This window comes from Schistocerca gregaria, chromosome 4 (genome assembly GCF_023897955.1).
Source record: "Schistocerca gregaria isolate iqSchGreg1 chromosome 4, iqSchGreg1.2, whole genome shotgun sequence".
In the NCBI taxonomy this organism is placed as follows: domain Eukaryota; kingdom Metazoa; phylum Arthropoda; class Insecta; order Orthoptera; family Acrididae; genus Schistocerca; species Schistocerca gregaria.
Window position 1 is genome coordinate 263,407,174 of NC_064923.1, and position 72,089 is coordinate 263,479,262.

The 72,089-nt window shown below is 42.5% G+C and overlaps 1 protein-coding gene and 1 pseudogene across 1 annotated transcript; one reads left to right on the forward strand and one right to left on the reverse strand.

Moving 5' to 3' along the window:
• The first annotated feature begins 573 nt into the window (after positions 1-573).
• On the forward strand, positions 574-51,381 carry LOC126267682 (facilitated trehalose transporter Tret1-like). Its single transcript, XM_049972984.1, has 5 exons — positions 574-676; positions 1,485-1,723; positions 6,260-6,668; positions 18,578-18,972; positions 51,085-51,381. The coding sequence occupies exons 1-5, from the start codon at positions 574-576 to the stop codon at positions 51,379-51,381; spliced, it is 1,443 nt and encodes a 480-aa protein (XP_049828941.1).
• Positions 32,525-32,642, reverse strand: LOC126268482 (5S ribosomal RNA; annotated as a pseudogene).
• Positions 51,382-72,089: the final 20,708 nt, after the last annotated feature.

The following is a 72,089-nucleotide window of genomic DNA, read 5'->3' on the forward strand; positions in this document are numbered from 1 at the left end:
TATAGAGGATGATATTCTAGCATAAATTTCTGTTTCCGATATGGGTGACAATATATCAAAGTTCACTGTGATTTATTGTGTGATAATTTTTTACAATAAATTTTATGTCTATAGTATTGTTTGTTTGTCCTTTCATTGCCCCTGTGACGTAATTGTTATGCAGATGTAAAAATATTTTCTACACACACGAGAGATGAAAGTTAATAACGAAATAAAGGTGAAAAGAGAGAAAGAGATAGAGGTGGAGATCAAATTTAGTGTGGTGCATAAATCGTACTAAAGATGAGACGAAATTTAATGATGAGGCGAGGTTTGAAATATTTTGTCCACACACGTGAGATAAAATTCAAGGTAGAAGACAGGGCAGTATTTAGAAATGTGATACATTATGCAGAGCGTATGCATGTGTGTGTGTGTGTGTGTGTGTGTGTGTGTGTGTGTGTGTGTGTGTGTGTGTGTGTGTGTGTGTGTGCAATTCAAAGGCAAATATCTTTCAACATAACGCTATTTTACATAAACATCTTTAACTTGGATGAATATTCAAGTGAAGATTGCAATAATCTTTTGGTAAGAATGTGTATCTCCAAACTTGGTGTCAGTTCAAATGAACCTTACATAATTTCACAGCTACATGTTGATTGGCTGCCATTGGCTGGAGAGAAGGAGGAGGAGAGGGGTAATGGGACAAGTGGGAGGGGATGGGGAAAAGGTAGAAGTACAAAGCACAAACAGGTTAGTTTTACCACTTTGAATTTTAAAATTTCCTATCATTTTACTTTTTTTTAAATTTCCCATCCCCGCGATATTGCATTTCCAATTTTCTCACCACTTGTATCTTGCATTTTTTTAAATTTCCAGCCACAGTCATGTTGCATTTTTTAATTTAGCACCAACACATCTTGGATTTTTTGTCAACTGCATTGTCAACTTGTGGGGAAACTTGAAAAACGCACCAAAGGCCCTTCGATCAGCGGTCTATTTTGTTAATTAAAAAAGTTTATTACGGTTCGAAACTTATAGTCAGCAGTAGAAAGAATGAGAGGTACAATTTTGTGCCACTGCTGCAGCAGTAATGACAATGGCTAATACTGGTCTGGCCATCATGTGACTGTTACATGATAGCTCTGTTGCACATGTACAATGTTTCTGGTTAAATATTTCTGATGGTGAAATACTGTTAACGAAGGTTGATTTCATACTGATTTAATTTAGTTAATATGGCTGATATTGCCTCTGAGGTTTTTAAAAATCACCTGTCGCTCTCATTAACATATTAGAATTGTTTAATACTTAAAAAAATAGGGAAACAATGTTGACATGCTGAAAAGTAATGCCTCCCAATGGTTCCCTAAAAGAGTGTGCCTGGTTTCCATTACCATCTTTCCCCAAATCGAGCTTGTGCACCATCTCTAATAATACCACCTTGAATGGGACATTGAACTCCTAACCTTCCTTGGAGGTGTGAAAGTGTGGTGTTTCGACAGCGTCGCTGACATGTGTGATGAGTGGCATGATCTCTGGCTGGGTGTCGCCCATCCTGCCGCGCCTCCAGGAGCCGGGGTCGTGGCTGCCACTGACGGCAGACGAGGCCTCCTGGATCGTCTTCTGCTCGAGTATCTCGTCCGTGCTGCCCATCGTAGGCGTGCCAATAATCGTCGACGTCGTCGGCCGCAAGGTGCTGCTCATCACGTCTGGGCTTCCGGTGTTCGCTTCCTGGCTTATGGTCTGTACTCAACTTAATGCCTTTCCTCGGCTGAGGTGCACAATGGCAGGAGTACATGTTTTAACAAGAATGTTCTTTGTGGAGTTTAATTGCACATAAAATTGTGCTGCAGAGGGATCTACTTAATAACAATTTAATTACTTTTCAGTTAATTCTGAATCGTTCTATTTTCAGTTCATTTTGCATCTTTCCATGTTATGAAGCGAAGAAACTTCTGCTGATTTTTTTTGGGAAGTTAAATTTTGCGTCATATATGTAACAGTACTGTAAGATAAAGACTTTCACATGTAATAACGCATGTATGATTCGTTTTACATAGATCGAAGAAAGCGTGGCATGTATTTTGTTGACAGATCACTATTGTTGACGTGCTAGAGCTCAGAACGAGATATCTTCCTTGTATCCCTCATGCTCCTTCTGATGCTTTTTGAAAACCGACTCGGATTTTAATGTCGTATCACATGAAAATTTCATGAGGGAAGTCATCTGAATCGAAATATTAAAATAGCAAGAATAGTAAGTACACTTTAATTTGACAAAGAAAATTAGCACCTTAGATAGTGTAACCTGGAGTCCCAAACACGTACGTAATCAGTCAGAAGCGTTGAAGTGCCACCAATAAGAAAAAAAATATGTATAAGCTGTATAGAAATGGTGTGACTCTCCTGTGTTTGGTTTAATAACAGAATGTTTAAATCCTGGAAGTATTATTGACAGTAATATTTTTCTCCTTTACATAATGTTGCTCTGATCAATCCACTGTAATGCCAAGGTGTTCGATTTATAATTTTCATAAAAACTGCCAATATGAATGATTGGAAGCAACAAAATGAACATAGTGAATCAGCTTTCTGCGCGACAGTTGCCAGTCCGTAGCACTCAAGGGCACTGCATGGTGGGTGAAGCAAATTCCTGTTAGAGTTTACAGCTGAAGCGACCACAAAGGTAACCTCATCACCGTGCAGCACTACTGCAGCAAAGAATTTGGTGCACCAATTATCTATTTTCCACCAGTTCAGAAGATCGAAATTTATCAAGTGGCAATTTGCACACGATAGAAAAACTTGAGAGGTGATGGAAAGAGAAGAGTTAAGGAGACTCCCTTCGAGATCAAACTGCAGACTGAAGATATAAGTCAGTTTATGAGATGTGGTCTATGATTCGTTTTAAAGTACAGAGACTACCAGAGACAGCACTTTCGGCCAGAGACCTGTCCTCATATTGCAGTGTTAATGTGCCACAGGAGTTTACATAGTAATTCTATAAATGTGCACAGTGATACCACGGAAGACCAGCTGACTTTCATTTAGCCCTATCTCATACAATTAAACTGCTGAATGATTTTCAGTGTCTGCTTCATGAACTCCATTCAGAAGGTAATGTAGTATGCTAAGCGTATATGGTGTGCCATTCAATGCTGCCTAACGTTTACCTCAGTTCCTTCATTCTGACATCCAAAAATTATTTGCCATTCGTTTGATGGGCTTGTGTGAAGAACGAAATACTGTTAAAGAAACACACACTTTCAAAAGCTGTCTCACATAGCAGAAGAATGGACAACTTATTTTAAAAAGGAATCCAGTTAGTGGGGCAAGATGGCAAAGATCTGTCTTTTCCAATACCGCAAAAATAATCAGTATTAACATAAGTACAGCTGAATCTTTATTTGCTTGCAGCTTGTAAATGGGAAAATAAAATATTGAATTCTATCCTCTATATTTATCTTCCTGTTCAAGTAAGTCAAGTCATCAAATACTTCTTTAGCCTAAAACAATTTGAAAATGTCGTTTGTTTCATGGCTTAAAATCTTTATTGTGGCGCAGAAGAAAAGTCGTAAAAAATATCTAATTTCTTTCGAAATGGTCACTGAGAGAGGGAAGAAGGTCTTTTATACTGTTGAAATAAAATGATGACGTTCTTCGAGCACTACTACAGCCTTTTTGTATCACTACTGTTATAATCCGACTTTAGTGTGGAACATGCGATCTGAACTGTTGAATAATACACGAAGTTCCATGTGGAAGAAAAATGGCAAGAGAAATCCACAGCGCAATATTAGGGATTACCAAGTACGGGGGTGCCAATAAGTCAGTAGCACTAAGGCCAATATGTTGCAGGAACAGACAAATAATTTCATTAGTTAGATTGCAGTCTAGTCTCCGTTACCTGAAACTTTGGCGACTTTCACAGAGCCACTGAATAACCATTAAATTGGCTACTAATCCAAAGAATAGAAAAAATGCACCTGACAACTATATTCATTTATGAAATAGAAAGCATGTGGGACACAAGTTGTTGAATAGACCGTGGTCAATATTCAGAGACATGACAGGAACGATCATTTGGGGCCAAAAATTTCATATGGACAACTGCCCTATTCCGAATTGTTTCTGAGACAGAACACACTTAATAAACACTGTTATTTATTTTTAGTAGTATTCAATACGTTGTCAGGTTTACTCATGTAAATGCATTACACTAAGTATAAATTGGAAAATACGTTTTTAACACATCCACCTGTAAGTATTATAATACATCTACATCTACATCCACACTCCGCAAGCCACCCAACGGTGTGTGGCGGTGGACACTTTACGTGCCACTGTCGTTACCTCCCTTTCCTGTTGCAGTCGCGTGTGGTTCGCGGGTAGAACGACTGCCGGAAAGCCTCCGTTCTCAATCAAATCTCTCTAATTTTACATTCGTGATCTCCAAGGTAGGTATAAGTAGGGGGAAGCAATATATTCGATACCTCATCCAGAAACGCACCCTCTCGAAACCTGGACAGCAAGCTACACCGCGATTCAGAGCGCCTCTCTTGCAGAGTCTGCCACTTGAGTTTGCTAAACATCTGCGTAGCTTACCAAATAACCCTGTGACGAAACGCGCCGCTCTTCTTTGGACTTTCTCTATCTCCTCTGTCAACCCGACCTGGTACGGATCCCACACTGATGAGCAATACCTAAGTATAGGTCGAACGAGTGGTTTGTAACCCACCTCCTTTGTTGATAGACTACATTTCCTAAGGATTCTCCCAACGAATCTCAATCTGGCACTCGTCTTACCAACAATTACTTTTATATGATCATTCCTCTTCAAATCGCTCCGTACGCATACTCCCAGAGATTTTATAGAAGTAGCTGTTACCAGTGTTTGTTCTGCTATCATATAATCATACAATAAAGGATCCTTCTTCCTATGTATTCGCAATACATTACATTTGTTTATGTTAAGGGTCATTTGCTACTCCCTGCACCAAGTGCCTATCCGCTGCAGATCTTCCTGCATTTCGCTGCACTTTTCTAATGCTGCAACTTCTCTGTATACTAGAGCGAAAAGCCGCATAGAACTTACGACACTATCTAGTATGTCATTTACATATATATTGTGAAAAGCAATTGTCCCATAACACTCCCCTGTGGCACGCCAGAGGTTACTTTAACGTCTGTAGACGTCTCTTCATTGAGAACAACATGCTGTGTCCTGTATGCTAAAAACTCTTCAATCCAGCCACACAGCAGGTCTGATATTCCGTAGGCTCTTACTTTGTTTATCAGGCTTGTTAGTACGCTGCTCCATTTCAACAAAATGTTGCAGTTCCTGTACAGGGTGTTGAGCAAAACGTTCAGATGGGTGAAGGGAACGTGGAAGAATGCCACGCAATGTGCTGAGAACACTCTACAACCAAAACTTTGATGTATCGGAAAGCGCCAATGAGGTTTTTCCACAGTAGTAGGACCAGTACCACAGCAGAACCCATAAATATTCACCAAATGTGCATATTCTTCTTTAGATTAGATGTGGGGCTTTTTAGCCAGCATGTGTACCAATACAGTTAACTGATGTTTTTCTCTGATACAAAAATGGTTCAAATGGCTCTGAGGACTATGGGACTTAATATCTAAGGTCATCAGTCCCCTAGAACTTAGAACTACTTAAACCTAACTAACCTAAGGACATCACACACATCCATGCCCGAGGCAGGATTCGAACCTGCGACCGTAGGGGTCGCGCGGTTCCAGACTGTAGCGCCGAGAACCGCTCGGCCACCCTGACCGGCTCTCTGATACACTCTCAGTCCCTCATACTACCCCCTCCTAACTGATCATGGACAACTGCTTGTTGAATGGGCTGGTTTACTGGTAGAAAGACATACTGAGCAATGTTTTTGAAACCGACAAGGTAGGTTTGGCTAGAATAAAACGGAGAAGAGGTTTGGTAAGATACATACGTGCACACTGCTAGCCCAAAAACAAATGTACACTACGTGTCTTCTTTCTAAGAAACCATTCGGATTAGGACATATGTCCATACACAGTATTCTACCCCAAGAAATCTTTCCTGTCGTATCCCTGAATCCTGCCAAGTCCTCCTGGGACATCCTGTATAAAAAGTTCTGGAAATGAAATTGTAAATTTTTAACAGAAAGACATCATCAGAGAGCTGTCACTTGGCTCACATGCAGCCTGGCAGCAATCTTTTTCCAATTTCGCTAAAGGTAGCCAGAAGTGACAGAAATGTGCTGTTGGCCGACAGGTGCTGTTCGCCGACTCAGCAGGCATGCTGATAGCATCGCGCCTGGTGGCTGGTCTGGGTATAGGTTCCTGTTTGTCCCTGGTAGCGATGTACGTAGCGGAGATTGCCGAGACCAAGATACGAGGTATGCTGGGCACCGTCTTCCAGTTCGCACTGAGTGCGGGCGGGCTCGCCTCCTACTGCATGGGGCCCTACATGTCCTACTCGGCCGTGGCCATCTTGTCCGCCGCCGTGCCCGTGATCTTCATGGTGGGCTTCCTCTGGATGCCCGAGTCGCCCTACTTCTTGGCGCTGCGTTCCAGGAACGAGGAAGCCGAGAGTGTCTTGAGGCGGTTGCGGGGTGCTGTGTCTGAGGAAGCCATCCAGGAGGAGCTCGACATTGTGCAGAAGTACGTCAAGGAGCAGCGAGGTGAGTGGCTGTAGATTACTTTGATCCATACGTTAGACAGCTGTGCTTATAACGGATATATCGCTTCTTAGTACATAATTATGTGATGCCATTGCCTGAATATACGACGGGGATTATTCAGAAAGTTAAGTTTTACACCCCATCAAAATGTGTTGTTTTTGAGTCTCTGATTCAAAGACTGGTTTGTAACAGTTCTTCAGGCTGGGCCATCCTGTGCAAGCCTCCTTTTCCCTGCTTAATTATTGCAACAGTCACAGTCACTCAAACCTATTTATTGTAGTCCATACTTGATCTCCCTATACAAATTTTATTCTCCGCGCCCCTCTCCCCACCCCCAAACACACACACTTATCTCGATTCCCGATCTGAGGATTCCTTGATGTCTCTGGATGTGTTCCATCAACTATCCATACATTTAATTCAAGATATGACACACATTTCTTTTCTCCCACATTCGATTTACTACCACGTCATTAGATATCTGGTCTATTCATATAGCTGTAGACTACCTTTTATGTGGTGCAGCCACAGCTATGAGTATTCATCTGGGGTATTAACAACAGCTTCAGCTGTATTTGGTCCTTTATTATTGTACCACTACTTATTTTGTGGCCCTTAAGTGACGTCTTCAGGTGACATATTGTGGTGAGCGTACTGTAAGACCTTCAGTACACACACCATCAGATTATTTGACTTGTCGCTCTAACGAAGTAGGCGAGTGTCAGCAATATGTCTCGTGGTCTTATCATGGCGTGTTTATCTCCTGCCGTTAGGTCAGACGATAGAAATGCCACGTGCACTCTTAGAGTAGCAGATTCACAGTGACCAACTTTAAACAGAACTTGATTAATTTTCACACACATTTATTAAAATAATAACAAGCATAAAAATTACTTAACTTGGTTCTGGATGCTATTTACAATTGACAGTCTGAAGTTCCTTTGGTATTGGTACGTTAATCTTATTCTCACATATATCTCTGATACTTGACAAAAGTGTCTATACATTTACCTTCATGGTTATGTACAGGAATATGGTAATCTTATTGGGCGCAGACTGAAACTTGACCATAGACTGGTACAGACAAATGTAGAACTCCTACAGACTGTTGCAGACAAATGCAGACTGACTAATTGGAGGTCTGTAACCACGTTATAATACCTCGCGCGTTCAGGTATCACTGCGCGAGTGTGATCCATGAGGAGAAAAGGTTCTACGTTAGCAGCAATCGTTACATATTAATACGTGGATCGGCGGAAGCAGAATTTGGTCTGTCTCTACGGCAGCGCCATCTCGTAGTGCGCAGATGGATGAGCGCTGTGCCTGAGCTGTTGTGCTTAGCAGGGCGCGCTCTAGTAGGAAAGTCGTGTATGCGCTGACTACGTGGAACTATGTACACAACACATATGATTAAAACATTAGAGCAGAGAAGCTCAGAATCTTTTTTCCCAATATTCATTGTCCGTCAAAACAAAACATCGCTACAAGATGGTATGTCATGGATTAAAGCTGCCAGATTCCAATACAGTGGGTGCAAATCGTACCATAGTGCTCACTTCTCCAATCTATATGGATCCACATACAGGGGACATGTCTGCGTGTTCTGTCATACTGACGACAAGAAAATAAACAGCTTGCCTGCAGACACCTCGCACATGCCCTGATGATCTGCGGGCTTGATCATATTCGAAGAAGTGATCACTATGGTACGATTTGTTTTGGACGCATCCATTATACTGAAACCTGGAAGTTTTTAATCCATGACATACCATCTTTTAGGGTGTCTTGTTTTGACAGACAACGAATCTTGGGAAAAAATATTCTGAGCTTTTCTGCTCTTATGTTTTAATCATATGTCACCTGAAGATGTGACTTTAGCGCCACGAAACCGGTAGTGGTACAGTAATAAAGAACCAAATACGGCTGAAGCGGTTATCAATACCCATGATATTCATCTAACCTTCCGCAATTTTCTGGACCATCACATTTCAAAAGCTTTGCTGGCATTTGGCTTCCATAATAAGCTACTCATCAGACATATATTTTCAGAAAACACTTTCTAACATGTACATTAGTAGTAGATATTAACAAATGTGTCTTTTTTCAGTAACGCTTTTGTTGCTCTCACAAGTCTGTATTTCATATCCTCTTAACTTTTTCAGTTATTAGTTATTTTGCTTCTAAAATAGCAGAACTGGTCAATTACTTTTCGTATCTCAGTTCCTAGCGCAGTTCCTTCAGTAGTGCATGATTTAATTTGATTACACTCCATGATCATCATTTCAGTTTTGTTGATGTCTACCTCATAACCTATGTTCAAGGCATTTCCCATTCAATTCAAGGGATAATTCAAATTATTTGCCATCTCTTGAACAATTATAATATCATTGCAAAGTCTAATCTTGTTTTACTTCTTCTTCCTCTCCAAATCTCACCTTAGTATTCTTTACGGCTTGCTCAGTAGAGAAAGTGAATAACATGGTTGATAAACTGAAAACCTGCACCATTCCTTTGCTACTAGTGTCTCTCTCTCTCACCCTCATCATGTCCTAATCGCACTCTGATTTCTGTATTTTATACTTCATCTCTTCGGAATTGGAAAGACTGTACTCCAGTCGACACCGTCAAAAGAAGTTTTGCTAAATTATTCTGTTATTCTATAGTTTGCCATCTCTTGCAGAATTATTATGCCTTCGAGAAACTGAATTCTTCTTACTCAAATTTAATTCCTAAGTTAATGAGTAACATGGAAGATTTGCTTCAAACCTGTCTCATTCCCATCATGTCCTAACTGCAGTCTGGTTTCTTTATTTTATACTTTATAACTTTACATTTTGAAAGACTGCATTACCAACAGTGTCAAAAGCAATTTTACTGTTATACAAAAACTATAAATATGAGTTAGCCCCTATTTTATCTATCTCCTCAGATAAATTATATGGCTTGTATTGCTTTACATGTTCCTACATTTCTCACGAATCCAAATTGCTTTTCCCCTGTATCGACCTCTACCACTTGTTCCATTCTTTTGTAGATAACTATTAGTATTGGCATTTAGGAACCATGACTATTAAGACTACACCTTTTAGCATTTGCGTTTGGTATTGGCATTATCACAATCTTCTTGAAGTCCACGGATGTTTCGCACGTCACATGTTTCCTACATACCCTGTGGAACAGTTTTGCCCTGGCTGCTTACACTGAGAATCTCAATAGTTATGAAGGAGTATTGTCTTTATATCCAACTGCGGTACGCTTATTTACATTAATTGTGTTTGCTAATTGTAAACAATCCAATTTAGTTTGGAATTGTTAATCAAAAATTAATAAAAGGATCTAGTATTCCAGCTGTGTAAATTTCATTGAAATTTATTGTGTCTGCTTTTATTTCCATAAAATTTATGTATTTTGTGAACTGATTATCTTCATCCATTAAAAAATTAATTGCTTTGCTAAAGAGACTGCCCAGAATACACTTCTCTATTCTGTTCTGGAGTGTTGCTGTAAGGTTGTGGTATCCTTACCTTATAGCACTGACGTAGGATGTCGAAAGAGTTCAAAAAAGGGTAACTTCTTTATTATTATCGCGAAATAGGGGAAAGATGACATGTGAGATGGGGTGTCAGTTATTGAAACAAAGGTGTTCTTTGTAACAGTGAGAACTTTCCAGGAAATTTCAATCACCAACTTCATTCTCCAAACGTGCAAATATTTTGTTTATTCCCACCTACATGTGGAGAAATCACAATCGTAATAAAATAAGAGAAATCAGAGATAAGGTCATTATAACAGTCATGCTGCTACAAGAAAGTTGGATGAGGAATACTCGTACTTTCTCGATGTAACTAATGGAATCAGGCAAGGTTGTATAATGTCACCTCATCGATGTAACATGTACGCGGAGTGTGTCACCGGAGGCGCACTGGATGACCGTGATGGTGGAATTTCAGCTTCTGTCAGGAAAATCTTTGCTTTCCAAGTAGTCAGGAAGTAATTAATGATCTTTTATCCAGAGTGAAGACTATCAGTTTAAATTTCTTTGCTTATAGTAAACTATTTTGATTCGCTACTTTCGAATTATTTGCAACAGTTGTCTAGCAATTGGTTAAAATTTTGGAGACGACAATGATGGGCCTCCAAAAAATGTTTATACATGAGCAAAAAAAAAATCGATCCATAGCTATGCACCAAAATGATGTCAGATGATATATCTGAGGATTTGTGTCCTACGATCCTTTTTAAAGAGCTGGAATAATCAGTTCCTTTTTCCAGTCACGAGAGATGTTCAGTTGTTACATCTCAAGAAAACTTTAACTGTAGAGTTCTTTAATATTTTCAGTTTCATAAATACGAACCCTTAAAATTATAAAGCAATGACGATTCTTTCTGCAGCTCAGGTAGGTCGTTTCCACTGCTCATGTGAGATATAACACGAACTTTATTGTAGTTATTTTATTACTGATTATCCCTCTTATCAACACAGGTGGGATGATGGGCTGTTAGTGGTACAAGGATCATGCTCTTCATCTAAGTTGGCGTTATAATACACCCAGTTGATGCAACGTACACTGCCTAGCAATAAAATTAACTACCCAGATGACATGGTCAGATGTCAATGTAACTTTGTACGCATGTGCACCATCAGTAGGTATGTAAATGATTAGAGTGCAGTTCTCTGTGTCAGGTAGAATGGCAACGAGTCTGGATTACTGTTGTTACTGTGTAGTATTGTTACCAGGCCCAATAGAGTACAAGGTGGTCCATTGATCGTAACCGGGCCAAATATCTCACGAAATAAGCGTCAAGCGAACCAACTACAAAGAACGAAACTCGTCTAGCTTGAGGGGGGAAACCAGATGGCGCTATGGTTGGCCCGATAGATGGCACTGCCATAGGTCAAACGGATATCAATTACGTTTTTTAAAATAGGAACCACCATTTTTATTACATATTCGTGTAGAACGTAAATAAATATGAATGTGTTAGTTGGACCACTTTATTCGCTTTGTGATAGATGGCGCTGTAATAGTCACAAACACATGGCTCACAATTTTAGACGAACAGTTGGTAACAGGTAGGTTTTTTAAATTACAATACAGAATATATAGGTACGTTTGAACATTTTATTTCGGTTGTTCCAATGTGATACATTTATCTTTGTGAACTTATCATGTCTGAGAACGCATGCTGTTACAGCGTGATTACCTTTAAATACCACTTTAATCCAATAAGTGCTCAAAATGATGTCCGTCAACCTGGCAATACGTGTAACGACATTCCTCTCAACAGCGAGTAGTTCGCCTTCTGTAATGTTTGCACATGCATTGACAATGCGCTGACGCATTTTGTCAGGCGTTGTCGGTGGATCACGATAGCAAATATCCTACAACTTTCCCCACAGAAAGAAATCCGGGGACGTCAGATCCGGTGAACGCGAGGGCCATGGTATGGTGCTTCTACGACCAATTCACCTGTCATGATATATGCTATTCAATACCGCTTCAACCACATGCGAGCTATGTCCCGGACATCCATCATGTTGGTAGTACTTCGCCATTCTGTCATGCAGTGAAACATCTTGTAGTAACATCGGTAGATCATTGCGTAGAAAATCACCATACATTGCACCATTTAGATTGTCATCGATAAAATGGGGGCCAATTATACCTCCTCCCATAATGCTGCACCATACATTAACCCGCCAAGGTCACTGATGTTCCACTTGTCGCAGCCATCGTGGATTTTCGTTGCCCAATAGTGCATATTATGCCGGTTTACATTACCGCTGTTGGTGAATGACGGTTCGTTGCTACATAGAACGCGTGCAAAAAATCTGTCATCGTCCCGTAATTTCTCTTGTGCCCAGTGGCAGAACTGTACACGACGTTCAAAGTCGTCGCCATGCAGCTCCTGGTGCATAAAAATGTGGTACGGTTGCAATCGAAGTTGACGTAGCATTCTCAACACTGAAGTTTTTGAGATTCCCGATTCTCGCGCAATTTGTCTGCCACTGATGTGCGGATTAGCGGCGACAGCAGCTAAAATACCTACTTGGGCATCATCATTTGCTGCGGGTCGTGGTTGACGTTTCACACGTGGCTGAACACTTCCTGTTTCTTTAAATAACGTAACTAACCGGCGAATGGTCCGGACACTTGGATGATGTCGTCCAGGATACCTAGCAGCATACATAGCACACGCCCGATGGGCATTTTGATCACAATAGCCATACATCAACACAATATCGACCTCTTCCGCAATTGGTGAACCGCCCATTTTAACACATGTAATGTATCACGAAGCAAATACCGTCCGCACTGGCGGAATGTTACGTGATATCACGTACTTATACTTTGTGACTATAACAACGCCATCAGTCACAAAGCGAAAAAAGTGGTCCAACTAAAACATTCATATTTCCTTGTGTACTACACGAATATGTAATAAATATGAGGGTTCCTATTAAAAAAAAAACGCATTTGATATCCGTTTGAGCTATGGCAGTGCCATCTAGCGGGCCATCCATAACGCCATCTGGCTTCTCCTTTCAAGCTAAACGAGTTTCGTTCTTCGTAGTTTTTTCGTTTGATGCTTATTTCGTGAGATATTTGGCCCGGTCACGATCAATGGACCACCCTGTATAAAGGGCGTGAACAGCGTCATGTGTTGAGTGATTAGTGTGAAGAACACGGACGTGCCACTTATATGGGACAGAATTACAATCACCTGATAAAGTTTGAAAGGGACCTCGTTGTGGTTCTCCATTTGGCAGGCTGTTCGAATCGTGCACTACCAAGATTTATGGGGAATTCGGATGTGACAGTGGCCTGATATTGAACAGCTTGAGAACATGAGGGCAGCAATACTCCACGTTAAGACTCTGGTCACCCACGCCTGACCACAACAAGGTAGGATGCTGTGCTGTTCACCAAGCACATGCTATTCACATCTATGTCTGTCATCTGAGAACAAGTAATCCAGGTCAAAGGGGGTGCAATGTCATACTGAAAAGTTAGCTCATTCTGCCAAGTTCTTCTGTAAGTCTGACTCGGTTTTATAATCACTGACGTAACTTCACAAAGACTTTAACCAGTGAAGTTTCATTTTGTTTTCTCTTCCCCTTCTGAGTGCTTCACTATTTTTGTCAGGCAGTGTAATTAAAACTTGTGAGGCATTTACACAGAATTTTAACATTATTGAAATATGTTGTTCTACATGGTACTAAAACATTAATGGCCATGTTTTCATTTGTTAGTTTACAAATCAAAATAAAATTGAGCAGAAAGGTAAAGATCTTAAAAAGGAGCTCCACATATTCACTTGAAATTGATAGACTTCCTGTCGGTAGGGACAGGAGAGGGAACATTAGACATATTGTAGTGCATAGAGTGTAAGTATAAAGCCAACTGGTTCAGTGGATTGCAACTCTTGAGATAATTGCAGATGGAGGTTGATGGCAGGAGACAGAAATGGAGTAGGGAACTAAGGTGTTTGATGATCTATGATACAAAGAGGAAAGTGGTAGGGAAGGATGGAGAGGGAGGTGTGTACCCTGATGTTAGTAGGGCATGGAGCGAAGAGAGCTGTTCGCATGAATAAGTATTGGTATGGTTTCCACTGTCTAAGAGAGGGGGCAGTTGAATTTTGAAATACGGCATACAGAGTGTGTACAGATGTAGAACTGGTAATATGTGCCAGTATAGGAGCGAAACGAAACCATAATTGGAAGTTATAGGGAACACAATGCAGTTGTTGGAGTCGAGATTGTGGATAGTACTCTGAGATATTCGATGTGACTGAGGGGGTAGGAATATGATAAGATGCAAAAGGATTCATGAGGTGGAAGATAAACAGATGCTACCTTCAACACAGGGTAATTGTTGTTCAAGGATTTGGAAGGAATGATGGAACTTTGGCGGAGCAGATATCCAGGCAATTTTGTCAAGGAACAAGATTGGTGATATCTAGGTTTAGTAGACACAGAGGATCGTGAAAGGGAAGGGATGCAGTCATAATGATCTGTCAGTTAGCAATTGTAGCCTGTTATGGTCCTTCTGTTGGATGTTTAAGAGACAGGATTTTCATGTTAGTTTATGGTGTAGTGTTAGTTTGAAGTTTTTAGTATGTTAATTAATAAAATAGGCAGTCATAATTTTTTACGTAGAAATCATCTACATCTACGTCTACATCTACATAGATACTACGCAAGCTACCGTACGGTGCGTGGCGGAGTGTACCCTCTACCACTCTTTGTCATTTCCTTCCTTGTTCCATCGCAAATAGAGTGAGGGAAAAACGACTGTCTGCACATCTCTGTATGAGTCCTAATTTCTCGTATATTCTCTTCGTGGTCCTTACGCACTAAGTATATTGGTGGCAGTAAAATCGTTCGGCAGTCTGCCTGCTTCACATGCCCGTTTTCTAAATTTTCTCAATAGTGTTTCTCGAAAACAGAAGTTGTGAGTGGGATGTGCTATAATTATTACCTGGATTTTCGAAGGACAAATTTTGAGGAACCCTTGGATGTAACTTGATTAAGAGGGAGCTGGAGGAATTGTTAGGTTTTCTGTAATGTAGGGTTGATGACTAGGAAAGTGGTCTTATCAGATATAACTTATTTCCTTTTCGTTATTTCATTCCCTCGCACATCAGGCTGAGGCTGGGGTGCCAGAAAAAGTATTAATATATTTTGGAGAGCTTCTGAAAGTTTTTAAACTGTGAAAGATATACGTAATATTGATTCCAATCCATTTTGACTCTCTGATGCAGCAACTGGTTGTGAATATTTTTGAACGAGAACGGCCTATGTTGCATAATTGTTTTTGATAATTATACCTACGCTTTTTAGCCTTGTAAGGCATCATTACATAATCTGATGATGCCTTACAGTTGTTATTAATAAAAATATTTCTACAACTGAGACTCTTTCCATTCAAAATTATATATATGTTCTATAAATTTATTAAAAATTATCTACCAAATGATAAAGCACTTCACCATACTGGACTGGAGACCTGGAAGTGAGTATAGGGTGAAGGGAATTCTTGGAGAGAGTGTGTTTTAAAAATGATGTGGGTTGGAAGGATTGGGGAGGGGGTCCCTGGTCTAAGTGTTGTAAAAGGAATTCGAAAAGTGGTGGAGAAGACGAAGAAATGGAGAAGAGTAGGAGTATTCTGTCAAAGTCAGAAGGATGGATAGATCTCTGGGTAAATTTTACAGCATGGTAGGGATAAACAATTAAATTTTTGTGGGTAGAAGACGTGGAGAGAGTGAAGATGTAAAGTTGAGGAAATGTGTTGGTACAATAGAGTTCGATGGTTAGTAAACGAGAATGAAATGACAGAGTTTCTGGTATGAAGTTTGGAGTAAATGGGGTAAACCTGAAGGCATTCAGTGTGGGAGAGGAGAGAGGGGAATAAGCCCATATAGAATCGTAGTGAGGGATTGTAGATGTGTAAGGAGATGAGGTGGAGTGCATGGCATTGACGGTTTGAAAGGAATGGTAAAATTTATATACAGCAGAAATCCTTGTAACATTGGCTTACGAGAGGATGGGTTTCATTAAGGAGTATGTGGAGTATGTTGGAGGAATGCAGCCCTCATCTCCAACTATTTGGTTACTTTAATAGTATCAGTCCATTGCAGAATTCAAGTTGGATTTGTACAAGGTGTAATTCAGTTTGGGAGAGGAGGGACTGGAAATTAAGAATTTCATTTGGGATCACAGTGGGGATGGGGTGGTAGTAGAACAAGGAAAGTGAGAGCAGTGCATGGCATTTGATGATTTGGAGGGACTGGTGAGTTTATGTAGTTCGGAACTTCTTGTGACATTGACATAAGAGGGGTTAGTCTGATTAAGGTTTTCTGTGTGGAGTGTGGTGGTGGTGGTAAATATAGGAACCCCAGAGGTGTTCATTGTGGTAAAAGAGGAGAGACGAATAAGCCATTCAGCCATTTCAGTTGTTTCAGTAGTTAGTAGGATCTATATTAAATGCTTAAATGGTACACTCCTGTGTGGGAGAGGAGAGAGCGGAAATTAGAATGTTCATATAGAATTAAACTAGTGGATGTTACATGAGCAAGGAAGGCCACAAGCAGTGAACAGCATCTGAAGATTCAGAGGGATTGATAAAGTTTATGTATAGGAAGAATCCTTGTGATATTGGCACAGGAGAGGATTGGTTGCATTAAGGCTTTGCATGTGTTAAGGATAGTGTAGTATGCTGTCCCCATGTTCAGTCATTTAGCAGTTTTAGTACTCTCAGCTTACTATAGGATTTGTGTTGAGTGGTTAGTAGGTGTAGCTTGTATGTTCGTTTACATTTGAGGGTTAGTTCAAGGCATTTCAATGATTTTGCTAATGAGATATGATGATTGTAGATGGTGAGATAGAAGTCTTAGGGCGGTGTTTGGCATATATTTCGCACCGAAAGCGACAGTTCGTAGTGTTATGACCAACAGGAAGATGTCTCGATAACCTTTGTAACTACTGGCACCCTGAGATGTTTTGACCCTTCTGTAAGGATATTGTGGAGCTGCTTTCCCCATTGAACATGATTGCCGCCATTTAGAGTGCAGTGCCATCGCAATTTTTGATCTTGTTTACAGATTGGAATCGTTAGAGACTGTTAAAAATCATTTGAAGAAATCCGAACATGACCAGAAGCAGCAAATAATACTTACTCTTTTTCAGTCCTTTTGTTTTCCGCCCTCTTGTGGCATGACCACAGGGGAGTAGTGCAACATTAATAAGTGCATAATAAAACAGCAAAGGGTATCTCTAAGATCCTCCCTCGCCCATTACAAATGTTCCTGTCAGAAATTTCGATACCGGTTCACCCTTGCGAATACTCAAGCGTCTGATGGTTAGGCAACGCCTTCAGCACCCCTTGGGCGGAGTTGCTTTCAGTCACAAGGCAGAATTTGTATCGAATTTTGTGACAAGTACATTTACAACGTGCTCAACAAAGGTGCATGGTTGGCACATTGAGGGTGCTGCCAAACTGGGCGATGGACTCTTTCCATCTTATTCACGCACATGTTAATTTTGGACTTCCCCATGATTGCACAACAGGTGGGTGTGAAACAGGAGAGACAACAAATCTAAGTACACTTTGCTGTTTCAGATCACATCGAATGGTTACAACCTGTGCAAGCAAGCAAAAATGTCCATCGCACTGCACTCCAAAGGAGTGAGAACAGATTCAATGGAGATGCAGCTCCAAAATGTCCTTACAGAACGATTGCAACATCCGAGGAGGTCGGCAGTTTCGAAGGTAATGAAGAATGTCTTCTCATTGCTTATCACACTGCGAGGTGTCGTTTTAGACTATGAATGTGCGGAAATCAGCACCAGGGGCTTTGGGGGTCTCACTGACGCCCTTTATGCCACTCCCTGAGTCCTTTCACGGCCTAAAATTTTTTTCTCGGCCACCAAAAGAAAATCATGTGATTTCAAAGCTGATGTCATGGTTGTGAACTCCATTGGTGAGGCGTCAAAGTAAGGGGTGAAATGTGGATAAGATGAACTGTGACGACCTTCAGATGGATTTTGACATATACACAGTGTCTTTGGGGAGAATTCTGGTGAAATTTGCTGCCAAACATCATTAACCCACCTTACAGCTAACATGAACTTCTGAGCTGTGACCTTTTTCTGGTGTGAGTTGACACTTTGATGTTTGAACCATCGCCGAGCTCTAGGGTTGCGTCGCGGGGTGCCTCGCTTTTGCACCATTGCAGAGGGAGGTTGTAGGCACTTTTGAGGCAAATTTCAAACTTATGAATCACAATGGGAGATAATTGCAGTCTTTCGAGGAAGTGATCCTTTAACTTTGTTGAATAGAGAAATTTTGTGACAGCAGTGCAGCTGCAGAGGAGTGGGAGCTGACAGTGCATTGTTGGCTCAGAGGCCAGGCGGTCGCAACTGGAGCTGCTGCGCCAGCTGGTGCTTCGGCGTGGCAGCCGGCGTGCGCTGGTGGTGTGCGCGGTGTTGATCGCGACGCAGGTGTTCGCGGGGCTGTCTGTGCTGTTGGCCTACGCCACAGACATCTTCCGGCAGTCGGGCGTGGCGCTGGATGCAGATGTGTGCGCTATCATCGTGGCTGCAGTGCAGACGATGACCAGTGTTGCCACATCGCTGCTGGTAGACCGCGCTGGCCGCCGGCCGCTGATGCTGCTCTCACTCGCCGGATGCAGCGCCACCATGGCCGTGCTCGGCACCTGTTTCTACCTGAAGGACGTGCTGCGCACAGATCTCACCGCTGTGCAGTGGCTGCCCCTCGCCGCAACAGTCGCATTTCTCGTGAGTCCCTTCACAATACACACACATTGTGTTCCAAGGGCGTACTCAGCAACTGCCGTCCCTGGAACTAACAAAAAAAAAAAAAAAAAAAAAAAAAATGCTGCAAAAACCAAAAATGTTTCATCATACCCCTGACAAACTAATTGAATCAGTTCAGGTCCTGAGCATGCTCTTGCAGTACACCAGAATATCCTGCACCATGGCAGCATTGATTTGGTCTATGTTCGTCGAAGACATCGACAATGTTGCAGAAAATCAGGCCCGAGTTCATGCCATGATCCTCCACTTTTAGAGATATTTGAGAACATTCCATCACTCACGGCACATAATACCAGCTTATGATATACACAGGCCCATGTAAAAGAGGTATTAGATATATTTTTGTTAAATAATAACTTAATGCAATGTGTTTTCTCCTATGCATAGATATCTGACCACAGATTTCCACCTATCACGTACCGTTTTGTCGCAACATGGCTTGCTTTTAAACTAGAAAAACAGTAAAGGACACTTATTTCACTAAGTACGAACGCTTTATCATAGTTAAAGGTCCTGCTGTCATCAGGCTGAAGTTTGGTACAAACTCCATAATGCTTTACTACCCATGTTTAAAGAATAAAAACTAGCAACTGAAGGGGATTTATATTTTATAAATTAGTTCCTGAGTTGCAGATGTTCATCTGATCAAATATTTTGTTACTAGCCTTAGTCCTATTGGAGGTGGTGTACGATCGCCTTCCTCTGACGTCTGAACTGACTTATCCAGTTGCTTATAGGTGGACCTACATTAACATTCATAGCTGAGTTGTCAGCTCAGTCGACTGCCATGCACACGACCAACTTCGGTTTCCGATACTGCTAGGGATTGTTCCTTGACGGGAGAACTGGAACAGGAATGCGCTCAGCCTTGTGATGCCAATTGAGCAGCTTCTTGACCGAGTAGTAGCGGCTGCAGGTCATGAAAACTGAAAAACGGACAACATTTTGAAGAGCAGTGTGCTCTCCATACCACATACAATGTCGCCATTAGCAGGGGATGACATGGCAGTCGGTCAGTATCACTGGAACCCCATCTCCACCCCCAGTACCTGTGAAAGAAGTTTGCATTCCAACTTAAAGCTACTTCTGAATCGTAGTGGAACTCGATATTTTTCACACTAAGAACAATGCCAGATGAAAAACTGAAATGTGACAGATAATCATTCTAGGACTGGCCAGGTGCTGAAGCTGAGAGCCGGCGCTTTACCACTGAGTCGTTAAGCCCTTTTTTGAAGAGCAAACATGAAAATGGCTCTTTATTACACAGGCTATATATACCCTTCGATTATATTTACTTTATGACTTTTCTTCAGTCCTTCAACGCATTTTGTAGTACAGCTTTTTCTCTGATTAATTGTCTGTTGTACATACCGGTGAAGTGACAAACGGCAGCCTGTCATCATACTGGCATTCCACCGGCCCTGATACCGTCTTCCACCATTCTGACATCTTGGCGAAAGCGCTGACCAAGTTCCCCACTGACACCACCCAAATTATCAGTAAAAAAACAGGGTGAATCTTGAAGCCTACTTTTTCGAATCTTTTCAGGATATATCCCATTCTTCAAAGAAATTATTAATTGTAACAGCACACTAAAAACACATAATTAAAAATAAATAAAACTAATTTTGAACTACTGAGTGTTAACTAAAATAAATGGAGCTTGGACTGGTGTTCTTGTTTTCATGTTAGCATTTGGGACACTAAAAATCACAGTAAGACTCTTCCATTGAAAAGGTTTTTCCTGCTGGTCTGTGATATCAGATCAACTTTGTGACCGGATTCAAGACTTCTCAGCAGACAGAACACAACGTCGATATTAATAGGACAGATTGTCGGAGACCTTGGTAGTATTAGCCTGTGTTTTAGATGTTCAAAAAATGTTCCACTTCTAAAATGACCTCGTTTTTCGACTGGAAATGCATGTCACGCGATCGTTTCTTCATCTGAAGAGACTGGTTCTATAAGAGAGTCAGCGAACTGAAATACATGGGAGCGTTTTTTAAGGAGAACTCTTCATGCAAAGTGGAGATCACCGCCAAGATTCAAACAGGAAACATATCCTTCTAGAGTCAAACACAATTGCTTCGGTCCAGATGTCTCGCGAGACGGTTCAGTATTCGACTACACGAAACCTTGATCCACTTCGTTGTACCATATGCCCGTGAGACATGGAGTATCCAAAAAGCAGGACTTTCATAAATTTTTCGTATTTGAGAGAAAATGCTGCAAATGATATTTGGTCCGAAGTTGGATTCAAACATGAGTGAATGCGGGATTAGACGCAACGATGAGCTAGATGAAATGCACCCAGAAGCCAGTGTAGCAGGAATCAAATGAGTAGTAGTCTGGACAAATGATCCGGTAGCTTCTGTACTTCATCGCCTTTTCGAAACAAGTTATACAGATTCTCTTTCTTAGTTTGTAGTTTCGCGACGTTTTCTATCCATATTACGCAAATATCACACACCTGCTTTGAAGCCAGAGAGGAAACTATCCACTACAATGGATGAAACACAACTGTCTAAGAAAGAGGAGAGAGGAATGTGTCAGTGCAGCACCATACCTGGCATCTTGTTTACTAGATGAATACTTGTTTCACATCAGCTGGGTGATGATTTTAAATGACGTGGACTCGTTCACAAAATAAGCAACATATGAACCCAAACAGCATTTTATTTCCAAAGGCAGATACTAACTATTACAAGGAAACAGCTATGTTCGCTTCTTTCCTATACTTTTATGATTGTGTTTCTTGTATTCTATGCGCTATGGTCAGACGAAGACTTTTTGGTGCAACTGTAACGTGTTAGCACCACAGCGTGGCAGTCCCAAAAACATTCTGAAGCATCACCTTGCCTGATGATAGTTGGCTCTCTGCCTTTTTCAGCGATGGTGAATCCACATGCTTCCATTCCTTGCTGTGCTCCTTTGTTTCTGGGACATAGTGATACGCACTTAGCATTCACACAAGGTGATGAGGCTGTTAAGTCATCTGGAGTGGACTGGACTAGACTGTCTCAGCTGCAACATTTCAGCGAACTATTTTGATTCAGCTGGCTTTTTGAATACTGTAGGAAATCGACGAACCCAATCAGTGGTTACTTCGAACATCTTTAAAGTATGTTGCCGTATAGCCCAATCTGAAAATTTAACAATATGTTTCACTTTTCCACTATCGTCTTGATTGTGAAAGGTCAGTCTTCGAGTAATACGTCTTCGATCTCCCTTGGGATTCTTGGTTCTTCACAGAGAGAAGGTTAGCCATCTGAGTACAATAGAATCGTCTTCAGCATAGGTGCTGAAGACGATGTCACATGACTGTACATCATTCCCATATATTTCACAGAACTCAGCACGGATTTTTGCAGCTTTATTCCTTCAAGATGAAAAAAAGATTAGCATGTGCCACTCTGCTTCATCAATAGGCTGCACGATTTTTCTTTTGGCACATGTGATGTACATGTACAGACAAAAAAACGGTTCAAATGGCTCTGAGCACTATGGGACTTAACTTCTGAGGTCATCAGTCCGCTAGAACTTAGAACTACTTAAACATAACTAACCTAAGGACATCACACACATCCATGCCCGAGGCAGGATTCGAACCTGCGACCGTAGCGGTCGCGCGGCTCCAGACTGTAGCGCCTAGAACCGCTCGGCCACCCCGCCGGCATGTACAGACAAGCAAACTATTACATTTTCGGATAAATTGCACGATTTATTCAAGACAAAGAGCATCACAAATTGAGCAACTCAATAATGCATTGGGCTACCTCTTCCCCTTATGCAGTTATTTGGCTTGGCATTGATTGACAGCCTTGTTGGATGTCCTCCTGACGGATATCGTGACAAAGTCTATACAACTGGCGCTTTAGATCTTCAAAATCCTAAGCTGGTTGGAGGGCCCTGCCAATAATACTCCAAACATTCTCAAGTGGGGGAGAGATCCGGCAACATTTATGGGCAAGGTAGGCTTTGACAAGTACGAAGACAAACAGTAGGAACTCTCGCCATGTGCGGGTGGGCATTACCTTGGGGGTGGGGGAGAGGAGGGGGAGACCTACATGCCAATTGGGGAAAACCTGTGGCATCATCCAGTGGTGGGGATATGGGTGGGTTAATTAACTGATCAGTTAATCACTTTGATATTGAAATTAGTGTCAGAGCCCCATTACCCCTCTACTCTTGTCGTTATCCAAAGTCGTGGTCACATACTTGGGGTCTGCTTCCTGTCTAGTTATTTAACAGCCTAGTGTCGTTGTTTAAATAGCTAAAAGACACATAATAAATGACTATAGTTGTCATTTTTGTTTGTTTGCTAAAAAGATATTTGAAAGTAACTGATAATGAAGCCTCAAGAAGTAAATAGTGTTCATCATCATCATCATTTAAGACTGGTTATGCCTTTCAGCGTTCAGTCTGGAGCATAGCTCCCTTTATAAAATTCCTCCACGATCCCCTATTCAGTGCTAACATTGGTGCCTCTTCTGATGTTAAACCTACTACTTCAAAATCATTCTTAACCGAATCCAGGTACCTTCTCCTTGGTCTGCCCCGACTCCTCCTACCCTCTACTGCTGAACCCATGAGTCTCTTGGGTAACCTTGCTTCTCCTATGCGTGTAACATGACTCCACCATCTAAGCCTGTTCGCCCTGACTGCTACATCTATAGAATTCCATTTCCAGTTTTTCTTTGATTTCCTCATTGTGGACACCCTCCTGCCATTGTTCCCATCTACTAGTACCTGCAATCGTCCTAGCTACTTTCATATACGTAACCTCAACCTTCTTGATAAGGTAACCTGAATCCACCAAGCTCTCGCTCCCATACAACAAAGTTGGTCGAAGGATTGAACGGTGCACCAGATAACTTAGTCTTGGTACTGACTTCTTGCAGAAGAGAGTAGATCGTAGCTGAGCGCTCACTGCATTAGCTTTGCTACACCTCGCTTCCAGTTCTTTCACTATGTTGCCATCCTGTGAGAATATGCATCCTAAGTACTTGAAATCGTCCACCTGTTCTAACTTTGTTCCTCCTATTTGTCACTCAATCCGTTTATATTTCTTTCCCACTGACATTACTTTCGTTTTGGAGATGCTAATCTTCATATCATAGTCCATACATTTCTGATCTAGCTCTGAAATATTACTTTGCAAACTTTCAATCGAGTCTGCCATCACAACTAAGTCATCCGCATATGCAAGACTGCTTATTTTGTGTTCACGTATCTTAATCTCACCCAGCCATCCTATTGTTTTCAACATATGATCCATAAATAATATGAACAACAGTGGAGACAGGTTGCAGCCTTGTCTTACCCCTGAAAATACTCTGAACCATGAACTCAATTTACCGTCAACTCTAACTGCTGACTATCCATGTAAAGACCTTTAATTGCTTGCAAAAGTTTGCCTCCTATTCCATAATCTCGTAGAACACACAATAACTTCCTACTAGGAACCTGGTCATATGCCTTTTCTAGATCTATAAAGCATAGATACAATTCCCTGTTCCACTCATAACACTTCTCCATTATTTGCCGAAAGCTAAAGATCTGGTCCTGACAACCTCTAAGAGGCCTAAACCCACTCTGATTTTCATCCAGTTGGTCCTCAACTAATACTCGCACTTTTCTTTCAACAATACCTGAGAAGATTTTACCCACAACGCTGATTAAAGAGATACCTCTGTAGTTGTTACAATCTTTCCTGTTTCCATGTTTAAAGATTGGTGTGATTACTGCTTGTGTCCAGTCTGATGGAACCTGTCCCGACTCCCAGGCCATTTCAGTTATCCTGTGTACACATTTAAGACCTGACATTCCACTGTATTTGATGAGTTCCGACTTAATTTCATCCACCCCAGCTGCTTTATTGCACTGAAATCTATTGACCATTTTCTCCACTTCCTCAAATGTGATCCTATTTCCATCATCATTCCTATCCCATTCGACCTCTAAATCTGAAACATTACTGATAGTATTTTCATCTACATTGAGCAACTCTTCAAAATATTCCCTCCATCTGCCCAAGGAATCCACAGGATTCACCAGCAGTTTTCCTGACCTGTCCAAAATACTTGTCATTTCCTTCTTACCTCCCTTGCGAAGACTGCTAATTACACTCCAGAATGGTTTTCAGCAGCTTGACCCATAGTCTCCAACCTGTTTCCAAAGTCTTCCCAAGATTTCTTCTTGGATGCTGCAATTATCTGTTTGGCTTTGTTTCTTTCTTCAACATAACTTTCTCTGTCTACCTGAATTCTAGTATTTAGCCATTTTTGATACGCCTTCTTTTTCCTTTTACAGGCTGCCTTGACTGTGTCATTCCACCAAGCTGTTTGCTTCATCCTACTTTTACACACTACTGTTCCAATACATTCTTTAGCCACTTCTAGTACTGTTGTTCAATAATATTCAGAGACAATGTCATTCTTGCTAATTGAGTGACGACAATCTAAAGTGACTTAAATTTAAAGTAATTCTGGCAAATTCAGTTCAAAGATAGGAATAAACAAAGTTCCACTTTTTATATCTACCTACAATGTAATAATGCTATTGTGTACTAGCTTGAGTTCGCATTTTGGCATTGTCAATCTGTTGACAGCCAACAGTTACTTACCTGACTCAGTAAATTTTCATATTAAGTACAGACTTTTCAAAGTACATAGAATGATAGGCCCAGGAATCTAGTGTATGTAAGTGAACGTTAATATGAGGTTACATACATTAGTGTGGTAACAAAAGAGCTACCACCAGTCAATCATTTGCTTTATAATAACGAGTTTAAATATCTTTTTCCAAATTTATATATCTGAGTATTAACAATATCACACAATTGCTTTCTTTATCCATAATTATTTTTAGCGTGTTTCTTCGAAGACGATAGCCTTGTCCAAAATCAAGTTTATTAGATATACTCAATCACAGACGTATTATTGCATTAACCGATTAGTTAAGAGGGGAGGTTAGACTGTAATTTGAAAATGGAGTAACAAAATATATTAATTTTCTGTTGCAGGGCTGGCTAGAGTTGGTAGTCTGAAAACGGTTCCAGAGTAAAAGACTCTATCCTACCGTCTGTTTCTTTTTGGGGAAAACCACACCCATGGGAGAAAACCACCATGGGGGCCACTGTGTTGTGGCCACGTGTCGCCATCGAATATTAAGAATAGGCGAACCAGAGATCACCAATATCACTGTATCTCCATGTCCCTCCACACTCCACAAGTGAGGTTATGTTGTGTGGCGGAGGATCTTTGTGTACCACTGTCACTTCTCTTCCTTATTTTAATCGCGAATCTAGTATTCCATCTACATATGCACGTACATACATACTACACAAGCCACTGTACAGTGTGTGGTGGAGGGTACCCTGTACCACTACTAATCATTCCCTTCCCTGTTCCATCCGAAAATACAACGAGAGAAAAACGACTGTTTATATGGCTCTGTACAAGCCCTAATTTCTCATATCTTATCTTTGTGGTTCTTACATGAATGTACGCTGGCGACAATAGAATCTTTCTGAAGTCACCTTCAGAAACCAGTTCTGTAATTTTCCTCAATAATGTTCCTCCAAAAGAACGTCGCCTTCCCTCCAGGGATTCACATTTGAGTTCCTGAAGCATCTACCTCTCGGAAACAACTCTAGCAGCCCACGTCTGAATGTCTTCTTCGATGTCATCCTTCAATTTGACCTCGTGCAGATCACAAACATTCAAGCAGTACTCAAGATGGGTCGCATTGGTGTCCTATATGCGGTCGCCTTTACAGATGAACCACACTTTCATAAAATTCACTCAATAGAGAGAAGTCGACCATTCACCTTCCTTAGTGCAGACGCTAAATGCTCGTTCCATTTCATATGGCTTTCTATGTCTGTGTGTGTGTCGAGGATGGCTTGCATAACCCTGACCCAGTCCTCTCGCTGGTGGATTCTCCTTCGAATCCCATACCAAATATAGCTCATTTCGGATGATCCTCTAGACACTGTTCCAAATGTAATGTGTGGTGGATTCATCTTTGAACCTCGTGCTGGACGTAACGCATTGTGGATCCATCTCTAGACACCGTTCTGGATATAACGTACAGTGGATCCACATCTGAACACTAACTCAAGCCCACCCTAGGTCATGAAAGCCATCCGTGACACACGCGTAGACATGGAAACACAGGAAACAGAGTAAATGCACTGCATCTGTAGAATATATGGCTGTTACGTGAGTGGGTGCGTTCAGGTACAGTGCCATACTATACCATCTGAGTAATGTACTATTCTGTCTCGTACATAAGAATAATACTTGTGAAGGACTATCTCCCTCCAACAGACATCTAGTACACAAAATACTGAGACTGGGATGAACATGTGCAACATCGTGGATCTTTAAGAGTGTAGTAGGAGGTATGATAGGCGCATCAGGATGCCTTGATTTGCTGTTATTACTGGATGACCTAGACAATGTTGTTACGAAATATTAGTAATATAGCTTGCATCAAAGATGTTATGCTCTTTAGCAGGAGGAATTTAAATGTGCTTACATCCCCTACAGAACCGTTATTTGTAAGACTGTAGCACTGTAAAGGCAGATGGTTGCTGTTCGAATGCATAGCTTGCTAACTATTCGTCTATAAATTATGCTGTCTGGGATATGCACTTTGTAGGGAGGAAGGAGGGAAACTGCTATGGTCCAGGATATCAAGTGCCTTTAATACACTGTCAACTAACGAATAACTTATTACTAGGATAAAAAACTATCATAAATCTACAGTTTGTAGATGTCCTGACAGCATTGTGGGAACGTATTAAAGTAGGAAGGTGTAAACAAAAGTAGTTAGGCTCATCTTGTAAGCAATAAGAGCATATAGTTAGGAGAAAAATATCAGAGCAGCAAAATAAATCAACTCTATACATGTGTCAACTACTGGTGGCAAATCTCTACATGACAGAGTGCAAGTCAAATGAACATGTAGAATTGTTTCCAGTGCACCACTACATGCGTCTACAGACAAGCTCTCTAAAGTGTCATAGCAGTACATGGAATTGTTTCCAGACTTTTCCAGAGTTTCCATTGTATTCATCATCTGCACCACTCACTGAGCCTCATCTAGCTACAAGGCGAGTGTTACTATACCTTTCATGATTGTGCCATGCTACATGCATGCATGTAGATCATTGAGAAAATGGGAATTCCTAGGATTTTTTAACTGGCTGGTGTGCAAGACACCCAAATATCCTTGTATAAAATCAAACAACGCATGGGTATGTCAGCAATAGGACCATATACATACGGAAAACTATCGAAAAAATATGAAAAATGACATAAAATCGGTAACAGTCGAGAAAACCTGGTATAATTACGAGAAATTGATCGGAAATACATAAAATTGAGGGAAATGCGACAAAATCTGTAAAATCGCGAGAACCTTGCAAAATTACGTAAACTGACTGAGAATACACGAAACTAGAGAAAAAATACCACGACATTCGGGGAATTGAGGTGGATTGGGGTGACCCAGACACTAAAGACCGAGAAAAGCTTAAAATTATGCTCTGTGTGCAATCAGTTTTAACCTTTCCCTCCCCTTGTAAAGTACGTGGGTCTTCGTAACGAATACTTCAACAAAACCGATACAAGTACTATACAGAAGACCTATATTAAAACAGGCAAAACATGTTATCCTAACCCAGGACTGTGTTCCCATACATGCAGTTGGATGTACAAGATACTACCGAATTAGGTTGGTTCTCACAAGCAATGTTATTCCATAGGTATTAGGGAGATAAATCAGTGTGTTTAACAGACTTAAGCCATTCGCTATCATGTTCTGTGGGAGAGTAGACTGACGCCACATATATCTGCCTTGTTAGTGTGAGGAGGGTGTACTCTAGAGATGTAGTGTTAGGTAGAGCTTGATATATTATTCTACACATGAGCAAAACTATCTAACATCAGACCATGACTTATGTGTGCAAGAGGAGAGGAGAGCTGTTTCTTTATGTGTATTTGCACGCAGCAGGGCGTGGCTGATAACGTATTAACTATTGAGAATATTCATGTCGTTTTTCCTCATTCTATTAGCTAGTGATGCTACTACACATAAGCACGACTGACACAGGAAATGTGATGAGGGTATTTACCTTCCTGACTTAAAAAGACATAAAATCAATTTCTTAAGAGACAGATCAGCAGTCTTCCGACTTCATTCTCGTTGATTTATAAGCATTTAGAGTGGTGGATATACACCAACAGCTACATCATTTCCTAGGACCCATGAATAGTGTAGAAGGAAGTAGTTTTATCATCTTAAAGTTTGTCAGCATTGTGATTGGGATAGAAAACGTGTGGTAGTATGTCAGTTATGGACACGTATATCCTGCATTAGAGTATTCAGAGGGTTGCGTTCCATATCACTAATACTTCAGAAACCATATGGCTTTAACAATACAGCGTTTTTGGGTGCCGAACCATGCAGCGAAAGGTGTGCATGTGTTCATGCTCTACGATCATTTCTCTCTTGCTGGTACCTTCTAGGTGCTGACTCCAGATACTGGAATACGACTCCAGAATTGATAGCGCAGATGATTTATGTAAAATGTTTCATACTATATTCCCCTGGAGCTCCATCATGCATAAACCACACTTTTCTTCTTAACCATCTGTTATATCTCATAGCATTCTCATGTCTACTACGCACCAGAAAGGTGTGGTAACCTCCTTGACATGCACGCTTTTGGAGAGTTCTTGTATACTTGGATGGGTACTGTAAGTAAGATTGGTGCTGAACAGTCTTCACTGAAACCAGTTATGGACAGAGTTTGCTCTGTTTCTTCACGAGACGTGGAATGTAGCGGCTGTAGTACCCTCCTACTACTTATCAGTTACATGGCGACAGTGTTGCAGGGAGAGTTGGCCAAAGGCAATGAGGGGAGATGTTTCAATCTCCAGCTTTATGATATGAATGCGAGAATACCCTGTGACTCCTGTCCATATAGGGGAAGATGGCTGGTCATAATCATAAATTTCATACTGTGATCTATGTGCTAGAAATATGTAGATCACCTAACTGCGTTGACTGGTGTACTTTGGTGTTTATGACCCAATGGACGTACTGCACATTGATCTATAGAGAGACACAGGGTACTCGTAAAGAAGTTGAGGGGTGGTATAGTGAAGATAAGGAAACTGGGATGCACTGTGCTGTGTCGTTGGCTGGTGTTGAAATTATGGAAAAACTGGTACAATTGAGCACGCTATCAACTGCGGTGCTTATTACTGTGTATCATCCAACATCAATGGTGTCTTTGCCATGCCATCTGTCCACTTGTACACTGTCGATTACCACTTAATGATTGACTGGCACCACTTGTTTGAGATGGAGGGAGTCTTGGCAGAACAATGTACATCTGCCACTTGGCACTATGGAGTATGGGATTAAATGTAGAGGTCATCACCTTCAGACAGCTGTTTGGAGCTACACTTGTTTGAGATGGAGGGAGTCTTGGCAGAACAATGTACATCTGCCACTTGGCACTATGGAGTATGGGATTAAATGTAGAGGTCATCACCTTCAGACAGCTGTTTGGAGCTACAGACTCATCATATTTCCATATGCTGTGATACCTGCCACATTTTTTTTCACCAATAAGACAACAGTACCTCTTTATTTCCGCTACCCACGCATGTTGTGAACAGGACATTCAAGGGATGGTCAACATTGGAACAATGATCATATGTGTGGCTGCAGTGTACGGAAACAATGCTCTTCGAAAAGGAACACCAAGAGATCTGCTACACCATCAATGTGGAAGATGAGATTAAATGTAGAGGTCACGATCTTCAGAGAGCTGCTTGGAAATGCTCCACAATGCCGCAAACTCTACCAGTTGCCATATGTTGCGATGTCTTCAACATTTTTATCAATAAGAATCATCGCCGCTGTGTTTTATTTCTACAATCCTTGTGTTGTGGGAGCAGCATAGTTTACACCATACGATATCCAGCTTTCTGTTAAAGCCAATGGATCGAAACATGTTAATGTCATTTTAGCACCTGACACAGCTCTCGAAGTCATGATAGAAAAACAAAGTGCATGACAGTGTACAAAACTGTAGTCGTACGCTGTTTGCACGTGTTACAGCTGAAAAACAATGTATCAAACTGCTTATGACAGAATAACACAGGGACTCTCTCTTGTGGCTGATAGTCTGTGGGTTACGGTCATGGCCAATGCCAGCATACAGAAGATATTTGTCTTTCAATATATCGGAGGAGAGATATGGAGTAAAATGTTATGGGAGGTTCTATTACAAGGAGTAGTATGACTGGTTAAAGCATGGGTACGGATAGTTTGTAGTTCCTTTGTTTACCTACTCTAGATGTTACAAAATAATAATGAGGAGTGCTCTGGAACGTAATAAATGACTGTGCAGATGCTGATCTGTATCGGTGTTTCATACATCTTAAGTGAACATAATGTCCTTGTACATGAAAAATTGTATTTTGAGCATGCTTCATCGATTTTGCTCATAAAACTAATAGAAATCGACTGTATCTATTCTTACAGAATCATGACTATTATTATTATTGTCATGATTATGTGTTTAAAAATATGTGCTATCGCAATTCCTGGGTTATTTAATACTTCATAACCTATAATTATAAAGTAAGCAGCACTTAATTATAGCTTGTTGTGGAACCTGATAGTGTATTTCCCGACACGTGATTAGATTGTCCAAAATATCCTGTTCTGTGGTGCTACGAAACTACAACACAACAATTTGCTGCTGTTGCTAATAATAATATGCTGGGTGACAGAAACCTTATGCACATGTCGGTAGAGGCGAGTTACGGAGCAAAAATGTCAGATGTCATCAAACAGATGGTATTTGTTTTCGATGTACCAGCGAAATCTTATACGGTTCTCCACTAGGTGATCTGTTATGGAGCTCTGACCTCTTCATTTTGATCATCTGTAATTGGCGGCAGTACTGTAGTTTTTTTCATGTCATTGGATGTCACAAAATAATGGGAGGTGTGGGTGAGGGGAGAGGAAAGGAGGGAGAGAGACGGAGAGAGATGCAGTGGCAGGGGGGAGGGGGGGAGATGCAAACTGTATCCTGCAGTCGAATGTAAAAGAATGACTCTACAGATGCCGTTCTATATTGATACGACAATAGTATGAAATGAATGTAATGATCTTGTGGATGACAATTTATAATTTGAACATGAGGAACGCTCTCAAATATATAGATTTTGCTCATGAACCTAAAAGAAAATGGATTGCTCCTATTATCGTGGAGACAAAAGCACTCCGTCTTCAGGCACAAGTGGCCCATCAGGACCATCCGACCGCCGTGTCATCGTCGGCTGAGGATGAGGATAGAAGGGGCGTGTTGTCAGCACAACGAACTCCCGGTCGTTATGATGGTTTTCTATGACCGGAGCCGCTACCATTCGGTCGAGTAGCTCCTCAGGTGGCATCACGAGGCTGAGTGCACCCCGAAAAATGGCAACAGCACATGGCAGCCTGGATGGTCACCCACCCAAGTGCTGGCCACGCCCGACAGCGCTTAACTTCGGTGATCTGACGGGAACCGGTGTATCCACTGCGGTGAGCCCATTGCCTTTCCTGGAAACAATACTGTGTTTTCATAAATATATGCTCGCTCATAAGAGGTGCACTGACATTAAATACAGCTGCTACAGTGATTTATTTCTTGCAAAATTGTGGGTGGGGCAATCATGTGCTGTAGGGGGAGTGCTGCCGCAGCTGCACTTAAACAATCAACACAGGTCGGGAGAGCCGTTATTTACCTCGCTTTGTTCTGTGGCCCGCTGGCACCACACCTTATTTTGTACGTGTAGCTTCAGTCGACATCACGACATCAATACCGCTGACCCCCCTTCCCCTTCTCCCTCCCCTTCCCCCCCCCCCCCTCCCCTGCTGCATGTTCGTCTAGACATGCCTGAAGACAGTGCTCCAAGGTACGGCAGGGCCACCAGAGGTTGTGGAAAGTCCCTGTTTCCCAATTAGCGGACATTAGAAAAACGTTTTTGGAGAGTTCTCCGGAATTTCGTTGTTGTTCCAAGGGAGGGGAGCAGTCTTTCTGATAAATGTGCCGAACAGATCGCTGGATGCATCCTGTCCATCAATAACTGATTTCCACAGACCAGAGACAGTATATCACTGCACCAGATGGATCTCTTTGAGGACCATTGCGATAGGGTAGAGGAGGCCTTATGGTGAGGAGATGGGGGATGTAAGACTGGCTTATTATTGTTCTAAAATTCATTGAGAAAGTCACGGGGTAATGTATCACTGAACTGAACCCATGTAAAGCTTCCGTCCCTCTTTCCTGGTGCGACCTTTAGGGGTCGATTTTTCCGGTAGTTGTGTTATTACAATGATTTTTTCTCAATCCCCAGTGCATGTGTTGCATTATGGCACGTTGTTTACGAATGCTGGTTTTTCCACGACGGTTTCGACGTGTAATCAGAACAGTTAAGCATTTTACAACAGCTGTGGTTGCATGTATTGGCCTACCGACACTTCAGTGAAGGTTTTCTGCCCTATCCCTTCAAAAAAATGGTTCAAATGGCTCTGAGCACTATGGGACTTAACATCTATGGTCATCAGTCCCCTAGAACTTAGAACTTCTTAAACCTAACCAATCTAAGGACATCACACAACACCCAGTCATCACAAGGCAGAGAAAATCCCTAACCCCGCCAGGAATCGAACCCGGGAGCCCGGGCGTGGGAAGCGAGAACGCTACCACACGACCACGAGATGCGGGCCCTATCCCTTCCTAATGCATATAAATTACATATTGGCTATACCATGGTGACCTCTCGGGGGCAGTGGAATGCAATGAAGTTCTTGGTAATTAAAGAGAGCACAGTTTATTTGAATTTCGAGCACTGGGATGTTTGTTGAGCAATGCAGCGAACTTCAATGTCAAACAGCGATAGACACAGTCCTCAGCTGTATGCTTCAACTCCTCCTTGTCCTACATCAACATCTCGTCAGTTCTACACATTTCCCGCCAAAAATTCAGACAGTGGCTTCCACTCCAGGCTCCCCTCCCTCCCCCCCCCCCCCCCCCCAAACTTGTAGGTGAAGCAATCATCCTATGTACAGTTAATTTTTGCGTATGACTGCTACTAGTTTTGAGTGGTATTGTGAACTTTTTTCCCAGTGGGATAACGCTAACTGTCTGTTATTGTCAGTTTTTGAGCTGTATTGCGATTTTAGGAGCTCCTTGTGTAGCACGATGCATATACACTACAGGCCATTAAAATTACTACACCACGAAGATGACGTGCTACAGACACGAAATTTAACTGGCAGGAAGCAGATGCTGTGATATGTCAATGATTAGCTTTTCAGAGCATTCACACAAGGTTGTTACATTTCAGATGTATTACGACCTGTGGCTCTACCCTTTATCCGATTCCTGTGAAACCCTACATTTCACCAGGATAATGCACGACCGCATGTTGCAGGTCCTGTACGGGCCTTCCTGGGTACAGAAAATTTTCGACTGCTGCCGTAGCCAGCACATTCTCCAGACCTCTCACCAATTAAAAACGTCTGGTCAATGGTTGCCGAGCAACTGGCTTGTCACAATACGTCAGTCACTACTCTTGATGAACTGTGGTATCGTGTTGAAGCTGCATGGGCAGTTGTACCTGCACATGCATTCCAAGCTGTGTTTGACTCAATGCCCAGGCTTATCAAGGCCGTTATTACGGCCAGAGGTGGTTGTTCTGGGTACTGATTTCTCAGGATCTATGCACCCAAATTGCGTGTAAATATAATCACACGTCAGTTCTAGTATAATATATTTGTCCAATGAATAAATGGTTCAAATGGGTCTTAGCACTATGGGACTTAACTTCTAAGGTCATCAGTCCTCTAGAACTTAGAACTACTTAAACCTAACTAACCTAAGGACATCATACACATCCATGCCCGAGGAAAGATTCGAACCTGCGACCGTAGCGGTCGCGCGGTTCCAGACTGTAGCGCCTAGAACCGCTTGGCCACCAAGGCGGCTCCAATGAATACCCGTTTAACATCTGCATTTCTTCTTGGTGTAGAAATTTTAATGGCCAGTAATGTAGTTGTGTAATTAGGTCCAATCTTTATGATTAATTACATAAGTAGGACTAATCTTTACTTCAGTTTCCCACCCAAAATAAATAAAGTTCACTGCTCCCGCTCCTTCTGCTCGGCATCGGCCCTTTGTAAGGTGTTGCACTTGGGGTTTCCACCCAAAAGGACTGGGATTCGATTCCAGGGAAGGATACATGTCTTTCTTGGTTTCTCGTCAGTTCTCAGGTGGTGGCAGTAGGGTGTGACATCAGCAAAGACTGGGGACAAAGAAATTCCCGTCATTTTTTAAAATTCCCACAACTTATGTATTTCTCACCAAACTTTGAAATGTCCACTAATAGAGCACATGGGGGAGGGGGAGGGAAAGGAAGGGAGAGGGGGGGGACCCACATGCCAGCTGGGGAAGACCCAAGATGTCATGGGGTGGGGGTAACTAATTGATCAGTTAATTAATTTGATATCAAAATTGGCGTCGGGTCCCCAGTATCCCAATATTGACAAGACCTGGTACCTGCAATTGTTACGTATAACACTTATTGTTGATGTAAAATTCATTGAAAAAGCCACTGGGTAATGTATCACAATGTTTTTAACGTGAACGCAAATAGAACAACCTCACAGCTCGTTGCAGATGTTAAGCTGACATCTTTGTTGTTGTTACAATGCTGCTACTACTCCATGCAATATCGTGGGCATACCTTGATTCGCAGTGACAAAATATGGGACGGGATCTTGATGCTACTGGAGCCTCTTACATTTGACCACCCATCATGCTCTTGCTAGTTCGGTAATAAGCACTGCACTTCACACAGGCACTGTGCAAGCCACTTGCGTGTGTTCACTTGTACGTCTCACAAACAAATACTCGTAGGTCTCTGAGCTCTGCTCTGACATCATACTCGCGTCCACAGGCAGATTTCCTACGTAAATCTTTCCTCTCTGCCAATGATTTTGCTTTCGTAACTTTCCCTAACTGAATTAACCCAGAAAAATAAATCATAGTAACAAATAATTCATACAGGTTACAGCACATTTCATATTTCCAAGTAACACATAGTATGTGAAGATTTACAGAATGAACCTAGTACATTAGAATTACAACAAATATAATGGGCAAAATTTTTAGGTAGCGGCTCTGTATTGTACGAGTAGTATCACAATAGCATTCACCTTATGTGTCTTTTTCTGAAATTAAAGAAATAACTCCTGAAAAGTAAGGTTTTCCCAAGTGTGAAAAACTGTTCAAAGGTACCACATGGTCCTGTACCTACATATAGATACTCTATAGAAATTTTAAAGTGTTGCAATCGAGAACATCTATCCAGTCGATACTGCATTTAACTGTCTGTATGTTACATTATTATTCTGCTACACACCAATAACCTCTGGTTATGAAGAATGGGCTGGCATTTCTTCCCAGGTACTCAGACACGTCATTAAAAGTATACCCAGCAGAGAGGGTTCAAGCCATGATAAAGGCGAAGACTGGACACACCCCAATTAATATTCAGTAATAGGTGTCCGCGAACTTTTTTTTGATCAAACAGTGTATAGCAAACATCACTTTTTGTGGAGTTTTATTTGCGACAAGAGGCTTTTAGGGCCTTCACCCATCTTCAATAAGTGTTATATATTTTTTTAACTTCGTAAGTATAGCGTTTCTACGGTTTGTATTTTGAACGCAACAGATGCCTTTTATCCTGTAATTTGTGGTTTCTTTTTCCAGCTTTGTATGCGTAGCAATAATACTTTCAGCTGCAATTATGCAGCGCCGCATTCGACCGTATTTGTGCAAGTAATTCAATTCACAACCACATAGCTCAACCACCATTAATATGGACGGCGTTATGAGTTGTCGCACACTGCCGGTAGCTCATTTACTCGTGTCAGCTGCAGAGGGCAAAAACGCTCTCTGCCCCTGTTGACAGTCTGCTTCCTGGTGGAACTTTAAACAGGGCCGAGATGGCAACAGATATGGCAATGTTACAGCGTCACGCAACAACCTCCACGGAACAGGTAGTTTAAATGAGATTAGAGAGACATCCCCAGACAAAGAACCAGCGAAGTCTTGCTGATGATAGTGACAGTAGCACTGGGTTTTCTCTGGGTGCTCTACATTGTCACTAATAATGTGTTTTGGCTCAGAGTCATCATAGGCGTTAGCAAGGGGGAGGGATTGGCAAATGGCAAAGATTTGACATTTGAATCCTTGTGCACTCTGAAATATGAACCATTTACACTCCTGGAAATTGAAATAAGAACACCGTGAATTCATTGTCCCAGGAAGGGTAAACTTTATTGACACATTCCTGTGGTCAGATACATCACATGATCACACTGACAGAACCACAGGCACATAGACACTGGCAACACAGCATGCACAATGTCGGCACTAGTACAGTGTATATCTACCTTTCGCAGCAATGCAGGCTGCTATTCTCCCATGGAGACGATCGTAGAGATGCTGGATGTAGTCCTGTGGAACGGCTTGCCATGCCATTTCCACCTGGCACCTCAGTTGGACCAGCGTTCGTGCTGGACGTGCAGACCGCGTGAGACGACGCTTCATCCAGTCCCAAACATGCTCAATGGGGGACAGATCCGGAGATCTTGCTGGCCAGGGTAGATGACTTACACCTTCTAGAGCACGTTGGGTGGCACGGGATACATGGGGACGTTCATTGTCCTGTTGGAACAGCAAGTTCCCTTGCCGGTCTACGAATGGTAGAACGATGGGTTCGATGACGGTTTGGATGTACCGTGCACTATTCAGTGTCCCCTCGACGATCACCAGAGGTGTACGGCCAGTGTAGGAGATCGCTCCCCACACCATGATGCCGGGTGTTGGCGCTGTGTGCCTCGGTCGTATGCAGTCCTGATTGTGGCTCTCACCTGCACGGCGCCAAACACGCATACGACCATCATTGGCACCCAGGCAGAAGTGACTCTCATCGCTGAAGACGACACGTCTCCATTCGTCCCTCCATTCACGCCTGTCGCGACACCACTGGAGGCGGGCTGCACGACGTTGGGGCGTGAGCGGAAGACGGCCTAACGGTGTGCGGGACCGTAGCCCAGCTTCATGGAGACGGTTGCGAATGGTCCTCGCCGATACCCCAGGAGCAACAGTGTCCCTAATTTGCTGGGAAGTGGCGGTGCGGTCCCCTACGGCACTGCGTAGGATCCTACGATCTTGGCGTGCATCCGTGCGTCGCTGCGGTCCGGTCCCAGGTCGACGGGCACGTGCACCTTCCGCCGACCACTGGCGACAACATCGATGTACTGTGGAGACCTCACGCCCCACGTGTTGAGCAATTCGGCGGTACGTCCACCCGGCCTCCCGCATGCCCACTATACGCCCTCGCTCCAAGTCCGTCAACTGCACATATGGTTCACGTCCACGCTGTCGCGGCATGCTACCAGTGTTAAAGACTGCGATGGAGCTCCGTATGCCACGGCAAATTGGCTGACACTGACGGCGGCGGTGAACAAATGCTGCGCAGCTAGCGCCATTCGACGGCCAACACCGCGGTTCCTGGTGTGTACGCTGTGCCGTGCGTGTGATCATTGCTTGTACAGCCCTCTCGAAGTGTCCGGAGCAAGTAGCTCTCCATGCTACTCTATCCTGTGCAAGCTTCTTCATCTCCCAGTACCTACTGCAACCTACATCCTTCTGAATCTGCTTGGTGTATTCATCTCTTGGTCTCCCTCTGCGATTTTTATCCTCCACGCTGCACTCCAATACTAAATTGGTGATCCCTTGATGCCTCAGAACATGTCCTCCCAACCGATCCCTTCTTCTGGTCAAGTTGTGCCACAAACTTCTCTTGTCCCCAATCCTATTCAATACTTCCTCATTAGTTATGTGATCTACCCGTCTAATGTTCAGCATTCTTCTGTAGCACCACATTTCGAAAGCTTCTATTCTCTTCTTGTCCAAACTATTTATCGTCCATGTTTGACGTCCATACATGGCTACACTACATACAAATACTTTCAGAAAAGACTTCCTGACACTTAAATCTATACTCGATGTTAACAAATTTCTCTTCTTCAGAAACGCTTTCCTTGCCATTGCCAGTCTACATTTTATATCCTCTCTTGTTCGACCATCCTCAGTTATTTTGCTCCCCAAATAGCAAAACTCTTTTACTACTTTAAATGTCTCATTTCCTAATCTAATTCCCTCAGCATCACCCGACTTCATTCGACTACATTCTATTATCCTCGTTTTGCTTTCGTTGATGTTCATCTTATATATTCCTCTCAAGACACTGTCCATTCCATTCAACTGTTCTTCCAAGTCCTTTGCTGTCTCTGACAGAATTACAATGTCATCGGCTAACCCCAAAGTTTTTATTTCTTCTCCCTCGATTTTAATGCCTACTCCGAATTTTTCTTTTGTTTCCTTTACTGCTTGCTCATTATACAGATTGAATAACATCGGTGAGAGGCTACAACCCTGTCTTACTCCCTTCCCAATTACTGCTTCCCTTTCATGTCCCTCGACTCTTATAACTGCCATCTGGTTTCTGTACAAATTGTAAATAGCCTTTCGCTCCCTGTATTTTACCCCTGCCACCCTTAGAATTTGAAAGAGAGTATTCCAGTCAGCATTGTCAAAAGCATGCTCTAAGTCTATAAATGCTATAAACGTAGGTTTATCTTTCCTTAATCTTTCTTCTAAGATAAGTCGTAAGGTCAGTATTGCCTCACGTGTACCAGTATTTCTACGGAATCCAAACTGATCTTCCCCAAGGTCGGCGTCTACTAGTTAATCCAATGAAACAATATGAATTCTCTAGTAACGTTTTTTACGAAACTAAACATTGTAAGAGTAATCCAATGATTAGAAGTATATAGGTCTTTGAAACGCGGTCCGAAATCTCATCAACTGTTATGTAAGAAAGTAAATGCTGAACAAGAAGCAGCAACTAGTGCTTGTTACTGTGTAATTCACCCGATAGCAAAACACTGAAAACGACTTGTTGTTGTGGTCTTCAGTCCTGAGACTGGTTTGGTGCAGCTCTCCATGCTACTCTATCCTGTACAAGCTTCTTCATCTCCCAGTACCTACTGCAACCTACATCCTTCTGAATCTGCTTAGTATAGTCATCTCTTGGTCTCCCTCTACGAATGTTACCCTCCACGCTGCCCTCCAATACTACATTGGTAATCACTTGATGCCTCAGTACATGTCCTACCAACCGATCCCTTCTTCTGGTCAAGCTGTGCCACAAACTTCTCTTCTCCCCAATTCTATTCAATACTTCCTCATTAATTATGTGATATACCCATCTAATCTTCAGCATTCTTCTGTAGCACCACATTTCGAAAGCTTGAAAACGATTTACTGATGGGGAATTGACCTATTAGGTACGAAATTTTTTCTTAGTTCTACATTTATTTCTATATTGTCTGATTGGCGTAGGAAAAGAAATATAAAATTTAAAAATGCAATAATCTTGAAATAAATGATTTATTTTAATCGATCCCAAAATGGGATCATGGCACATGCCACTCTCTTGTTAAATTTTCTTTTATTGTTTGTGCTTGACAACAAAACAAGCAATATGGAGTCCCACACTGCACACAGAACACTGTCTCCTCACATTTTTCTTGCAAATTGAACATTTACGTACCTGAGTCAATATGTTATCTGCAAGGCATTCACTAGTTGCAAGTACGCTAGAAAAGTTGTAAAAACTATCTCAGAGTCTGTTTAGTATGCAACAACGTGTTGACAAATTGCGAAGTTATTGAAGCACGTAAGGTGATCCCATGGCAGTTATGATTGCTAAGAATGGGGCAGTTGGAGAGAGTTGAGTCTCCCTGAGAAATGTTTACGATTGTTACTGAAACTCTAGAACAATGCAGCAATTATTCAAGAAGCAATAACGCAAATGGTGGTCGAGAAGGAGAAGGAAGAAGAAAAGAATATATCTTTCACAAATTTAATTAATCGTCACAGCAGTACTGAGATCGATGGAGCATATGGAATCAGCTAGGAAGAACCTCATGTGCTGAGCACGCAACCTATAACTTTAACCAAACGTGCAATACAGCTTGGCAATTCAGGATTTTTTAAAGAATAACTGGTTTACTGATTCTGCAGTAATATTCTTAAAAATTTCAAAATGTTACACATATTTACTGAAAGAATTAAAAATTTATGCAGATATATTACATGTGACTAATGTACAATGGAGAAAAAATTCCCCAGCAGAAAAAAAACCCTCATGCAACTTTTATAAAAAAAGTCACAGCAAGTTAAAGCATGTAATAATAATTATTTATCAAATAATTCATGTCAGAACTTTATAAAAACCCAATGAAAATGTTTTTAAGATTCACACTGCCTCGTCCAACACGAAAACCGAAACGTCCGCTAGTAGGTGGCTGGGAGCAGATTGACTACCACTGTTTTTTCACCGCCCACCGTCGATCACTTCCGCAGGTTCACAAGTCCCATAAGAGTAAGTAATCTTTTCCTTGTTGCTCCTTATCTTTCAAATTGCAAAGTCTAACATCTGTGTGGCCGAGCGGTTCTAGGCCCTTCAGTCTGGAACCGCACGACCGCTATCGTCGCAGGTTCGAATCCTGCGTCGGGCATGGATGTGTGTGATGTCCTTAGGTTACTTAGGTTTAAGTAGCTCTAAGTTCTGGGGGACTGATGACCTCAGATGTTAGGTCCCATAACGCTCAGAGATATTTTCTGACATCTGTAAGGTCAATTTCCGAGTCTCATCTCTGACTGAGAAGTTAAAAGAAAGTACGTAGAATTGTTAACACGGCTGGCAGACGAGGGACCTCATCAGTTAAGGTGACATAGCAGAAACTCTTGCTGCATCCACAATGAGTAGATGCCGATCGGGTGCCTTAGCACCTGGGAAACGGGACAGCGCTAGAAAGAATAAAACAAATCGCTTTTCTGTTCCCGCCATTACTGTTTTCTTACCTACGAACATGCTTGCTTTTTATCGACCTGTTTTATCCCAGAGCAAAAACAAAAAACACATTTTAATCAAAACTGCAAATATTTTAGGAGCTCCTTGTGTAGCACGATGCATATACACTACAGGCCATTAAAATTACTACACCACGAAGATGACGTGCTACAGACGCGAAATTTAACTGGCAGGAAGCAGATGCTGTGATATGTCAATGATTAGCTTTTCAGAGCATTCACACAAGGTTGTTACATTTCAGATGTATTACGACCTGTGGCTCTACCCTTTATCCGATTCCTGTGAAACCCTACATTTCACCAGGATAATGCACGACCGCATGTTGCAGGTCCTGTACGGGCCTTCCTGGGTACAGAAAATTTTCGACTGCTGCCGTAGCCAGCACATTCTCCAGACCTCTCACCAATTAAAAACGTCTGGTCAATGGTTGCCGAGCAACTGGCTTGTCACAATACGTCAGTCACTACTCTTGATGAACTGTGGTATCGTGTTGAAGCTGCATGGGCAGTTGTACCTGCACATGCATTCCAAGCTGTGTTTGACTCAATGCCCAGGCTTATCAAGGCCGTTATTACGGCCAGAGGTGGTTGTTCTGGGTACTGATTTCTCAGGATCTATGCACCCAAATTGCGTGTAAATATAATCACACGTCAGTTCTAGTATAATATATTTGTCCAATGAATAAATGGTTCAAATGGGTCTTAGCACTATGGGACTTAACTTCTAAGGTCATCAGTCCTCTAGAACTTAGAACTACTTAAACCTAACTAACCTAAGGACATCATACACATCCATGCCCGAGGAAAGATTCGAACCTGCGACCGTAGCGGTCGCGCGGTTCCAGACTGTAGCGCCTAGAACCGCTTGGCCACCAAGGCGGCTCCAATGAATACCCGTTTAACATCTGCATTTCTTCTTGGTGTAGAAATTTTAATGGCCAATAATGTAGTTGTGTAATTAGGTCCAATCTTTATGATTAATTACATAAGTAGGACTAATCTTTACTTCAGTTTCCCACCCAAAATAAATAAAGTTCACTGCTCCCGCTCCTTCTGCTCGGCATCGGCCCTTTGTAAGGTGTTGCACTTGGGGTTTCCACCCAAAAGGACTGGGATTCGATTCCAGGGAAGGATACATGTCTTTCTTGGTTTCTCGTCAGTTCTCAGGTGGTGGCAGTAGGGTGTGACATCAGCAAAGACTGGGGACAAAGAAATTCCCGTCATTTTTTAAAATTCCCACAACTTATGTATTTCTCACCAAACTTTGAAATGTCCACTAATAGAGCACATGGGGGAGGGGGAGGGAAAGGAAGGGAGAGGGGGGGGACCCACATGCCAGCTGGGGAAGACCCAAGATGTCATGGGGTGGGGGTAACTAATTGATCAGTTAATTAATTTGATATCAAAATTGGCGTCGGGTCCCCAGTATCCCAATATTGACAAGACCTGGTACCTGCAATTGTTACGTATAACACTTATTGTTGATGTAAAATTCATTGAAAAAGCCACTGGGTAATGTATCACAATGTTTTTAACGTGAACGCAAATAGAACAACCTCACAGCTCGTTGCAGATGTTAAGCTGACATCTTTATTGTTGTTACAATGCTGCTACTACTCCATGCAATATCGTGGGCATACCTTGATTCGCAGTGACAAAATATGGGACGGGATCTTGATGCTACTGGAGCCTCTTACATTTGACCACCCATCATGCTCTTGCTAGTTCGGTAATAAGCACTGCACTTCACACAGGCACTGTGCAAGCCACTTGCGTGTGTTCACTTGTACGTCTCACAAACAAATACTCGTAGGTCTCTGAGCTCTGCTCTGACATCATACTCGCGTCCACAGGCAGATTTCCTACGTAAATCTTTCCTCTCTGCCAATGATTTTGCTTTCGTAACTTTCCCTAACTGAATTAACCCAGAAAAATAAATCATAGTAACAAATAATTCATACAGGTTACAGCACATTTCATATTTCCAAGTAACACATAGTATGTGAAGATTTACAGAATGAACCTAGTACATTAGAATTACAACAAATATAATGGGCAAAATTTTTAGGTAGCGGCTCTGTATTGTACGAGTAGTATCACAATAGCATTCACCTTATGTGTCTTTTTCTGAAATTAAAGAAATAACTCCTGAAAAGTAAGGTTTTCCCAAGTGTGAAAAACTGTTCAAAGGTACCACATGGTCCTGTACCTACATATAGATACTCTATAGAAATTTTAAAGTGTTGCAATCGAGAACATCTATCCAGTCGATACTGCATTTAACTGTCTGTATGTTACATTATTATTCTGCTACACACCAATAACCTCTGGTTATGAAGAATGGGCTGGCATTTCTTCCCAGGTACTCAGACACGTCATTAAAAGTATACCCAGCAGAGAGGGTTCAAGCCATGATAAAGGCGAAGACTGGACACACCCCAATTAATATTCAGTAATAGGTGTCCGCGAACTTTTTTTTGATCAAACAGTGTATAGCAAACATCACTTTTTGTGGAGTTTTATTTGCGACAAGAGGCTTTTAGGGCCTTCACCCATCTTCAATAAGTGTTATATATTTTTTTAACTTCGTAAGTATAGCGTTTCTACGGTTTGTATTTTGAACGCAACAGATGCCTTTTATCCTGTAATTTGTGGTTTCTTTTTCCAGCTTTGTATGCGTAGCAATAATACTTTCAGCTGCAATTATGCAGCGCCGCATTCGACCGTATTTGTGCAAGTAATTCAATTCACAACCACATAGCTCAACCACCATTAATATGGACGGCGTTATGAGTTGTCGCACACTGCCGGTAGCTCATTTACTCGTGTCAGCTGCAGAGGGCAAAAACGCTCTCTGCCCCTGTTGACAGTCTCCTTCCTGGTGGAACTTTAAACAGGGCCGAGATGGCAACAGATATGGCAATGTTACAGCGTCACGCAACAACCTCCACGGAACAGGTAGTTTAAATGAGATTAGAGAGACATCCCCAGACAAAGAACCAGCGAAGTCTTGCTGATGATAGTGACAGTAGCACTGGGTTTTCTCTGGGTGCTCTACATTGTCACTAATAATGTGTTTTGGCTCAGAGTCATCATAGGCGTTAGCAAGGGGGAGGGATTGGCAAATGGCAAAGATTTGACATTTGAATCCTTGTGCACTCTGAAATATGAACCATTTACACTCCTGGAAATTGAAATAAGAACACCGTGAATTCATTGTCCCAGGAAGGGTAAACTTTATTGACACATTCCTGTGGTCAGATACATCACATGATCACACTGACAGAACCACAGGCACATAGACACTGGCAACACAGCATGCACAATGTCGGCACTAGTACAGTGTATATCTACCTTTCGCAGCAATGCAGGCTGCTATTCTCCCATGGAGACGATCGTAGAGATGCTGGATGTAGTCCTGTGGAACGGCTTGCCATGCCATTTCCACCTGGCACCTCAGTTGGACCAGCGTTCGTGCTGGACGTGCAGACCGCGTGAGACGACGCTTCATCCAGTCCCAAACATGCTCAATGGGGGACAGATCCGGAGATCTTGCTGGCCAGGGTAGATGACTTACACCTTCTAGAGCACGTTGGGTGGCACGGGATACATGGGGACGTTCATTGTCCTGTTGGAACAGCAAGTTCCCTTGCCGGTCTACGAATGGTAGAACGATGGGTTCGATGACGGTTTGGATGTACCGTGCACTATTCAGTGTCCCCTCGACGATCACCAGAGGTGTACGGCCAGTGTAGGAGATCGCTCCCCACACCATGATGCCGGGTGTTGGCGCTGTGTGCCTCGGTCGTATGCAGTCCTGATTGTGGCGCTCACCTGCACGGCGCCAAACACGCATACGACCATCATTGGCACCCAGGCAGAAGCGACTCTCATCGCTGAAGACGACACGTCTCCATTCGTCCCTCCATTCACGCCTGTCGCGACACCACTGGAGGCGGGCTGCACGACGTTGGGGCGTGAGCGGAAGACGGCCTAACGGTGTGCGGGACCGTAGCCCAGCTTCATGGAGACGGTTGCGAATGGTCCTCGCCGATACCCCAGGAGCAACAGTGTCCCTAATTTGCTGGGAAGTGGCGGTGCGGTCCCCTACGGCACTGCGTAGGATCCTACGATCTTGGCGTGCATCCGTGCGTCGCTGCGGTCCGGTCCCAGGTCGACGGGCACGTGCACCTTCCGCCGACCACTGGCGACAACATCGATGTACTGTGGAGACCTCACGCCCCACGTGTTGAGCAATTCGGCGGTACGTCCACCCGGCCTCCCGCATGCCCACTATACGCCCTCGCTCCAAGTCCGTCAACTGCACATATGGTTCACGTCCACGCTGTCGCGGCATGCTACCAGTGTTAAAGACTGCGATGGAGCTCCGTATGCCACGGCAAACTGGCTGACACTGACGGCGGCGGTGAACAAATGCTGCGCAGCTAGCGCCATTCGACGGCCAACACCGCGGTTCCTGGTGTGTCCGCTGTGCTGTGCGTGTGATCATTGCTTGTACAGCCCTCTCGAAGTGTCCGGAGCAAGTATGGTAGGTCTGACACACTGGTGTCAATGTGTTCTTTTTTCCATTTCCAGGAGTGTATTTAACAGAAATTTTTCACGCATTTCTAGTACGCTGCAAATTCAGCTGATAATAGTTTTAAAACAGTCTAGATCGCAAAGCACGCTTATAAAAAGAGGACCAGTTTTGATCATCACGTTATCATGATCATCTTTAGGCCAATACGTAGGATATAAGTTAGAGATATGCATAAAAAGAATTTAAAACTAGTTATAAAATTATAGATCACAGATGTACCCATGTTGATGATGAATAGTCTTGATGGATCAGGAACCGCTGAGTGACGATAGTCAACTGCTGGAGAGAGCAAAACAGCACTTTCTGAAATACTGGAGGCATTAGTCACCAGATATAAGTCGAAAGAATTATCTAGAAAAACATGTACTTATTACCAAATAGAACGTCAAAATTACGTAGAATAATTTTATAACGAAAAATAGTAAGCTAGTTAATGTAGCTATTGTCTAATGCAAATGCTAAGGGCTGTAAAAGAAACAAATAAATTATTGATTGGCGACCCCATGGAGTGTTCTGTGCACCACGACCAGATAATGGATACAATTGGAAGGAGAAACGGCGTTGGTCGTGTTTTTTTGTTTTTTCGCATGCTGCCGTGTTTAAGTACAACATGAATGGTAAAATTGTGGTATCCAGAACTGTCGCTGAGGCAGCTGCATCATGGTTCATAGATGTCAGGGATGAACGATGGCTACAGAGATGTAAACAGGCAAACTGAAGTGCACCTATTAAGCAACTGACCTGACCCCCTCCCCCCCCCCCCCTCCCGACGAAGGAAGTGGCTACCAACAATGAATCTTCAGTGACTGTTCAGCTAGTGTTGCTCTATTGACTACTGCAGCAGGCACCTGGTTCATGTACCCATCCTGACTGCGGTTCACTGGAAACGAAGGCTAGAACTGGTATGGCAATACTGTAACTGCACGTTCATTGAGTGGTGACAGAGGTGGCCATTTTCGGACGACTCACGTTTAAGGCTCCATGGAACAGATGGCCGTTTGCGTGTAAAGCACTGCAGCAATCATCGGAAGCATCCAGGCTGGAGGAGGGAGCATTGTGTCTGGGAAATATTTTCGTGGCTTTCTTTGGGTGATCTTGTCATCCTGGAAGGCACGATTGATCAACACAAGTATGCATCTATCCTCGGGGGTCATCTGCACCCTACGTGCAGTTTGTATTTCCTCAGCATGATTGCATCTACCAGCAGGACAATACAACTTGTAACATAGCTCGCAGTATACGTTCGTCGTTTGAAAAGCACCAGACTGAGCTTACTGTACTCCCCTGTCACCAAACTCTCTCTATTTAAATCCAGTCGAGGATCTAAAGGACCACCTTCATTGGGTTTTTCGTGCCATGGATCCACAACCGAGAAACCTACCGCAGCAGGTCACAGCACTGGAACCACGATGGCTGCACATCCCTGTCAGAATCTTGCTCACTCCCTTACTGCATGTCTGTGCTGCAAAAGGTTCTTATTTATTTTTTTGACACGGTATCACATGTGACTGCACCATGTACACTCCTGGAAATTGAAATAAGAACACCGTGAATTCATTGTCCCAGGAAGGGGAAACTTTATTGACACATTCCTGGGGTCAGATACATCACATGATCACACTGACAGAACCACAGGCACACAGACACAGGCAACAGAGCATGCACAATGTCGGCACTAGTACAGTGTATATCCACCTTTCACAGCAATGCAGGCTGCTATTCTCCCATGGAGACGATCGTAGAGATGCTGGATGTAGTCCTGTGGAACGGCTTGCCATGCCATTTCCACCTGGCGCCTCAGTTGGACCAGCGTTCGTGCTGGACGTGCAGACCACGTGAGACGACGCTTCATCCAGTCCCAAACATGCTCAATGGGGGACAGATCCGGAGATCTTGCTGGCCAGGGTAGATGACTTACACCTTCTAGAGCACGTTGGGTGGCACGGGATACATGGGGACGTTCATTGTCCTGTTGGAACAGCAAGTTCCCTTGCCGGTCTACGAATGGTAGAACGATGGGTTCGATAACGGTTTGGATGTACCGTGCACTATTCAGTGTCCCCTCGACGATCACCAGAGGTGTACGGCCAGTGTAGGAGATCGCTCCCCACACCATGATGCCGGGTGTTGGCCCTGTGTGCCTCGGTCGTATGCAGTCCTGATTGTGGCGCTCACCTGCACGGCGCCAAACACGCATACGACCATCATTGGCACCAAGGCAGAAGCGACTCTCATCGCTGAAGACGACACGTCTCCATTCGTCCCTCCATTCACGCCTGTCGCGACACCACTGGAGGCGGGCTGCACGATGTTGGGGCGTGAGCGGGAGACGGCCTAACGGTGTGCGGGACCGTAGCCCAGCTTCATGGAGACGGTTGCGAATGGTCCTCGCCGATACCCCAGGAGCAACAGTGTCCCTAATTTGCTGGGAAGTGGCGGTGCGGTCCCCTACGGCACTGCGTAGGATCCTACGGTCTTGGCGTGGATCCGTGCGTCGCTGCGGTCCGGTCCCAGGTCGACGGGCACGTGCACCTTCCGCCGACCACTGGCGACAACATCGATGTACTGTGGAGACCTCACGCCCCACGTGTTGAGCAATTCGGCGGTACGTCCACCCGGCCTCCCGCATGCCCATTATATGCCCTCGCTCAAAGTCCGTCAACTGCACATACGGTTCACGTCCACGCTGTCGCGGCATGCTACCAGTGTTAAAGACTGCGATGGAGTTCCGTATGCCACGGCAAACTGGCTGACACTGACGGCGGCGGTGCACAAATGATGCGCAGCTAGCGCCATTCGACGGCCAACACCGAGGTTCCTGGTGTGTCCGCTGTGCCATGCGTGTGATCATTGCTTGTACAGCCCTCTCGCAGTGTCCGGAGCAAGTATGGTGGGTCTGACACACCGGTGTCAATGTGTTCCTTTTTCCATTTCCAGGAGTGTATATATGCGGTGCCAAGACGAATGGGAAATCGTTCTAGCCACGACAGGGGCTGCAAATACGGAAAACCACTGGCATTAGCGGCTTTGGCAAATGGCAGATAGAGTCAAACACCTGGGAATAACTATCTTGTGCTACGGTCGTAAGTATACATGAAAAATTATTGCAGGGAGATGAAACCATGAGTATGCAACAAGGTGCTGAAGGACCACGTGTCATCACAGAACATGAAGTTTGGAGGGTTGTCCACTCTGTAAAGATGGATGTGTAGCCTTCTATGGCAAAACTAGCGACAGAATACAATGCTGGTGCAAGCTCTAGTTTAATGGAGCACAGCACTCAGCGCACGTTATTGAACTGGGGCTCTACTGGAGAAAACCCTTTGGTTTTACGAAGTTCACCCACGACTGCAGTGGGCACAAGTTCATCGAGGCTGGACCATATATGAATTGAAATATGTCGTCTGGTTGGTCGCCTGGTTTGTCGAACTCGGTTCTTGTTACACCAGGTCAACGTTAATGGCCAGATACGCCGTTATCCAGCAGACCATTTGCTTTAAACACACACTGCACCACAGATAGAGGCCGGTGGTGGCTTTATTATGCTACAGGTGACATTCAGCTGGATTTCTAAAGGACCTGTAGTAGTAACGGAAGCCATTGTGAGAACTACGGGTTAGGTGAACATTATTGTGGACCATCTGCATCCCTTCATGCCTGGTGTCTTTCGTGAAGGCGATGGCATCATCCACCAGGATAATGGTTCGTATCACAAGGCCAGAATTGTACTACTGTGATTTAAAAAGTGCGATAATGAACTCATATTGCTGTCTTCATCATTTTCCACTTTGAGTGTATTAATGTGTCAGCTGTTTGCTGGTTTTTTCTATCGCTAATAACAGTACTTTCTCACTCTGTTTATTTTTTTTGTAGTTTTCATTGCCAATCAATGGCGATGCTGGTGCTGATTTCGTATTTAACATTTGACGATGCCCCCATGGCTGCAAGACTTTAGGACTTTGCTCTTATAATACAGATCTGATGATGGTCATTAGAGACCGAAACCTGTAATCTGTTAACAAAAAGTATGTGATCATAGACGTAAATTAAAGGAAACTTACAGTTCTAAATCGTCGAATAAAAAAATTGCAGTCATATTTGCATTAATAATAGGAAAGATGAGCATTGCTTACACTATTGAAATATTTATGCCATTTGAGTATGAAAATAATCTTAAAACATTGATTTCGTATCTCACCTACAATACATTTCTTATTCTTAAAATTAAACGCAGTTCTGTGATACATTTTCAAACCGAACGATTCAGTTATTTAAAGAAATGACGACAGTATAATATTGCCCCCCCCCCCCTTTCCCTGCCCTCGCATTAATTTCTACAGTCCAACATGGCTCTGACTGATGAGAGTCTTTGCCCGCACAGGTGTTCAACATCCTAGGGGTGGGACCACTGCCATGGTCCATCGTGGGCGAGGTCTTCCAGTCAGATGTGAAGGGCGTGGCCTTAGCAATCGTGTCGGTGTTGCAATCCGTCCTTTTCGCGGCGCTCAGCAAACTCTTCCAGGTGATCAGCGATGCCACGGGCATGTACGCCGCCTTCTTCCTCTTCATGGCCAGCGCATTCGCCGGCCTCGTCTTCACATTCTTCTTTCTGCCTGAGACCAGGGGCCGCACCTTCATTGAAATCACACGGCACTTCGAGGGCGAAGAGGCAAAGTAGTCATTTTTCTGACTCTGGCTCAAATAAAGAACTCAGATTTGCCGGAGTGCAACTAAAATTCAGTTGGAAATTAAAATTGTACGTAATTTATTGTATTAACATTAAACCAAAGACAGAAAAATGTTAATCTCTCTACATCGATGCAAGGTGTATGTGTTTCATTTGTGTAGTCAGTCATCACCAAACGCGCTGAATGATTTGTTACATATGTTATAATATTTACCACTAGTAGTGTGAATGCCTTAACACCTGTACTATCATCCTGTCCCTTCTTTAATTCAGTATTTTCCAAATATTCCTTCTATCGCTGATTCTGTGGAGAGACTGAGTACTTCCTCATTTCTGATCATATCTGTTCATCTAATTTTCAACATTTCCCTGTAACACTATGTCTCAAACGTAATGGTTTTCTTATTTTTCCGTATTTCCACCACCAAGAAATAGAATGCTTTGCCCAGTATGTAGATTCATATAAATATCTTTCTCCATGTCTACGTCTGATACTAGCAGCCCTATTTTGACACGTACTACTCCCTTTGCTACTGCTAGTCTTCTTCTTGTATCTTCCTCCTCCTTCACTTCATCTACTACGTTGTACCTGATTTTGGTGTTAAGTTTATCATTAATTTTGTTCCTGCTATTTCTAATGATTTTCATCCTTCTTTGGTTTACTCTAGTCCATATTATGTGCTTATTGAACTGTTCGATCTATTCAGTGAGACCTGTAATCCATCCTGACTTTCTCTAAGTACTGCAATGTCATAGGGTAACCTTATCAATGATATCCTTTCACCAAACTGCAAATACAAGGTGTACAGATCTCCTTCCATGCTCTTACCTGAAAGTAACATATTATTATCAATATTTCAATCATTATACTATTTTATGTTATGAAATGTTTTCATGTAAATTATATCACACAGATCTACCTTATATGCTATACTATTACTATCATTGTAAAATAAGTTTAAAAATTATTTGTATACATGTCTAAAACTTTTTCTTAATTTGTAGCTTGTATATGTTAAAGGTAACTGCATATTTGTGATTTCAGTTGTTCACTTCGCATATGTGATATTACATTGTGTTAAAAAATCAGTTATCTATTCAGGATAGAAATGCAAGTTACTCAGAATTGAATACTTAGGAAAAGAGACTGATAGCATTACTAAGGAATCACTTAATGTAATGTGCTCTTATATTAGAGTTTTTCAGCTTTGAATAGCACCCTTATGCTGTGACAAGTTTCATCAAAGCTGACCAAGTCAGTTATACCTCTCCAACGCGAAAGGTTTATACGAAATGTGACAGAAAACGAATGAGATAGATATTGAAAATTTGAGTACCTCTTTATTAGTGGAGGTCATTTTGATAACAGGAACAGTTTGAGTCCACACACGTCTATATTAGAGATGAGTAAACTCGCTGACTTTTGGAAACTACTTCTACGATGATCGGTAGTTTTAGGCACCTGTTCAATTTTGCCGTTCACCGTTCATTTTTTATGTAATTGTGGGAAGTTGTTAGGATTTTAAAACAGGCAAAGTGGAAAAGTCCTGTACCCAGTAACAACAGCGCATCGAGCACGTGAGCCGGGTGGGAGCGGGAAGGGTGTAAGTCATTAATTTCGCGGTGAACGACAAAATAGTTTTAGGATTTCACTGTGAATGTTTCTGCGTATCCTTGTTTACATTTCTGCCTTCTAACTGGTACTGGACTGAATTTGTACATCTGTCTGCGTGGCAGAGCATTACACTAGTTAGATGTTATTAGGGGTAGGGACCCACACACGCCCCCCTCACTGTCCCTGGCCATCATGTAGAATCTTTTTAAAAATAAAATTCATCTACGTCAACAAAAAATCTCTTTGTTTTCTGGCACGTATTCTACTCCAATTATAATGTAAATATAAGCAACTAAAGAAGTTGTAATTTTAAAAATTGAAGTATTTTGACAAATATCGTTTTTCTGGCAAGAACAAGAGGGATTAAGAACCTTCAAAATTCTAAATAAAAATGTTGATGGCATGAGAGAACAAAACTGAGGCCAGGATGGTCACTAGGGAGTACGAATAGACTTTAATCCCTTCCAATGATTATCAGCTGTGCCTCAAAAGCACATAAGTGCCACTGGGTTTTCAGGAGACAACTGTGTGACGTTATGATTTATAAAAAACCAGATGGTACTTTGGGACACAGTGTTCACCGAAAGCCGACGCACACAGATTGGTAGCTACATCCCAAAAGTTGTCATCCACCACACCAACGCAGTGGCGTTCTTAGGACTTTGGTACGGAGACCGTATGCCATTTCCGACGCGAACAGCTTAACCCAAGAATTTGCGCATTTGATGACTGTTTTTAAGGAAAATGTATACGCCGAGAAGCAGATTCCTCGGGCTATGGAGTTTGGACCATCTAGGGGGTTTATGAAAAGAGGAACATAGATCGGTGGCCTTTCTTCCTTATGGTGAAGGCTTATCGTTTAAGACTGGACGAATTTTAAGGAATTTTAACATTAAGTGTGTGTTCCGCCCACCTTCTAAGATTAGGGCACTGCTCGGCTCTGTGAAAGATGATTTGGAGCTTAGGAAACCGGGGGTGTACAAAATTCCGCGTCAATGTGGGAAAGCTTACACTGGCCGTTCGATTCGCACAGTGCATGAGAAGTGTGTGGAGCATCACCGTCATACGAGGCTACAACAGCTGGAAAAATCGGCAGTAGCAGAACACTGCTTAAATGAGGGACACGGTATGAAATTTGATGAAACAGTGGTAGTTGCCAACATTTCAGGTTTCTGGAACAGTGTCTATAAAGAGGCGATTGAAATTAGGTTGGCGGATAATTTAATCAACAGAGACAATGGGTTTCCTCTTAGCAAGACGTGGAATCCTGCATTATCTCGCATCAAAAATGAACGTTCTTCGGTGCGGCCCTGAGTGCGATATATCGTTACCAGCAGTGTTCCGCTAAGGGCGGCGCCACCTCCCTGCACCGGCGCAATGGCCGTGTACTGAACGGTGGCCTATATAGGACGTCGATTTGCAGTCTGGCGTCAGTTCTCAACGGGACTCATCAGCAGAAGCAGCATTTTCCTGAAGATGGCGAACAGTTGTATTGCTGAAATATCTAGTCAAACTGATTTTAGGATCCGACAGCAAACCAGAAGAGACTTTCAAGAACTGTGTGAAACTTTAATATCTGCAGAAAATAGATACGTGCCAATAGACAGAGCATCCCTCCAAGTTTCTAACTCGCATGACAGGTGCCCAATATGGGCACCGATTGAGTCATGGCAAATGTCAATTCCTGCGTGCAATATATTGAAGCTGCTGGCACGAGTTGTCCTATAAGAAGCGACAGTAGCTTGCTTGGTTGTCCTCTCTGTAGGCACGAGCTAATTCAGTGCGATAATCCGAAACGGATGATTTGCCACGTTCTGACATACATGCTCCTGGTGCAAGTAGCCAAGGGGGGTATTACGAATAGAAACTTGGAAAGCTTCTCCATCCATTGATGTGTGTCCTTTTTCTGTATGGTTTGCAGTTATCTTGCAGTCGTCTTCTGAAACCCTGAAGATGCTTGTGAATAACCCTGTATTTACAAACTGAAACGTTTCCATTGATAATCATTATTTGTGAAAGCCAAAGTGGAAGTAGTGACCACTTTTTTTTTCAAAAACACAGTCTTGCTTGTCGAAAAGCGAGTTAAGAAATTTAGGATTTCTTGTTTTACCTTTAGTACATAATTATAACAAAATCATAACTTGCCGTTCTTCGATGCTGAGCGGCTTACACATACAACTCCAAGTTGTAATTCTGAAAACTATTTGGATTGATTAAGAGAGGGGGACGAAATGAACGAAAGGAACTACAACTCAATACAGAATGAGGAACAGTGGAATTGGAGTGAGGAATAGTGACCCGCGAAACAGAACGAGATAGAGGCGGGAACGAGATACGGCGAAATGGATTAGGAACGAGTCGCTGCCCGAATAAGAACGAGACTGACAGTACTATCCCAGGCGGGAACACGACAGACCTGAAGGGAACACTGAACAACCGTTCCTTATAAGTAATTCCTCAGTCCTTCTGTTCAGTTTAGTGAACACTTTCTTTGAATCTGTTCCTTTGTAAACGATCAACCAGTAGTCTACATTTCTTTCCTTCCAGTGGTCGAAGCATTTCTATACGTCGTTTTTCGTGAGGCTGGGCAGCAGCTCCATTGTTTTTTATTTGTATAATGTTCTCGTGGGTAAGCTGCCGGATTGTTGTGTATTCTTGCGGTGCATCCTTTCAAACGTGGTGATGACTCCTTCCTTTTATACGTATACCAAGTATATGAGAAAGACCAGGCCCCATGGCACCTCAGTATGCCAGACAGGCCCCAAAGATGACAGCGAGCTACAGTGTGGAAATTTTATGCTAAGAAGATACAACAATCTGGCAGTGTAGCCCCGAGCGCTTTACACATGAGTATGTATGTGGTGTTTGCTTACAGTACCTTCGTACGATGTAAGTCGTCTCTGACAGCAGGGCTTCAGATGTTTAGTGCAGACTTTTTCTGTTACTCGCCTCTGCTTGGCACGTTTGTGAAACAGAAGGCAGTATGCTGTCTTAGTTTAGGCTACAACGTTTTTATCTGTGGCTATAAAGTGATTTATGTGTGTTACTTAAGAATTTTGAATAAATGCATTTCATGTAACTCAGTGTAAGACTCAGTTCCCCATGAATCCAGCAGGGAAATGATTAAAAAATTACGGTCGTAACACATGTAATGAGTGTTATGGATGGTCCTTCAAAGAAACAAAGATCAATACTATGCCCTTAGTTCACAGAAGAAACCATAGTATATACACTGTATCAACAAAGTGAGATCTTTTAAAGTCAACGGAAACGTTATTTTATATTGTTATAGACAGACAAGTAAACTTCAGAAGTGTATACCTAACTGCACTAATGAAAATCAGATACACCACACTGCACTAATAAAAATAAAATACTCTTCTAATTTCTAGCTTTCACTTAGTTAAAAATTAAGGTAAACTGTATGTGCTTACTAGATTATTTTGATGTTCACGTTAATATAGAAACATTATGAAATATGTTTGCAATGTTCGTAAGCTCGACTTAAGAGAAGTTCAACATTAGAGGAAATTTCACTACGCTAAAATTTAAGAAAATTAATGAATAAAGAAGGGTAGCACAAACAAATCTGCGTAACAACCTTAATATTTATGACTACAGAACAATACGAATTCTACACTGTGGGTTGGTAGCTCAGTGGATAAGAGTCAGATTACACATCTGGTATGGATTTCAATCTTTAGTCCATCCTAGGATTTTTTTCTGCCACTTATCCCTTGAGTCGCCTTTGGCAATGATTCGTTAATGTGAAGAAAACCGAGCTCCACTGTGGCTCAGAGGACTCTTTAAAGTGTAGTTGTAACTACCTGCGTAAGCCAGTACAAAGGCTGAATGAGGGCGATGGGTATAATGTTTTTATGGTGTTTGTGCAATACAGTTTAGCAAACACAGAAACAGATCCCAACGTTGTAAGCATGTTATCAGGAAGCGAGGACGAGTAGTGCAAGTGCCAAATAATATCAGCAAAGATCTACAGCCAGTTGCCAACTGGAACTGCATTCTGCACAGACACAAGCGGAATTTCATAACCACATAAATAATGATTACGGAAGTCTACCTGTCTAGCCGCGAGGTTAACGCGCTGCTTCTCGAGCGGGAAGGCGTCCCAGTCTCCGCCTGGCGGATTAGTGTCGAGGTCCGGTGTGCCGGCCAGCCTGTGGATGATTTTTAAGGTGGTTTTTCACGTACCTCGGCGAATGCGGGATGGTTCCCCTTATCCCGCTTCAGTTACACTGTGTCAATGACTGCTGCGCAAACACCATTTCCACGTATGTGTACACCACAATTATGCAAACATTTGGGGTTACACTCGTCTGGTATGAGACGTTCTCAGGAGGGTTCACTGGGGGCCGAACCGCACAATAACCTTGGGTTCAGTCTGGGGCGGCGGTGAGGTGAGTGGACTGCTGTGGCCTGTTGTGGGGTTGTGAACCACTGAGAGCTACAGCAGGACGAACCCTCTCCATCGTTTCTAGATCCCTCGCTTAATTCATACATACAAACATACATGATTAAAGACTATTTCTCTGCTGGTTAGTAAATTTATCAGGCTATGTATAAAGTATTGTATGTATACACTATCTGATGCTCCATGCCATCTGCCTTCTATGAGCGAGAACTGTCCCAAAGCCACAATATCAAGCATCAGTTGCCACTGCTAAGGGCTTGCTGGGGATGTATGGAACAAGGAAGGGTAAAGGGTTAAATTACTGTAGAAGCGTCCAGAAAAATGTTCATAAGCTGGTATCTACTGATATTGAACACCTTTGTATTAAACTTCTTTTCTTGAGCTGAAGGATGTGGAACGATTGGTATTAAAACGTTATTTTTCCCATGAATACCTTATGTCCTTTTAAATCCTTGGGGGTAACATTATTTCTATGGTTCTATGGTTTCTATAAGGGACGTTAAAAAAGAAACGAACCGGAGGTTTAATTACAGAAACCAGTACATGTATGTTAGAAGTATTGACTCTGGCTGTTGGGACACTTGTCCTACTGTGACACAAGGTGGTGAATGGCTGCCTCATAAAATTCCTGGGGCTGAGATGTTAACCAGTTCCGCACTTACAACTGGACGTCGTCGTACGAGGTGACTCGTTTGCCCCTTAGAGCCTTTTTAAGGGACCAAAAATAGCGGAATCACAGGGAGAGAGGTCCAGACTTTATGGAGGATGGCCAAGAACCTCCCATTTGAATTTCTGCAGCAGTGCTGTGCCTGTGTTGGCCGTATGAGGCTTTGCACTGTCGTGGAGCAAATGACCCCACGGATGAGATTGCCTCGTCGTTTTGATTTGATCGCTTGGTGATGGGTGGTCAAGGTTTTGCGAGTAACGGGGGCATTGAGTGTTGTCCCTTGCTACATGAAGTGAATCAGAAGGGGGCCATCTTGGTCAAAGAAGAACGTCACCATAACCTTTCCTGCACTCATGTGTATGGGCTTGGCTTTTTTTGGTGGTGGTGACCCTGGATGCTTCCGCTGGAGACTTTGTCGTTTTGATTCTAGTTCGAAGTGATGACACCATGACTGATCCCCAGCCACCACTTGTTCCAGGAACACATTCACTTCCTGAGCATAGCGCTGCAGATGAGCAAGACAGTGGGCCATTCGACATGCTTCCTGGTGTGGTTGAAGACTGTGGGGCACCCATTGGGCACACACTGCGCATGTGCAGTCGTTCCTTCATGATGGTGTGAACACTTCAGCCGCTCAATCCGACCACGGCGGCTATGGCTTTCACTGTCATTGTCACCCCTCCCCATGGCCATCAGGTAACAATTTATTTGTATATATTCCATGAGTAGTGTCTTTGAATTTTTCTTAAAGTCACACATACTGAAACGTAAAAACTGCATTTATTTACAGTAACAAACTATGTTTTCAGTCACATATAGACGGCCGAAGAGTATACATGAAGCATTCACTGATATAATCATTTCCATCATTTTAGTAGCAAAAAAAGGTGTTAGTAACTACTGATCAGGTGTTTGTGTGTGTGTGTGTGTGTGTGTGTGTGTGTGTGTGTGTGTGCTTAACTTATTACTCCAGAATGAGATTTTCACACTGTAGTAGATTGTGCGCTGATATGAAACTTCGTGGCAGATTAAAACTCTGTGACGGGCCGAGACTCGAACCTTTGCCTTTCGCGGGCAACTTTTCTTCTGCTAGTACCTTGCAAACTTCACAGAAGCTCTCCTGCGAACCTTGCAGCACTAGTACTCTTGAAAGAGAAGATATTGCGGAGACATGGCTTAGCCACAGCCTGGGGGATGTTTCCAGAATGAGGCTTTCACTCTGCAGCGGAGTGTGCGTTGATATGAAACTTCCTAGCAGATTAAAACTGTGTTCCGGACCGAGACTCGAACTCAGGACCTTTGCCTCTCGCGGCCATTGCCTTTTGCAGGGAAGAGCTCTACCATCGGAGCTACACAAGCACAACGCACAGCCCCTCCTCACAGCTTTACTTCTCCCAATACCTCGTCTCCTACCTTCCAATCTTCACAGAAGCTCTCTTGCGAACATTGCAGAACTTGTAACTCATGCTCGGGTAGCTCAAATGGTAGAGCACTTACCTGCGGCAGGCAAAGGTCCCACGTTCAAGTGTCGGTCTGGCACACAATTTTAACTTATTATTGTTGAACATACAAGACATGGCGTGAAAACTAAGTTATTGCACCACCGGAAAGAGTATAGCCTAATACATGATTTATATTTGACAATGTTGCCATGGAAACCTTGAAACATATATTAAAATATTTGTTTTGTAGAGTAGATGTTTGGTGTTGCAGTCAAACATATTTAGGATTCCAAAAGAATTGGTAACGGGTAACACAAAACTTATTGTTGCTTTCAATAGATACAATGTGAATTAAACCACATGTGAAACAGGCGTAGGAACAGATATGGCATTCAATGATTTAGAACTTTTGCGAAGACTCCTGGAAATACACACAGAACAGGTTTTTGGATATTTGAAATAGATGCCTGGTGGATGGTGGACGATACAGAAAAAATTTCCGAGACTTTTTATGAAAAAGTTAATGTAGGTACACAGTACACCACGTAAAAATACAGACACATGGCACACACTCGCAAGGAAATGTGTGCAACTATTAAATATGAATGAACAGAAGACTTTAGTTTGGATTTTGGATCACTGGCGTATATATAGTAAAATAAAGACATAATTACACAGCTATAAATTACACTATGAACAAATTCGCATAAATGTCATGCATTCAGTCTGACAGGATGCACAGACAGAACGTCGAATGATATTTTAAAGTGAAATTGTAATTATCAATGAAAAGCTATGCTACGAAAATTGCAGTGACCAATGAAGGTGTTAGTAGCTACACTACAAAAACTGAAACGATCAACGAAAGTCTCAAGGATATAAATCAAAGATCCCCAAACATTTTAGCCTAGGGGCCACACTGGCGCTTTCACTAAGTACCAAGGGCCAAGATCTAGCTATAGACTGTCTTAAGTTCCCTTTAGGCCTGTTACACCAATTCTGCTCGCAACTCCTCTGTATCGTTCAGAAAATTTAGTGACGATTACTACTGCTGCCATTCTTTACGAGCTGAGACTGAGTGTCACTGCAGTAGTCATTTCGTAGTGAACTGGATATTGTTTGATCTTGAGCTGTGGTATTAATTTCATACACACTGCTGTAAATGAATAACACTCTTAAAGATCGGTGTAACGCGCTTTCACGAAACCTTGTTACTTCCGTGCGTCCTTAAATCGCAGCGAGTACTCAAAACGAGGGCGACTGCATGTGGTACCAGCGGCGGCAGTAGTAATTAACTCTTCGTTCCCTGTGGTCACAGCTGAAATGACTCAAGAAAAGTTGGACAGACTATAGTTTATCATACCGACATATTATAGTGGTGAATTACACGTAAATTTTCGTTTCAGGGCTTGACACAGAGGTAGGGATGGGCAGCACTCCGCAGTTTCTGTTAGCACTTATGGGCATGTGTCCATGTCATTTCATTGCCGCGGTGATAGCCAATGTGCGTGCTGCGCTTTACGCATTGTTACTACTACTTCCGATAATGCTAAATGTATAGTAGTGACATCTTTCGGAGAACAGAGAAGTTGGGTGCAGTATTACAGCGCCTTGTTGCGGGTAGCAGTAACATGTGCAATCTGAAAAGCAAGATATAGTGGAACTTATGCGTTTTGTGACTACAGTTTCTTAGTGAAGACACAATGTGTTTAACAGTGAGTACTGAATCCAATTAAAATTGTTTTAAAGACAAATCCAGCGCAATTCTCTACTCCGAACCCCAGCTCTTAATACTATTAACTGGCATCATTTTGGTTTGAAGCTACAGTCCTCTTGTGTTGATTTGTGACGATATGGGAAACAAACCAAAGAGTTTGAGTGCAGAAATTTTGAAGAGCAATGGGGACATCAATATCCCGTGATTGAGTCAAGTACTAAGGCAACTTGTATACTTTACAAAGTGTTGTTGTTGTGGTCTTCAGTCCTGAGACTGGTTTGATGAAGCTCTCCATGCTACTCTATCCTGTGCAAGCTTCTTCATCTCCCAGTACCTACTGCAACCTACATCCTTCTGAATCTGCTTGGTGTATTCATCTCTTGGTCTCCCTCTACGATTTTTACCCTCCACGCTGCCCTCCAATACTAAATTGGTGATCCCTTGATGCCTCAGAACATGTCCTACCAACCGATCCCTTCTTCTGGTCAAGTTGTGCCACAAACTTCTCTTCTCCCCAATCCGATTCAATACTTCCTCATTAGTTATGTGATCTACCCATCTAATCTTCAGCATTCTTCTGTAGCACCACATTTCGAAAGCTTCTACTCTCTTCTTGTCCAAACTATTTATCGTCCATGATTCACTTCCATACATGGCTACACTCCAAACAAATACTTTCAGAAAAGACTTCCTGACACTTAAATCTATACTCGATGTTAACAAATTTCTCTTCTTCAGAAACGATTTGCTTGCCACTGCCAGTCTACATTTTATATCCTCTCTACTTCGACCATCATACGTTATTTTGCTCCCCAAATAGCAAAACTCCTTTACTACTTTAGGTGTCCCATTTCCTAATCTAATTCACTCAGCATCACCCGACTTAATTCGACTACATTCAATTATCCTCGTTTTGCTTCTGTTAATGTTCATCTTAGATACTCCTCTCAAGACACTGTCCATTCCGTTCAACTGCTCTTCCAAGTCCATTGCTGTCTCTGACAGAATTACAATGTCATCATCTTATGTCGTCCTTCAAGACACTGTACATGACATTCAACTGTTCTTCCACGTCCTTTGCTGTCTCTGACTGAATTACAATGTCGTCGGCCAACCTACACCAAATTTTTCTTTTGTTTCCCTTACTGCTTGCTTCATATACAGATTGAATAACTTCGGTGAGAGGCTACAACCCTGTCTTACTCCCTTCCTAACCACTGCTTCCCTTTCATGTCCCTCGACTCTTATAACTGCCATCTGGTTTCTGTACAAATTGTAAATAGCCTTTCGCTCCCTGTATTTTACCCCTGCCACCTTTAGTATTTGAAAGAGAGTATTCCAGTCAACATTGTCAAAAGCTTTCTCTAAGTCTACAAATGCTAGAAACGTAGGTTTGCCTTTCCTTTATCTTTCTTCTAAGATAAGTCGTAAGGTCAGTATTGCCTCACGTGTTCCAGTATTTCTACGGAATCCAAACTGATCTTCCCCGACGTCGGCTTCTACTAGTTAATCCAATGAAACAATATGAATTCTCTAGTAACGTTTTTTACGAGACTAAACATTGTAAGAGTATTCCAAATTAACCAGAAGCCAATGGTTACAATTATATAGGTCTTTGAAACGCGATTCGAAATCTCAGCAACTGTTATGTAAGAAAGTATATGCTGAACAAGATGCAGCAACTAGTGCTAGTTACTGTGTAGTTCACCAAATAGCAAAACACTGAAAACCATTTACTGATGGCGAAGTAACCTATTAAGTACGAAATTCTTTCTTCGATCTACATTCATGTCTATGTTGCCTGATTGACGTAGGGAAAGGAATACAAAATTTAAAAATGCAATAATCTTGAAATAAATGATTTATTTTAATCGATCCCCAAATGGGATCATGGCACATGCCACTCTCTCGTTAAATTTTCTTTTATTTTTTGTGCTAGACAACAAAACAAGCAATATAGAGTCCCATATTGCACATAGAACACTGTCGCCTCACATTTTTCTTGCGAATTGAACATTTACGTACGTGGGTCAATATGTTAGCTGCAAGGCATTCACTAGTTGCAACTGCGCTAGAAAAGTTGTAAAAATTATCTCAGAGTCTGTTTAGTATGCAACAACGTGTTGACAAATTGCGAGGTTATTGAAGGTCGTAAGGTGATCCCACGGCAGTTATTGATTGCTAAGAATGGGGCAGTTGGAGAGAGTTGAGTCTCCCAGAGAAATGTTTACGATTGTTACTGAAACTCTAGATCAATGCAGCAATTGTTCAAGAAGCAATAACGCAAATGGTGGTGGAGAAGGAGAAGGAAGAAGAAAAGAATATACCTTTCGCAAATTTCATTAATCGTCACAGCAGTACTGAGATCGATGGAGCATATGTAATCAGCAAGGAAGAACCTCATGTGCTGAGTACGCAACCTATAACTTTAACCAAACGTGCAATACAGCTTGGCAATTCAGGATTTTTTAAAGAATAACTGGTTTACTGATTCTGCAGTAATATTCTTAAAAATTTCAAAATGTTACACATATTTACTGAAAGAATTAAAAATTTATGCAGATATATTACATGTGACTAATGTACAATGGAGAAAAAATTGCTCAGCAGAAAAAAAACCCTCATGCGACTTTTATAAAACAGTCACAGCAAGTTAAAGCATGTAATAATAATTATTTATCAAATAATTCATGTCAGAATTTTATAAAAACCCAATGAAAATGTTTTTAAGATTCACACTGCCTCGTCCAACACGAAAACCGAAACGTCCGCTAGTAGGTGGCTGGGAGCAGATTGACTACCACTGTTTTTTCACCGCCCACCGTCGATCACTTCCGCAGGTTCACAAGTCCCATAAGAGTAAGTAATCTTTTCCTTGTTGCTCCTTATCTTTCAAATTGCAAAGTCTAACATCTGTGTGGCCGAGCGGTTCTAGGCCCTTCAGTCTGGAACCGCACGACCGTTATCGTCGCAGGTTCGAATCCTGCGTCGGGCATGGATGTGTGTGATGTCCTTAGGTTACTTAGGTTTAAGTAGCTCTAAGTTCTGGGGGACTGATGACCTCAGATGTTAGGTCCCATAACGCTCAGAGATATTTTCTGACATCTGTAAGGTCAATTTCCGAGTCTCATCTCTGACTGAGAAGTTAAAAGAAAGTACGTAGAATTGTTAACACGGCTGGCAGACGAGGGACCTCATCAGTTAAGGTGACATAGCAGAAACTCTTGCTGCATCCACAATGAGTAGATGCCGATCGGGTGCGTTAGCACCTGGGAAACGGGACAGCGCTAGAAAGAATAAAACAAATCGCTTTTCTATTCCCGCCATTACTGTTTTCTTACCTACGAACATGCTTGCTTTTTATCGACCTGTTTTATCCCATAGCAAAAACAAAAAACACATTTTAATCAAGACTGCAAATATTTTGATGGTAACTGTGTCGAACAAACAGACACGGAGACACTTCCAGAATGAGATTTTCACTATTTTCACATCTCTCCGCAATATCCTTTCTTTTAGGAGTGCTAGTTCTGCAAGGTTTCGCAGGAGAGCTTCTGTAAAGTTTCGAAAGTAGGAGACGAGGTACTGGCAGAAGTAAAGCTGTGAGGAGGGGGCGTGAGTCGTGCTTGGGTAGCTCAGATGGTAGAGCACTTGCCCGAGAAAGGCAAAGGTCTCGAGTTCGAGTCTCGGTCCGGCACGCAGTTTTAATCTCCCAGGAAGTTTCACGGAGACACTTGTTTACACAGTTGAATTAGTACTGTATGTCACAGTCTCCTTCCACTACCTTCAGTTTAAGGGGGCGGCTAAAATGCGTTTGTTTTGCTAAGCGTTTTACGACTGTTTATTGTCACAGTTTCAAAAATACATTGTTTTGTACAACTGTAAGCATTACAATGCCCTCCACGAATCTCGCAGGACCTGCAGAACTCGTTTAGAGTGTTGCAAAACTTGTCCTACGACGCAGATGCATCTTTTCTGCACAGTATCTCAATTACGCATTTGCTCAACAAGCAAGATGCGAATACCGTTCGTCACTACAAACCTGCAGTATCTTGTATTTTCTAGGGTGAGTTTACCACTTTGAATCTACTTCTGTCAGCATGGCTACTCCGAATTCTACATCGATAAGTGCAAGAGAGAATTACAACGTCTGATTAACGAAGACTGAGACGGATATTTTCCTATAGATTTTCCTATAGCTTCCGTGACAGTTTCCTATCTCTACCATAAATATTTGAAAAGTGCAGGTTTTTATGTTGTCGTATAACGTCTATAGAAGGCAGCATTCTCGTGTCGGTAGGTTGGTAGTAATTCTGTATTTTGTAGACGTTTGCTTTCGCATATCAAACAGAGGTAACGCGAGAGGAGCAGCACGGCGCAATAAAATTCTGTTCGTTTAAACCAGGGCGGGCACATGCGCTCTTGCGGGCGCAAGCACCGAGTGCTCACACTGCTTACCAGCGCACGCTGTCAGCCAGTAGTTTCCCTTATACCTGTCTGCTAACATCGCCCGTTTTGTAACCGAACCATTTACTTCGTGTCTTTACTGTCTTGTTTTCTAATGCTTTTTTTTATCGGGATGGCGGAGCTACAATGTAAAATAACATTTTCAACGCCTTCAGAGAAATTCCTGATCACTTTGGATAATGGAATGGAAGGCCCAAACAGTAGATGAAGAAAGTCGATTGCTGATATAGATTTATGCCATTTCTTGAAAATGTTACCATTGTTTTAAAGCGTTATGTGGATTGGCCCTCAATTTTACCCGTTTCTTGTAATCTGTTTACAAGAAGAGAACCAATCATCCATAATGATGGCGCAGGGAGCGTGAGCTATCACATAGCTCTTAAAATAGCCAAAGCAGTATGTCCCTTGAGCGAGGAGAATTTGTTAACGAGTGTTGTGTTGCTGCCACAATAATCTTACGTTCAGCGACTCCTCCTGTGTTCGAAACAGTTCCCCTTTCACAGAAAACTGTTTACAGAGACGTCGTAAAATGGCAAACGATGCGGAAACACAGCTGAAAGGTGAGCCTTAAGACTTGATTTTTTTCTCTTTGGCGTTGGATGAAAAAACGGATGTAACATGTGCTGCTCAGCTTGTTGTATTTGTGAGAGGTGTTGACACTGAGTTCGACATGATGGAGGAACTCCTTGATTTAGTGCCAATGAGCAATTCAACTACGGTCGACGACATATTTGGGACAGACAGCGCTCACGCAATGATTGGTCGAAAGTCTGATGTCGTAAGGAACTAGGTGGGAGAAGTTTCTATCCAGCAGGAAATACCAGCGATGAAAATGGAAATGACGTGTTGCTAGCCCCCCCCCCCCCCCCCCCACGCCTGGTGTAAGTCTTTCGAGTTGACGCCACTTCGGCGACTTGCGTGTTGATGGGGATGAAATGATGATGATAAGGACAACACCCAGTCCCTGAGCGGAGAAAATCTCCTACCCAGCCGGGAATCGAACCTGGGCCGTTAGGTATGACATTCCATTGTACTGACCACTCAGCTACCAGGGGCGGACATATCAGCGATATAATGCGCCCTACATCGAGCTAACCTGCTGGCAAACTGTCCCAAAATAAGTAGCGTCAAGGACGTTGTTATAAAAACAGTTAACAAACTGAGATCGCACGGTTTGGGACATCGGCGGCTTAAATCTTTCCTGACACAGCAGGAGTGTGATTATAGCGATGCGCCGTATTTTTGGTAGAGTTCGCTGGTTTTGTCGAGGTGTTTCTTCTACATGCGTCAGGACGAAGCATTACTCATGGAAACGAAAGGATTGCTAGTAAAAGAGTTTGATGACCTGCAATGGATATTAAAGCTTGCATTGCTAACTGACCTAACAAAGCACAAGAGTGTCTACAACTTTGCAGGATAGACATCAACTAATTACCTATGTTTATGACAATGGGCTTTTTAAAAGAAAACTGCTGTTGTGGAAAAAGCAACGTTCAGAAAGTTGATTCGTGCACTTTTTGAATGTTGCACTAATTATAAATGAAGTAGATCTTAGAAAGGAGACACTGAGAGTGCACTTCGTTACGAAACTATGGTAAAATATTCAGTGACTTACATCGATTGGAAACCTGAAATTCAATTGGAGCTGACTGACTTTTCGTGTAGTCGTGTGCAGGAAATATTGAAATGTTTTACAAAAACTTCCCTCGAGAACAGTTCCGCAGTTGTTTATAAAATCTGTTAACATCTATAGTACGCTACGGAACATAGACATATGTGAAAATGTTTTTTCAACAGCGAAATTAACAAAATCGACTCTTAGGAGTTGTCTTAAGACATTCCTCTGACTGGACGACTCGTAACCTATCGATATGCTAGCGAAAAAAAAGACAGCAGCAGAGTGATGGAAAAACATGTTTTTTATCTTTTTTATAAGTAGTTGGCCAGCTCCAAACTTCACACTTCTAAGATTACATGCATTAAGTTAATACACGTTTATTAAAACAAGCATGTGTTCTTTGCTTGTTACTTTATGTCTGTATTGTATCTGTGACCCCCCCCCCCCCCCCCCGCAACACCACCACCCTACCCCGTCTTCTTCTGAACTGACGACAGAATCTGGAACGTTTCGTACTGCTTGCAACTGCTGTCAATCCATGTAATGTTTCACTTTGCAGCCCTACGGTACTCACTACGGCATTACGCAGTGTAAAGATTATTCTTTGTTTCTTTCTTTGTCACTGTGTTGTGCCTCTATCGAACTGCAAACTATCAACCAATTTTCAGTCGTCGTCTGGTGTCATCTGAACGTGTCAGATTTTTTAATGAAGCTGAAATGATGCCTTGAAGCTCAGAAGAAAGCGGAACGTGCAGTACCAACCGGTCGTCTAGAGAAAGAACTATCCGCATGTTATGATGTGTAGTAAGCAATCACTGCATTGTCGTACTATAATAATTACACCTCACAGAGTACTAACGTGACTACAAACTCGAGCGTAAGCAGCAGTTGATGTTATATTACAGGCAGTCTTCCGCCATGTTCGTGAGTTCTCTGTGTGCATCCACAGGCGCATATAGCTGAGCTGGTCAGCACGGCGGGTCGGCATGCAGGTTACCGGGTTTCTTTGGACTAACGTGGGGAGCTCGGACGCCATACAGCCACCGAAACTTACGAAAAGCTGCAGCAACCGTACGGTGAAGATGCATTACCTCGTGTAACAGTGTTAAGGTGGTTCGAGGACTTCAGAAAAGGCCGATTGTTGAGCCGACTGTTGAATAAGATGAGCCTGGTGCTTCGGCTGCTGCTGATTGAAGTCAACATCAGCAACGCTGTTGTGGTTCTCTGTGAGGATCGGCGAATAACATTACGTAACCTCAGTAACTGTTTAGAATTTCATGAGGTGGTGTCCGTACAATTATGTATGATCGTCTCAAGACAGACATATTGACATACCTCATGCTAAGAGATGCTTTAACGAAAGAACCACGTTGCTTCTTGTTCGTCCAAAGTAGGCATTCAAAAAGGGCATTGCTATACAAAATATAATAAAAATGAAAAAAAATAAAAAATAGCAACTCTGAAACATATTCTGTAATACGGAGAATATCCAGGCTGTTGACTAGGGTTGCCAGGTTTCATAACTAAAAATTAGGGAGAGTTTTGGAATGATGGCCAAAATAGTCTCAATGGGGCATTCGCCCCACGTTTTACGTTTAGGAGACCATTACATCCGATTGTACACAAAACTGTAGATATATAATGAGTGTTTCCCAAAACGTTTACATATTGAAACTTCTTTTACAAAAGAGGTTGAAAATTAACGAGAATTCGTCATTGTACATGGTTCTTGAAAGTATTCAATTACAATAACTTTCATAGCACTATTAATGTTTAACGTAATTACACCAACTTTCATAGCACCACAGCACTATTCATGTTTACTAAAATCTGTAATTACAACTAATTTCATGGGATTGTAGATTCATTCATTTTCAGCACTTTACACTCATTCAAAAATGTGGCATCATCTTTTACATGTTTGAAAAACTCTCTACAAGAAAACTAAAAAAAAAGTAACAATTTGTAATTTAGCCTTAATAATTTCAACGGAACTTCTGTTACTTACATCAGTCCGTTGGTTAGTTACTAATGAAAACACCCTTTCAGTTGGGCATTAGATACTGAAGTGCTCATTACAATAAAAATAACCTTTTTTCCAATTTAGTACATTAATTCCTTTAAATCTGATGGAATTAAATTTTTCTTCTGAAGTATGAGTCTCAACTTTATCTATGATAATAACAGAAGCTGAAGAAATGAATTTAAATATGTGCTACAGCCAGGTCTTGAACCTGGTTTGCTTGCTTACTACCCCAATGTGCTAGCCATTACACCTGTACAGTCTACCCTACTACAATGGCCTCCCTAACACAAACTTCAATTCACACCTTCGGCCTATTTTCCCTTTCTTAAACTGTTAGTTTGGCTGAGGCTCTCTGGTATCGGAACAGAACTGCAGCTTTGTATGTAATGGGTAAATCATGCTTGTGACGGGTGATCTATAGATCTGATGGAAAGCAGGAGACCCAGCTTCAAGTCCAGGCCATGGCACAGCTTCTGGCATTATTGTAGATAAAAGTGAGACTCACACATCTCAAGGAAAATTTAATTCAAACAGACATGTAGATCAGCTATGCCTGAGGCACAAGCAGAAGTTCTGCATTATTCCAATACCGGAGAGTCTCGGCAATACTGATAATTTAAGAAGAGGAAAATTGGCTGAAGGTGTGGACTGAAGTTTGTGTTAGAGAGGGCAAAAGACAAGGGTAGTCCGTCAAGCTATGTCACCCATACTGCTACAGTAGTGTAATGGCTAGAGTATCTGCTACTAAGCAGGAGAGCTGTTTTCAAGTCCTGGGCATGACACAAATTTTGATTCATTTCTTCATCTTCTTTTATTATTGTACATTAATTCCTTTGTTCTTACATCCACAAAAACAGCCAACCACTTCTAGCAAGTATTACCCACAATATTCACTTTGAAACTGAAATGTTCTCTGTTATTACAGAGTTCATCATACATTTCATCTTTATTTAGCTCAAATTCAGACATATTCAAAATATCCAGTAATTCACTGAACTTAATTCCTTTGTTAAAGGAAAATTATTAAAAGGCCTATGTAAGTCAATAGTGACGTATTTATTTAAGTAATAGTGCAAAGTGTTATAGTACTAAATGAAATTATTTCTGTCACTTTCCTAATGTGGCTATGTAAAATATTCAAAGACTTGTGTGATGTACTTCTAAACTATTTATCATACATTCTTTGGTTTATTTTATCAACTAGAGCCCAACCTGTACTTAAAATTTCTGTGATACTTAAATCAGAATTTTCTATTACCTTAGAAGCCTGGAGCAGAATGTTACCAATACGACAGAAAAAGATCAGATAAACCTCGAGAGTCAAATCTTTCTCAGGCTCATCATTAATGAAAAATTTCTGTGGAACATTAGGACAAACTAGAACACTTCTCAAATAATTTTTAGTGCTTCCCAATTATATAACACACTATCTGCTACAGGTGTGAGAAGAAGCCACTTTGTTGGTACCTGGCAGTATTTCTTGCCACTCTAAATCAACAAATGTAAGCAATGACTGTAATATATCTCGTCTTTTGGCTGAATGTGTGAGGTGACCATATGGTTTTAATATTATTAATTCAGAATCCACATCCAAGTAAATTCATTTTGTGCACATAATACACACCTGGAAATTGAAATAAGAACACTGTGAATTCATTGTCCCAGGAAGGGGAAACTTTATTGACACATTCCTGGGGTCAGATACATCACATGATCACACTGACAGAACCACAGGCACATAGACACAGGCAACAGAGCATGCACAATGTCGGCACTAGTACAGTGTATATCCACCTTTCGCAGCAATGCAGGCTGCTATTCCCCCATGGAGACGATCGTAGAAATGCTGGCTGTAGTCCTGTGGAACGGCTTGCCATGCCATTTCCACCTGGCGCCTCAGTTGGACCAGCGTTCGTGCTGGACGTGCAGACTTCGTGAGACGACGCTTCATCCAGTCCCAAACACGCTCAATGGGGGACAGATCCGGAGATCGTGCTGGCCAGGGTAGTTGACTTACACCTTCTAGAGCACGTTGGGTGGCACGGGATACATGCGGACGTACATTGTCCTGTTGGAACAGCAAGTTCCCTTGCCGGTCTAGGAATGGTAGAACGATGGGTTCGATGACGGTTTGGATGTACCGTGCAGTATTCAGTGTCCCCTCGACGATCACCAGAGGTGTACGGCCAGTGTAGGAGATCGCTCCCCACACCATGATGCCGGGTGTTGGCCCTGTGTGACTCGGTCGTATGCAGTCCTGATTGTGGCGCTCACCTGCACGGCGCCAAACACGCATACGACCATCATTGGCACCCAGGCAGAAGCGACTCTCATCGCTGAAGACGACACGTCTCCATTCGTCCCTCCATTCACGCCTGTCGGGACACCACTGGAGGTGGGCTGCACGATGTTGGGGCGTGAGCGGAAGACGGCCTAACGGTGTGCGGGACCGTAGCCCAGCTTCATGGAGACGGTTGCGAATGGTCCTCGTCGATACCCCAGGAGCAACAGTGTCCCTAATTTGCTGGGAAGTGGCGGTGCGGTCCCCTATGGCACTGTGTAGGATCCTACGGTCTTGGCGTGCATCCGTGCGTCGCTGCGGTCCGGTCCCAGGTCGACGGGCACGTGCACCTTCCGCCGACCACTGGCGACAACATCGATGTACTGTGGAGACCTCAAGCCCCACGTGTTGAGCAATTCGGCGGTACGTCCACCCGG

Coding starts and splice junctions, on each gene's coding strand:
- LOC126267682 (XM_049972984.1), top strand. CDS start 574: ATGTGTATCTCCAAACTTGGTGTCAGTTCAAATGAACCTTACATAATT. Junction 677..1,484: donor AGAGAAGGAGGAGGAGAGGG/GTAATGGGACAA, acceptor GTGTTTCGACAG/CGTCGCTGACATGTGTGATG. Junction 6,669..18,577: donor GTACGTCAAGGAGCAGCGAG/GTGAGTGGCTGT, acceptor TTGTTGGCTCAG/AGGCCAGGCGGTCGCAACTG.